Here is a 72,089-nt window from a genome sequence, read left to right as displayed (position 1 = left end):
GGAAATAAGTCACTACAGGCCTGTCTACAGGCCCCCTAACAGTAACCACAATGTAGGATAAAGTATATAAGAAGAAATATTAGGTGCTTGTGATAAAAGCACAGCAATAATCATGGGTGATTTTAATCCACATGTAAACTGGAAAAATCAGATTGGCAGTAGTAGCCTGGATGAAGAGTTCATAGAATGCTTTCCAGATAGTTTTTTTAGAGCAGCACATTCTGGAACCCACCAAGCAGCAGGTTATATTAGACTTGGTATTGTGTAATGTGACAGGATTAATTAATGACCTCAGAGTGAAGGCACCCCGAGGTAGCAGCGACCACAATATGATTGACTTTAACATTCAGTTTGAAAGAGAGAAGAGTGGGCTGAAGATTAGTATTTTAAACTTAAATAAGGGCAACTATGTGGGCATGAAGGCTGAGCTAGCTGAAGTGAACTGGGACACTAGGCTAGGGGATAGATCAATGGAGAAGCAGTGGCAGACATTTAAGGAGATATTTCAGAATACTCAGAATAAGTATTTTCCCAGTATAAAGAAAAAAACTCTAAGGGGAGGACCCACCATCCACGGTTAACTAAAGCATCAAACTTATGGAAAAAGCATATAATTGTGCTCAGATGAGTGGCAGGTCAGATGATTGATCAGAATATAAAGAATGGCAGAGCATGGTTGAAAGGTTAATCAGGAGAAAGAAATTAGAGTATGAGAGTAAGCTAGCTAGAAATGTAAAAACAGATAGCAAGAATTTCTACAGGTATTTAAAAAGGAAAAGAACAAGTAAAGTGAGTGTTGGTCCTCCAGAGATTGAGAATGGGGAGTTAATAGTGGATGATAAGGAAATGGCAGGTAAAATGAACATATATTTTGCTTCTGTCTTCACTGTAGAGAATACAAAAACATTCAGTTTAAGTAATACTCTGCTTTTTTATTCTTCCTGCCAAAGTGAACAACTTCACATTTACCTACATTATACTCCATCTGCCAGATTTCTGCCCACTCACTCAACCTATCAATATCCATTTGCAACTTCCTTATGTCCTCTTCACAACATACTTTCCTCCATATCTTTGTGTCATCTGCAAATTTAGCTATTATACCTTCACTCCCCCGCCTAAGTCATTGATATAAATTGTAAAAGTTGAGGCCCCAACACAGACCCCTGTGGGACTCCACTCAACACATCCTGCCAATCAGAAAAAGACCCATTCCAATAATAGCTGTAAATCAGGATGTGGAAGGGAGAGGGGAACTTGATGCAATTACAATCACGAGGGAAATGATACTGAGCAAACTGATGGGGCTGCGAGCTAACAAGTCTTTGGCTGCTGACGGACTTCATCCTGGGGTCTTAAAAGAGGTAGCTAATGAGGTAGCAAATGTGTTGGTGTTATTTTTCTAAAATTCGCTGAATTATGGAAAGATTCCATCAGACTGGAAAGTAGCAAACATAACTGCTCTAGTCAAGAAGGGAGGGAAGCAGAAAACTGGAAACTACAAGCCACTTAGCTTGATGTCAGTTGTGGGGAAGGTGTTAGAATTGATCATTAAGGAGTTTATAGCTGGGCACTTAGAGAAACTCAAGGTAATTGGGAAGAGCCAGCATGGTTTTGTGAAAGGGAGATGTTTAACTAATTTATTGGAGTTCTTTGAAGGAGTAACCTGCGCTGTGGATAAAGGGGATAAGTAGACGTGCTGTTTTTGGATTTCCAGAAATCATTTGATAAGGTGCCACATCAAAAGTTATAGTGGAAGATAAAAGCTCATGGTGTAGAGGGTAATATATTAGCATGGATAGAAGATTGGCATAAAACAGAGAGTATGGTGAGAGAACCCTCCTGGGCTCGAACAATCACAACCCCTTGAAAAATAAGACAAAGAATTAAAATTCTCCCTCTTAACTTCCTCTGCCTTGCACACTGGGGAAAGGTGAAAGCACTGGCCTGAGAAAATGAAGCACTTTCAACTCCTATGAAGAACTTTGCAGCTGTAACATTCACTGCTGCTGTGATGACAAGAGAAGTATTCAATACCTGAGGCATGAATGAACCTGGCAGACGAATAGAAGAACATCCTGAAGACACTGCTGGATATCTCCTTACTACTCTTAGGGTGGGGATTTCACTTTCTGTAGGTAGCGGCACCATGTCCACACTTCAGCATGAGGCTGCTCTGCTACAGACAATGGAATCTCAGGGTCAGCAGAAGAAAATAGGATTCTATTACCATCAATAACGGAATAAGCTCCAGGACCAGGATCTATAGGAAGTTCCTGCATAGTACTCTGGTCTACAAACTTGCTTGAAAGTTCAACATCAACATCGGGAGTTGTAACTACAAGAGTCTCCGTAGTAATAGGAAAGACAGCCATTGTCATACTTCTTCAGATTGTTGCTCTGTAGCCAACGGTTCCGTCTGATGCTGTGGCAATTTTCTTAGGAGCATTTATACACTCCTGTACTGTAATATGTCCACTTACTTTTGTTGCGCCATTTCTAATTTGTGAATCCTTCTCTGCGGCCTGGTAGAGCTGTGCGACTGCCAATGGCTGGGTTTTCAGTTCAGCATTCCCTTTTAGGTAGTTAGTCTTTTCCAACTCTTGCTTAATTTCAATGTGTTCAAGCTCTATTTGATGTTTGATGTTTGACTTCAGGTTTTTCTGAGGTACTTTTCAGATGTAGAAGCTCTGTATTTGGGCCTCTGCTGAAAGAAAGCTTGAGCTTGCTGATGAGATCCAAATGCAAGCTCCAGCTTACATTTGTACAAATTAATAAGCTTTGAACTTTCACTATTGATTTGATGCAACTTTTGCTGGCTACTTGCAATTGTTGAAGACCGGCTCACTGCGTAATGTGTCAACTTCAATTTCTGCTGCAGCTTTGAGCTTTCCTAGTCCTCAGAACATCTTTGCAAATTCATTCCTGAATATTGCCCTGCTTTCATCGAGCGTTACCTCATCGATCATTTGTAGAAGATGAAGTCCGGCACATTGCCCTGCTGAGCAGAGAAGTTAGTTGGTTCTGTAAGATATAAAGAATTTTATTAATTTCTTTATCTTTATGCCTAAGGGTTGTAGTAATCTGACACTTCACTTTGAGGTCTGTGCCTCCTGACCCCTGTAGCTTTATTTTTGATGGCTGAATCTCAACATCATTAAGCCAGTCCAATTTGTCTGATAAGACTGTGACACCAGCCCCAGTGTCCAGTTTAAATTCTGTTCTGTATCCTTTGACATCCAGCTCTCCAGACCAGGTCTGCTTATTGAGATCTTTCATTTTTCCCAGGGGGAGAATTTTCCCCATGTTGGGCAGGCCAAGTGGGACTGGGCATGGGAAGGCACGGACCCAATCGCCACTGGCGATCGGGTCCACGCCGCCATTTCATGCGGGCTGGCCAATTAAGGTCCGCCCGAAGTAATGCGCGACTCTCGAGGACAGCGGGAGTGGGCGGGCGGGCGGCGGGAGTGCAATGACCGCCGGGTCCAATGGCGAGTCGGTGGCCTGTTTTAAATGAAGCCCTGGCAGCCGTGGAAAGGCAGCTCACAATGGCAAGTAGAAGGGCTCACCAGAGAGCTTCTGGTGAGCAGGCCAGTCCGGAGGGTAGGGCAGCGGGGCAGTGTGCCCCTTGGTTTTCGGATAAGTGTCTGGCTGCCCTCCTGGAGGAAGTGGCAGCACGGCACGAGGCCCTGCTTCTGAGGGACGGGAGGAGGAGGCCCCCCCCCCCCCCCCTACCTGACCAAACGTGCCTGGGAGGAGGTGGCTGAGACAGTCAGCTCCCATGATGTGGTGCGACGCATGTGGGTGCAGTGCCGCAAGAGATTCAACGACCTCCAGCGCTTGGGAAGGGTGAGTACCATGTTGGCTGAGGCCGCTTAATGCAGCCAGCAGCCTTTCCCCCCAAGGCGCCTGCCCCCACCCCCGCACCCCTCACCTCCGCCACCCACTAACAGCTCTGAGTGCAGTTACAGCATTGAATCCTTCATGGATGTATCCCTCGCTAGGCGGGCCAGCAGATATTACCCATGCCTAGTTCACCTTGACAGGGTAGTGCTGAGATCAGTTCTGCACCCGCAGCATGTGTGACACTGACACCAAGAGTATAGATTCAGGGGCATACTCAAGGTCCGCACCTAGGCATAGTGCTGGAACTGGGAAGCATGTCAAAGTCAGGGTGCTGGGAGGGGAGCTTCCAGGTGGTGGGGCGCCAATCCATCTGCTAGTATTTGCGCTCTGTGTGCTTGTGCCTCCTTGCTTAGCAAGGTTACACCTTGTGGTGCCACATGTGAAGGAGGCAGCATTTGGGCAAGGGGGAGTCAGCCCTGGCTTCTTCCTGTCATTGTGCGGCAGCTGCAGGGTGACGGAGCTCTGGAGCCCTGCAATGTCCCACTCTGGTTGGGGTGGCAGGGATGCAATGGGAATCCAGGTACAGGGTGGACTAATCAATGCTCTTCTCTCCTTTTCAGGAGAAGACTGCACACAATTCCGCCAAGCGGATGCAGACTTGCGGAGGCCAGGCCCAGTTGGCCATTATGACTCAGTTCGAGCAGCAGGCCATGGATCTGGAGAAGCGCCATGCGCCCGGGTCCACCGGTGGCGGTGAGGCTGTGGTGCCATGGGGAGGTATGTTTGCTGAGCACTGAGGTCACCATGTGTGTTCCAGCAGCCATGGCACTGCTGAATGCTCAGTGAATGAAGTTTACAACATGGGTTGACCATTGATTATGGAAGGATAAACGCATAATGATCTGGGAGACAGGCATGCACATTGACATTGTCTCCACTTTAGCTAATCAAATGTCCTTTTTCTTCCTTTCAGCATCACTGGAGCAGGGCAGGGAGGGGGAGGCAGAGGGGCCACCTGAGGGCCCTGAACATTTTGACTCACCAGCATCACACCATCTCTGCCAGGAAGGCACCAGTGCAGATATTAGCACCTCGGTGGGAATTTGATCATTGCAAGTATTCCTGCTCACACAGGCAAGTATCTTTAACTTTCACAATTAAATACCTGACCCACTCACCCCTCTTATCCCACCCGTGGATGAGGTTTATACAAATATCTCCTGCCCGCTTGCCTGTTGAGCCCATGCGACGTCCTGAAGATCGCAAGGGCCCCGTAAAATAGCAGAAAATTGCTGCCTCAAGGGCCTTAACTGGGCAATTAATTAATGGCGGGCGCGCATCGGAGAACATCGCGTGCCCGCCCACCTAAATATCACAATGGCGCGCAGTGACATCGAGACGCTCGCCCGACATCACTGCGCATCATTTTATGCGATGGCACGCAGGGCCCGCTCCCACAAGCCAACGAGAAAATTCTGGCCCAGGTAATCTTGAGCTTCAATGTCTTTCTTTCTAATTTCCTGTGTCATGAAACTATCATATTTTTCATAATATTATTATGGTTTATTGTAAAATAGATTTAAAAGTGTGAGTATGTAAGGTTCTCTGTGTGATTTAATTGAATTGGAGTCACATAGACTGTAAGGTTGAAATTATCAAAAGGAAGTTAGATGTAAAAGGCATTTGCAATGCTAATAAGTAAACATGGATGAGGGCAGCATGTAGGGTATGAAGGAAATTTGCATTTTTTAATAAGTGAAGGTGTTGTTTAGGTTTCAAAGGGGTGATAGGATGTTTACAACTAACAAGATAAGCAAGACCAAACAGTATGTTTATTTTTCCCAAAGGTACTGACAACATTGGCAAAGTGAAAGATTTTTATATTATGAGAGAAGTAAATTTCCAAAGACATGCAGAACAATGGAATTTACAGATTAAAGAGAGAGAAACATATATAAAGAAGGAATGAAGGCTATGTTGGGGGTTCATGTAAGATCTAAAAGGACCGTGTAAAACAGTCTTGGGGTAAAAAAGCCTCCAGCCACTTTTGCAGAAGCCTGCTGTGTTCAGTAACCAAAGTTGGAGAAAAGCCTTTAGAATTCCACTGACGTGTGGGTGTTTTGGTAAACTTGCTAGAATGCCTATCTAAATTTAAAAGCTATTTTGGACTGTTGCCTTAAAAAGGGTATGTAGTTGTGAGTCAGGTTAATTGGGAATTTTGGGATTTGTTATAGTATTACGTAACTGTAATCTTATGTATGTGCTTGAAATATTTTCTTACACTAATAAATGTTTTAATTTAATTTTTAAAACCTCTAAAGGTGTTGGTGGGCTCATTACTTCTGAAATCAGTGCACAACTCTTCTCGTAATGAATGCAAATTGCAAAAATTTTGTGAAAGCATGGCCACGTTTCCCTTCTGGATTTGGTCTGCCTGGCACACATCACCTGCCATGTCATAACAAAATTGGGGGCTCTTTGTGAGATTTTTGAAATTCCTTGGTTGGCTTGGAGTTGATGAATCTTAAGGCTACGGGTACGAGAAAGACATTGAACTCAATAGTTCGTGTTGAAGGATTTTAAGGTGGTGAGACTGCAAAAATGGCTTTATCCATAGCTAAGACATTTCTGGGGATGGATGATATAACTGTGCTTGGTTTACAAAAAGTATCTAAAGGTAAGTTAACAGAATTGGTGAATAAATTGCAGTTGAGGTTAACCATAGGGGCAAAGAAAACGGACATAACTGAAATGATAGCACATCATTTGAAATTGGAAGGGATACCTGAAACTAGTGAGTCACAGCTGGAGGTAGTGAGACTTCAGTCACAAATGAAGAAGCTTGAACATGAACAAGCAATGGAAATGAAAAAAAAACCTGAAATTAGAGCTAGAGGAAAAGGAAAGTGAAAGGGCATTTCAAAGGAAGGAAGCAGAAAGGCAGGAGAGAGAAAGAAAGCAGGAAATGAAATTTACACTGGAGAAATTGGCAATGCAAGAAAGGGAGAAGAAGAGGGAGAATGAATATCAGCTTAAAAAGCTGGAAGTTAAAAAAGAGATCTCAGAGGCTGAGGGATGTTCTGAGGATGAAATGATAACTTTCAATCTATAGTCCAGTGGGGAGATGTTTAAATTTATGCAGGCTCTTCCAAAGTTTGAAGAAAGGGAGGTAGAGGTGTCCTTTATTTAATTTGAGAAGATAGCTAAGCAGTTGAAATGGCCACAAGGAATCTGGACATTGCTTTTAGAGTCTAGGTTGGTAGGTAGAGCTCATTTGGTTTATATATCATTTTCACAAGAAGTATCTATGGATTATCATGCAGTAAAAAAAAGTTATTTTGAGTGCATATGAGTTGTTTCCTGAGGCATACAGGCAGAAATTTAGGAATATAAGGAAACAGCCTGGTCAGACTTATGTTGAGTTTGAGAGAGTAAAACAATATAATTTTGATCGGTGGATACAGGCATTAAAGGTAGAGACAACATATGCAGCTCTTAGAGAAGTAATTCTTTTAGAACAATTTAAAGATTCAATTCCTTCGGTAGTGAGAACTCATGTGGAAGAACAGGGGGTTAAAAAAGTAAGGCAAGCAGCAGAGATAGCTGATGATTATGAATTAGTCCATAGATTTAAACCTTTCTTCATCACCCTTTTAAATCAGAGAAGGATAGAAAGTGGGAAGGAAGGAAGGTAGGTAGTCAGGGAAGAGAAGGAGCAGTTAGAAATTTTCAGGAAGTTTTTCTTCTGACCAGAAAGGGAGGTGTTGAGGGTGACACTCAAAAACTGGTGTTTTAATTGTAATCAGGTTGAACACACAAGTCAGTGGACGAGATTTTCCACACCCACACACCGCCGGTATCGTCCAGTCCCACCGCAAGTCAATGGACTTCTGACTGGGGTGCCGCCTCACCTGCAGCAGGTCCCGCCCATGAGGGGGCTGGAAAATCCTGGTCAATATACTGGAGGTTACAGGGAAAATCTGTTGCAGTAGTTGGAACATAGAAAATTTCTGGAATTAAGAATAATGTTGGTTCTGAGATCCAGGCACAGGAAAAACCAATGCTTTGTGTACAAGTGAAGCAGAAAGAATCAGTGATAAGTAAAGTAGTGGGAATATGTTCACAAATTACCCAAGGGAGTGCTGAAGGACAGGTTACAGAAATGTTTAAAGATTCTGTACAAAGGGAAATTCTTTCCATGTGTACAGGGTGGGGCAGGCAAAATATTGAAATTTTAAGAGACATAGGGGCTAGTCCATCCTTAATATTATTGGATAGTGATATTTGTTGCCCAGAGGGAATATTGCAGGAAAAAGTAATAATAAGTGGAATTCATGGCGGTGCTAAACCTATTCCATTGTAGAAGGTATATTTAAAGAGTAAGTGGAAAACAGGTGAGGTTATTGTTGGAGTAGTAATTGGAAAATTGCCCATTGCAGGAGTTCAATATATTTTCGGTAATGATATAGCTGGTTCACAGATGTTGGTGATGCTTACTGTAGTTGAGCAGCCTGTGGCAGTGCATTCAACAGAGGTGTTTCAGAAAGAACATCCTGGATTGTTTCTAGATTGTGTAATAATGAGATCACAAACCCACGGGTTAAAACAGAACGAGGAGGAATTTAAAAGGCAGGGAAAAGATGCTTATATTCAATTAGATAGTATTATCTTTGATAAGATTCTTCAGGGAGAGAGAATGGAAGAGAATTAAGCTGAAGTATTTAGCTTAAAAAAATTGGTAGAGTTACAGCAGAAGGATCCACGAATAAAGCAGTCACATCAGGCAGCTTATTCGGAAGCAGAAGCAGAATGCATTCTGGGATATTATTACCTTAAAGGTAATGTGTTAATGAGGAAGTGGAGACTGTCTCATGTTTCAGCAGGTGAGAAATGGATGGTAGTGCATCAGATAGTTATACCATCTGGATACAGAAATAAGCTGTTGAGAGTAACTCATGAAATTCCAATAGTGGGACATTTAGAAATTAGGAAGACTCAGGCAAAAATACAAAATAATTTCTATTGGCCTGGATTTCATAAAGATGTAGTCAAATACTGTAGGACATGTCACACATGTCAGATGACTGGAAAACATCAAGCAGTGATTAAACTGGCACCTTTAATTCCAATTCAAGCATTTGAGGAACCTTTCACCAGGGCTCTGACTGATTGTGTAGGGCCCCTTCCTAAGACTAAAAATGGAAATCAGTACTTGGTGACAATACTGGATGTGTCTACAAGGTTCCAGGAAGTGATACCTTTGAGAAATATTACAGCAAAGAGAATTGTGGAAGAGTTGACTACATTTTTTACAAGGTATGGATTACCAAAAGAAATATAATTGGATCATGGTTCAAATGTCATGTCATTGCTGTTTAAGGAAGTAATGAACAGCTTGTGGATAAAACAAACAGCTTGTGGATAAAACAATTAAAGTCATCAGCTTATCATTCTGAATCCTGAAAAGATGGCATCAAACTTTAAAAACTACAATGAGGGCTTATAGTCAAGACTAACCACAGGATTGGAATCTGGGAATTCCATTCTTGTTTTTTTCTCTTCAGGATGCTCCCAATGAATCAACAGGAGTTAGTCCTTTTGAATTAGTCTATGGTCATGAGGTAAGGCGACACCTGAAGTTGATTCAGAAAAAATTAGTGGATCAGAATTCGGAAACCACTCTCCTAGATTATGTGACAAACTTCAGAGAAACATTGAACAGAGCATGTGAGTTAGATAAGGAACATTTAAAGATATCACAGCAGGTGATGAAAGTGAAAGCAGATAAGAGAGCCACAGCTCATAGTTCTGTTAGTTTTGTTACCAGTATTGAGCAAACCATTAAAGGCATGGTTTAGTGGACCTTACAGAATTGGGGAAAAAAACTGAGTGAAGTAAATTATTTAGTAAATTCTCCAGATAGAAGAAAGAAGCAGAGGGTGTGTCATGTAAATATATTCAAAAAGCACTTTGACAAGGAAGATGACCAAAATGAGGTATTAGTGGTGGTGGTAGATAAAGGGAAAGACGTAGAAGTGAGGGATTCTGAAATTGACTTTCTTCTAATCAAATTGGATAATGAGTGTATACTTGAAAATTTAAATATAATCTTGAATTACCTACCAGATAAGTGTCAAAGTGATTTGGAGAAGCTGTTGCAGTCACACAAAGCTATCTGTGGGAATAAGCTGGGGAGGACAAATTTAGCTACACATGATGTAAATTTGGATGATTCAGTTTCGATAAGGCAACATCTTTATAGATTAAATCCAGCAAATTGTTACAAGTACAGAAAAAAATTGAATTCATGCTTCAAAGTGACATCATTGAGTCTAGCTGCAGTAACTGACGTTTGCCTATTGTGATGGCACTGAAACTGAATGGAACACAAATGCTGTGTGTGGATTATCGAAAAGCGAATGCAGTGACAAAAAGCAGATTCATATCCTATTCCATGGTTGGAAGATTGTATTGAGAAAGTGGGACAATCAAAGTTTATCACAAAGATTGACTTGCTGACAGGATATTGGCAAGTACCATTATCAGATAGAGCAACGGAGATATTGGCTTTTGTGATGCCAGATGGACTATATCAGTTCAAAATTATGCCATTTGGTATGAAAAATGCACCAGCAACATTTCAAAGACTGACAAAGTAATTGCAAGGCTGAGTGATTGTGCTGTTTATATTGATGTCTTGATAGTTTTTGTTCAAACGTGGGAGGAGCATTTACAACATCAGAAAGAACTGCTTGACCAAGTGCAAGAAGCTAATTTGGTGGTGAACTTGGCTAAGAGTGAGTTGGCAAAAATGCAAGTTACATATCTAGGTCATACCATTGGACATCGTTTGGTGGCTCCAAGAGATGTGAAAGTAAAAGCCATCTTGAATTTCCCCGTGCCTTTAACAAAACGAGAAGTCTTGAGATTTCTGCGCATGAGTGGATTTTACCGGAAGTTTGTACCAAATTTTAGCTGTGTGGTTGCTCAGTTGAAAGAACTATTAAAAAAGAACAAAAAGTTTAAATGGACACAGGAATGTCAGAATGCACTTGACAGTTTAAAAACTGTATTGACTATGACATCAGTTTTTGCAGTACCTAATTATGCCAAGCAATTTAAGTTGGCAGTTGATGCAAGTAATGTAGGTATTGGTGCTGTATTGTTACAAGAAGATGGAACTGGAATTGAGAGACAGATAGGATATTTTTCGCAAACGCTGAATGTACATCAGAGAAGATATTCAACCATTAAAAAGGAGACTCTGGATTTCGTGTTAGTGTTACAGCATTTTGAGGTTCATGTTGCAAGCAATTGGTCAGAAACAGTTGATTACACTGACCACAATCCTTTATAAGTCTGGACAAATTTCGAGACCAAAGTGCAAGGCCGCCCAGATGGAGTTTATTACTGCAACTGTTTAATTTACAGTTCATACATGTGGCTGGGTGAGAAAATCTAACTGCAGGTGCATTGTCGAGAATTTAAAGCTCAATGGAAATTTGACATCTAAAACCTGGACACTGGAATGAAATGACCTCTGTTGGTACAAAGGATTTGTATATATTGTTATGTTAATGCATGCACCTGGTAATGTAATAGTTTGGGTATATAGATATGTATAGTAAGTGATGTAAGATGGGTTGAGAAAATGAAGCTGACTTTTAAAATTATGACGGTTCACTTTCTGATAAGGATGGAGGTGTCATTAAACTATCATATTTTTCATACTATAATTGTGGTTTATTGTAAAATAGGTTTAAAAGTGTGAGTATGTATGGTTCTCTCTGTGTGATTTAATTGAATTGGAGTCAGATAGACTGTGAGGTTGAAATTATCAAAAGAAGTTAGATGTAAAAGGTATTTGGAATTGTAATAAGTAAACATGGGTATGGGCAGAATGGAAGGTGTAAAGGAAATTTGCGTTTTTTGATAAGTGAATGGGTTGTTAGGTTTCAAAGGGATGATGGGATGTTTACAACTAACAAGATAAGCAAGGTCAAGCAGTATGTTCATTTTTCCCATATTGGCAGGATGAAAGATTTTTATATTATGGGAAAAGTAAATTTTCAAAGACATATAGAACAATTAAATTTACAGATTAAAGAGAGAGAAACATATATAAAGGATGGAAGGCTATGCTAAACAGCCTTGGGAAAAAAAGCCTCCAGTCATTTTTTGTAGCAGTCTGCTGTGTTCAGTAATCAAAGTTGGAGAAAAGCCTTTGGAGCTCCACTATCATGTGGGCACTGTGATAAACTGGTTGGATTGCCTATCTAACTTTAAAATCTATTTTGGACTGTTGCCTTAAAGAGGGTGTGTAGTTGTGAGTCAGGTTAATTTTGAGATTTGTTATAGTATTAAGTAACTGTAACTTTATGTATGTGCTTAAAATAATTTATTTCATTAATAAATGTTTTAATTTAATTTTTACAATCCCTAAAGATGTTAGTGGGCTCATTACTTCTGAATTAAGTGCACAAATCCTCTCAAAACAAATACAAATTGCAAAACCATTGTGATAGCGTGCCCAGGTTTCCTTGTGGATTTGGTCCACCTGGCACACATCACCTGCCATGTCATAATGCCTGTACTTTAGAATAGTTGGACACTTGTTTCAGTTTTCTTTCTTTAAATTGTGCTATAGATTTGCAGAATTTTTTAATGTGTTCAGCCTCACCAAGAGAAAGCATTTTGGCTCCCCCTGCTGGGCATTCTTCACAGCGATGCTGCTTTTAGGCTGCATCTGGAGTATTTTTAAATAGTTGGAAGTGTTCTTCCCGCCCCCTTGGTGGCTTTGGCAGGCTTTTTCGTGGATGTTTTTGTGGGCGAGTCTCCAAACATTGGGCCTACATATTGGACCAGCCCCTCCCAAGCCTAAACATCTCCCTGAAGTACATACCAATTCTGATTTTGCAGCTCCACCTGTCTTGCAAACTGTTCAGCCTTCTCTGCCAATAATTCCTCCTTGGTTTGCAAGGATTCTGATAGCACCTTGTTGAGCATGCTGACTATGATGCAGTCACGGATTAACTCACATTTTAAAGCTCCATATCCAGTCCATACAAGTTTCTAATAAATGAATAGATGGATTCATCAGGTCTCTGCTTCTTTTGGTTGATTCTCACCTGTTTGATTACCACTTTCTTATTAGGCCTGAACTAATTATGGATGGTCCTCAAAACCTCCTCGTAGACATCATTCTCATAAGATGCAGAGGCCTCCTCAGCCTCTTGTCTTACCAGAATAGCATCAGTTATGGTCCCAATCACATATAAAAGGGCAATGACCCTTTTATTAGGCTTCTCTTATAAGCCTGATGCTGTTTGGTACCTTTCAAGTTGTGGCCTCTAGAGCTCCCATCACTGTCCTTGCTATTGACCCTCGATGTTTTGGATGGAATAGTGGCTGTTCAATGGCTACACATATCATGAGTGGCCCGCTCACTGTCCCCTACCAAGGTATGTTATATTTTTGTTCTTTTTCTTTGCGAAGTTGAGCTGTGCCTAGGTCTTCACCTGTGGGTTTCCAACCTCTTGCCTCAGATTTCTTAAACTGCTGCCTCCAGCACTGCCAACTCTGGTTTGGCCTGTTGCCCTTTACTTGTGTTACCTTCTAGTTGAAAGAGGTTTCTCTTACCTTTTGAGTGACTTGGACATAGTCTGTATTAAGTTTTTCTTAAAACTATTTATTTACAACTATTTACATTCAAGACCTCATGGTAAGTATATTATTCTCTGGACACAGAACATTCTGCGCCTTGCTCCTTTGGAATCTCTTGATCATCTAGCCCTGATGTAACACTTATGTCACCATTATCATCATTGTCTAATTAACATAACCATTAGCTCTTTACTCTACAAGAGGGACTGCCCCTAACATCAGGGCAGTATTTTGCCAAGTTACCAAGGAACATTTGATAAACTGAAGTCAATGAGAAGCAGGAGGCTAACTCTCTGTGGTCTAAAGTCAAACCTGACACGAACGTTGGTCATTGGTGGCCAAACATAGCAGCCCTAGGATATCACTCCACAAGTTCTTCAGGGAAGCATCCTTTGCAGAACTATCTTCTACTGCTTCATCTGTGACCCTCCTTCCTTCATAAGGTTGGAAGTGGGGTCCTGCTCCAATGGCAATTGCATAGACAATAAAGTAATTCATATCTACCTACATTGTTTCAAGGCCTGAACAATGTCCAGGCATGAGTTTGTAAGGGGCAAGTAACATCATCCTTTTGGGTTACCATTGGCCATAATCTGAACTAGACCGGCTACTTTAGTGCTGAGGATTTTGGAACATGACAGAGGCTGGCTACACTGCAGTAGGTGACTCAGTTCTTTGTCTCCCCAAATTTACTCTACCACCTACAATGCATAGAATAATTTTCACTTGCCTGAATGGATGATCAGCACCCCATCCATCCCCTCTCCCATCACCATTCAATGGCTGTGGTATGTACAATTGAGAGATTACACTTCAGTAACTCATTACTGTTACTTTGGAGAAGCTTCAAAATGTCAGGTAGTGAGTCACTCATCACAAAATACCCAGTTTCTGCTGTGCTCTTGTCACCATGTTTTTGATACAACTGGTCCAATTAAGCATCTGGTCACTGCTGACCGTGCATGGCCATGCAGTTGAAAGTCAGGGGGCATGGTTCGAATTTGGGTTGGAGGAGCTCATTGCTAGGTATTTATGTAGTTGGACTGTTACCTATCACTTGTCAAGTATCTATCAGTCCCTACTTGGCACCTGTCGCTACACACTTGACAAGAGAAATATGCCAAAGCATGCAGGCTCTCAAACTCAGAATAGGACAAGTTAGTCCAGGCTAACGATTTATCACATTAGGCCTTTGTTGCAGACAGGTTGTATTACAGGCCACTGATCTGCTACCACGAGTATTCAGTCCCTATCGGAGCTGAAGATTAGTCCCCAGTGGAAGGCAAATCAGGCAGGATGTATAATAATCGGACAATCTGCAAGCACTAGTTTGCTGCCTGTCCCAAAATCAAAATTACCCCAAGAAATTTTCGACGTTGTTTGGCAAGAAGGCTGGTTAGTTCAATGAAGTTTACTGATCCAAGCTCTAAGATAATAGTTGATGGCTATCCATGAAACAGCCTTATATAAATCTGGGCTGGATAAGTAATGATTCAAGTGTTATTTCCCTCTCTGACAGACTTGAGTTGTCAAATTACAAAACAAAAAGAAACTTATTGTACAAAATTAGTTAATGTAAATATAGGGCCCGCGGATAAGACTGCTAAAGGGTTCTAGCACTGTATGAGGTCAATGGTTGTGTTATGGAAAAGGCAACAGATGAAGATTATGCAATCTGTAATGTGAGACCTACTGCTCATAATGCTGTTTTATAGTGTGATGAAGCGAACTGCTCAATTCCTCAATTGCAAATCACACTATAAAGCATCTTCAAAGCACTTGGATCCAGCACAACGATCATGTGCTCGTCTATTAATCTCATTCAAATTAGATGTCCTTCCATACTCCAACTGGATCATTCCGAGTATGTTCCAAATTTTGAGCACCAATGTAAAAAGAATTACTTGTTGCTCCCGGTTGTAGGACTACCCATCCTCACTGCCCCTACTTTTAATTGGTCCTTAATGGCCAATTACATAAAGGGTTTCAGCACCAACCCCACCTCCTACCACCCTCAATCACTACTCCACCCTCTCCACTCCACCCACCACCCCACCAACCACCACCGCCAATCCCACACCCCAGAAATGAACTAAGTACTGGCAGGGCTACTGGTGACCAGCTTTTCGATGAAACTCTCACCTACTTCTCACTCCACCCTTCTCAAGGGCATACCCAGCACAACATGTTCTATTTGCTGGGGATGCCACAACAATGCATAATTTAAATCTTGTATTATTAGGAGTTGTGCTCTTAGTGACCCGGGACTGAATTATTCACCCCTATATGCTAGAGGCATTTCCCTGCTGAATTGAGAATACCAAAAAGAAATGTAAACAATCATCTGCAGCCTGTAAACATTGATGACATTTTTGTATTTGCTATTACTTTCCAGTAATTTCCATTTTCTCTTTTAATCATCATGTAGGCTAGTTAGAGATTATAAAGCTTCAGCACAATTAATGGCTGCAGGTGTCACAGACTTCGAAGCCAGTCCTAATTGTAATAAATAACAACACGATAGCTCAACATCAAAGTGAAAGATCATGGATTGGTCTTCGAGCATGAAGTCTAGTGTAGGTTATTAGAAAAAAAAGTTAAAGCTTTAATATAATACAAAAAATATGAAACAACTTCTTCACTATTCTTCTTTGGTTCAAATCTCTTGTGCACTGAATTAAATTATTTTGAGGTTGTGTATGTGTCCTACTTAGGCTGGATAAACAATGTACCTCAATTTGTATTCACAAACAGTAATTCCATGCTTAGCATCAAAGCTTCCACTGTATTTTATGCTCATAATTGCCTTTCTGCACAAGTGCCCAGGGGAAGGGGAATGTATGGTGCCTATGAAGATGGTGGCAGTCAATAAAAAAGTAATTAAAAGCTGAGGTTTGTAAATGTTCACCGCTGGGAAGACTTTTTACAACATTAGGAATGATTTTACATTTCTTTTTGTCTTTGACAGGACATGTGAGTTATGCAGTATGTGGGGAATTCCATGAATATAGCGATGTAAATGACCTCTCTAACTGTAACTCTGTTATCCTGCAAAGTGGTGTAAATCAACAGACATATAATCAATAACAATTTTTTGGTCCGGTTAAGAAGATTATGCAGTGTGAGCGAGGCATTCTCCATTTTCAAAAGAAAATGCAGCTGCATGTCAGAATAATAGCTCACAATTGCACAAAAAACTATTACAATCTGAAGTTTCTCTTGCATTCAACTCTATGCATTATTTAAGGTGACATTATGTAAATACAGTAGCTGCACAGGAAAACTTAAGTAGTGCAAATTTGTTAGACATAGTTCAGGTGGTCCATATAGCACAGTGCATCAGAACACTGTTTTGTAGCATTATTTTTTCACCTCTGGGACCCAAGCAGGATTAAATTCAGAGTTGTAATCTTACATGCTGCTGAGGGGGAAAAAAAAGTAGATATGTTTCCAAATGAATCAACACTTAGCAGTGGTTACTGTCAGATTTTTCCATGCATATTAGAAATTAAAATCACTAAAGAATTAGCACATAATGAAATGATTGACATTCATGTCAATATGGTTTGGTAAAACTTTTAAGTTTACAGAACATAAGACCAAATTTAACACTTAGGTAAAAATATATATTTTTACATTAGTTTTTGTGCACATACTGCATGATAGCATCTGCCAGAAGTGAGATTTAATTGATACTGTATCATTATAGCCTCAATTAAAGCAGCAGCATTTGGTTGCTTGCTTCATGAAAGGGTTTTCACCTCTTCTTGGCTAGTTAACTTTGATATATTATTAACTAATCAAACACATAGACATACATTTTACTTCATTCACTGATACTATCAAATTGTTAGCGCTGGTCCAAGTAGTGGAACCTGTTCTTGACTCAAGCCAACATGTTTGCTAGGAGTGAGCATAGGGAAATAGGCCCATGATACTTACTCAAGCCACAACAATAGTTTCTGCATACCTGGCCATGCAGTTATGTAATTGAATATTTGCATTTAGATTATATAACTTAAACTATTGGGAAAACTTAAAGATTATAGCACAACATGTTCACAACTTTGTACTACTTTTTCATTATAATGATTACTGCATACAGCCAGCACTAACCACCCTGTTCATTGGATGCACACATCAGCAGCAGGCCCAAAATCAATGCTTGCTTGGACTATGTAAAGCCAAACTACATTGCTTAAATCTAGCCTACACCTCTTATAGGCCATTGGAGGCGAAAAGATCCTTTGGAATAGTACTGTGCAACAAACAACAACGACTGACCGTGGGAGAGAGGATTTGGTTGAGGAGGTGGAAAGATGGAGAGATATGCTATATCCACAGAGGGCAGGAGGCCCTACAGGCATGATGAGAAGGCAGAGGGTACAGACAACCACAGAGATGAATGTCAGGAGTTTAGCCCTGAAGACCTGGATACATACTGAAAGAAGATTAATTGCCTCACACAAGTGGCCAAGATCAGTAAATGCATCTTCAAGTGCTACAGCATACCAAGTTAGGAACATAGGAACAGAAGCAGGCCATTTAGCTCTATGAGCCTGTTCCGTGATTCAGTGAGATTATGGCTGATGTGTGACCTAACTCCATATACTCATCTCTGCCCCATATTCTTTAATATATTTCGTAACAATAAATGATCAATCTCAGATTTAAGATAAACAATTGCCAAGCATCAAAACTCCACCATCAGATGTGTACAAATGTGTTTTCTAATTTCCTGTCTGAAAGATGTGGTTCTAACGTTAGATTATGTGCCCTAGTCCCAGACTCCCCAGCCAGTTGTTACAGTTATGAGGTATATAAGATTGTTATGTTTTGGGACGGTGTCTTTAAATTAAAGGTAAAATGAAGGGGGTCACATAACTGGTTGTGAAGTCTGCCTAACAAAAAGCCTGGGTGGGTATATTGTTAGCGATCAAAGGAAGGATTAGATTGTTTTACTGGGAAGCTGGTGCAAGGTATTTATGCTTGAAGACAATGGTAGCAGCATGTGTGTTAACAACGGAGACTGAGCCTCGATAGTCCCAGAGAAGTGTTGAGAATGTAAACAACTGTGCTTTAAACTGCCCATTTGGCTCCAAGATGAAAGAGGGTTGGGATCTCAAGGATAACTAGCTAGCATTTCTACCTAAATACAAGGCCTGTGCGATTCATATTGTCATAGGGAAGCATGCAGAAAAAGCTACTGCAAAGATCAGGCTATAGGTTTTCCTAGAAGATCACTGGATATTACAGTGTTTGAGTTTGCCTGAATCCGGGAGCGAGGGAGGGACTAGAGGCTGAAATACTCTATGGTTCACCATGCAGGAAGGCAGGTGAAAGCTCGTGCTCAGATTGAAAAGACCAGATTTGTTGGGAGTTAAAACAAGCCTGGAAGAGTTGCCTAGCTTGGGCTTGAGGAACAGTCTCTGGGAAAATAAAGAACACATTTTAAAAGTAGTGCTAGGATTGCAAGTTACCAGGTTGAGAAAAGAAAGGGGCAGGAATAAATGTTCAGGAGCTAGGTCTGGGAGAAGGAATAGTGTAAAATATACCTGTGAAGTGGGGTTTTTGGTTGTGTTCAAAGTACCAAGGGGACAATTTGTTTTGTAGTTACAGAATAAGTTGTTTATAAAAATATTGTTAAATCATTAGTGCTTTTGGTCTTTTTTTTATTCATTCATGGGATGTGGCCTTTGCTGGCTAGGCCAGTATTTATTGCCCATCTCTAATTGCCCTTGAGAAGGTGGTGGTGAGCTGCAGTCCATGTGGTGTAGGTACACCCAGAGTGCTGTTAGGAAGGGAGTTCCAGGATTTTGACCCAGCAACAGTGAAGGAACGACAATATATTTCCAAGTCAAGATGGTGAGTGGCTTGGAGGGGAACTTCCAGGTGGTGGTGTTCTCATCTACCTGTTGCCCTTGTCCTTCTAGATGGTACTGGTGGTGGGTTTTGAAGGTGCTGTCTAAGGAGCCTTGGTGAGTTTCTGCAGTGCATCTTGTAGATGGGATACACTGCTGTCACTGTGTGTCAGTGGTGGAGGGAGTGAATGTTTGTGGATGTGGTGCCAATCAAATGGGTTGCTTTTTCCTGGATGGTGTCAAGTTTCTTGAGTGTTGTGGGAGTTGCACTCATCAAGGTAGTGGGGAATATTCCATCACACTCTTGACTTGTGCCCTGTAGATGGTGGACAGCTTTGGGGAGTCAGGAGGCGAGTTACTTGCCACAGGATTCCTAGCCTCGGACCTGCTCTTGTAGCCACAGTATTTATATGACTAGTCCAGTTCAGTTTCTGGTCAATGGCAACCCCCAGGATGTTGATAGTGAGGATTCAGTGATGGTAATGCCTTTGAATGTCAACGGGCAATGCTTAGATTCCCTCTTGTTGGAGATGGTCATTGCCTGGAACTTGTGTGGCGCGACTGTTACTTGTCACTTGTCAGCCCAAGCCTAAATATTGGCCAGGCCTTGCTGCATTTGGACATGTACTGCTTAAGTATCTGAGGAGCCACCAATGGTGCTGAACATTGTGCAATCATCAGCACTTCTGACCTTATGATGGAAGGAAAGTCATTGATGAAGCAGCTGAAGATGGTTGGACCAAGGACATTACCCTGAGGAACTCCTACAGTAATGTCCTGTAACTGAGATGATTGACATCCAACAACTACACTTATCTTCCTTTGTGCTTGGTAAGACTCCAGCAACGAAGAGTTTTCTCCCTGATTCCCATTGACTCCCGTATTGCTAGGGCTCCTTGATGCCACATTCGATCAAATGCTGCCTTGATGTCAAGGGTGGTCACTCTCACCTCACCTCTGGAGGTCAGCTCTTTTGTCCAGGTTTGAACCAAGGCTGTAATGAGGTCAGAAGCTGAGTGGCCCAGGGGGAAGTGAAATTGAGCATCAGTGAGCAGGTTGTTGCTAAACAAGTGCTGCCTGATAGCACCATTGATGACTCCTTCCATCACTTTACTGATTATTGAGAATAGACTAATGGGGTGGTAATTGGCTGGCTTGAATTTGTTCTGTTTTTTTGTGTAGCTGGACAATTTCCTACATTGCCAAGTAGATGCCAGTGTTGAATCTGTACTGGAACAGCTTGGCTAGGGGTACTGCAAGTTCTGGAGCACAAGTTATCAGCACTATTGCCGGAATATTGTCAGATCCCATAGCCTTTGCAGTGTCCAGTGCCTACAACCGTTTCTTGATATCATGTGGAGTGAATCAAATTGGCTGAAGACTGGCATCTGTGATGTTAGGGACCTCAGGAGGAGGCCGAGATAGATCATCCACTGGACACTTCTGGCTGAAGATCCTTGCAAATGTTTCAGCCTTATCTTTTGCACTGATGTGCTAGGTTCCTCCATCATTGAAGATGGGGATATTTGTTGAGCCTCTTCCTCCAGTGAGTTATTTAATTGTCCACCAACATTCACGACTGGATGGGGCAGGACTGCAGAACTTAGATCTGATCTATTAGTTGTGGCATCACTTAGCTCTGTCTATCACTTGCTGCTTATGCTGTTTGCTATGCAAGTAGTCCTGTGTTGTAGCTTCACCAGATTGACGCCTCTTTTTTAGGTGTGCCTGGTGCTGCTCCTGGCATGCCCTCCTGCACTTTTCATTGAACCAGGGCTGATCCCCTGGCTTGTCGGGAATGGTAGAGTGGGGGATAAGCCAGGCCATGAGGTTACAGAATGTGGTTGAGTACAATTCTGCTGCTGTTGATGGCCCGCAGTGCCTCATGTTTGCCCAGCTTTGAGTTGCTAGAGATCTATAATCTATCCCACTTAGCACGGCGGTAGTGCACACAACATAATGGAGGGTATTCTCAATGTGGAGACGGGACTTTGCCTCCTCAAGGATTGTGCGGTGGTCACTCCTACCGATACTGTCATGGACAGATGCATCTGCGGCAGGCAGGTTGGTGGGGATGAGGCCAAATATGTTTTTTCCTCTTGTTAGTTCCCTCACTACCTATCACAGACCCAGTCTAGCAGCTTTTCCCTTTAGGATTTACCAGCTCAGTCTGTAGTGGTGTTATTGTGCCACTCTTGGTGATGGACAGTGAAGCTCCTAATCCAGAGTGCATTCTGCACCCTTGCCACACTTAGTGCTTCCTCTATGTGCTGTTCAACATGGAGAAGTACTGATTCATCAGCTGATGGGGCTGGTTACAGTAAAAGTCTCAAATCATGAAATCTTGTTGCGTTATTCTTTCAGCTATTAGCTGGTAGTCCAAATTTCTTTTTTTTTTAAATTACCAGCATCCACATGGATTGAAACACAGTGGAAATAGTTTCTCTCTATGCACCCTATCAGTTCTTCTTAATATCTTGAAAATATTGATCAGATCACCTCTTGACATTTTAATTTCCAGGGAATACAATATAATTTACGTAATCTCTCCTCATAATTTAATCCTTGGAGTCCAGGTATCATCCTAGTTCATCTACAGTGCACTTCCTCAAGGCCAATATATCCTTCCTAAGGTGTGGTGCCCATAAATACTCACAGTACTGCAAGTGTGGTCTAACCATAACTTTGTATTGCCATCGCAAAATTTTGACCCCCTTGCATCCTAGTCCTCTAGATATAAAGGCCAGCATTCCTTTTGCGTTTTTGGTTATGTTCTGTACAAATCTATGACATTTTAATGGCCTATGCACCTGGACTTCCAAGTCTCTTTGGATCTCCACTGTTCCTTGCTTTTCACCATTTTCACTTATACAATGGACTCTGTTCCCAAAGTGGATGAGCTCCCATTTGCCTACAGTGAAATCCATTTGCAACAGTTTTTTCCCATTCATTTAATCTACTAATATCTCTGTGATTTTATGCTTCCACCTATAGTATTTGCAGTGCCTTTTGTGTCATCTGCAAACTTGGATTTGTGATTTTCTATATGACTATCTAGCTGTTGATAAATAACATTAATAGTTGGCACCCCAACACAGATCCTTGCTGAGTGCTACCAGTCATATTTTGCCAATTAGAGTACTTGACCACTTGCCCCAATACCTATCTCCTGCCACTCAGCCAATTATCAAACCAGGTCAATAATTTACCTTCAATTCCATGAGGTTCAACTTTAGCTAACAATCTCATTTGGGGGACTTTTTCAAAAGTCTGCCAGAAGTCCCATAGCCTGGCTCTAGCACCTGAATGACTTACCACACGCTGATCCCAAAAGAATATTAGTCTCCAATGTATGTGCAGTGCCTGTATCTGAGCTGCTGGTTGTGAGTGTCGAGTGATGGGGCCTCTTCATGAATTCTATGCTGTTACTCTCTTTCTTCCTCTTGGGGCTCCTGGGGCTGGGCAGGTGGCAGTTCTTGCATTTCTGAAAGCAGGAACTCAGATGGGGAAGGTCAGGGAAGTTGTGGGGTGGGAAGCAAGAGTCCACGGTCACACCATCATCAGCTTACTCATTATCCCAAATGGAAGGATAAGGGTTGCTGGCAGTTGAGAAGGTGCAAAACGAAGGAAAATGCTGTCACCTTCAATGTTCTCGGTGATGTCAGATGGCAGCTGGCCCCATGGTGCAGAAAACCTCTGTAGGGCTCAGGTATCCCTGTCCCCCACCAGCCCTGCTCTGCTCCCTTCTATTGTATGCCACCTTGTCCTGCAAGACAAAGTATTGTGTACATTTCTGGGTGGCACACTATATGAAGGATGTGAATCCATTGGAGAGAGTGCAGAAGAGATTTAGGAGAATGGTTCCAAGGATGAGACACTTCAGTTATGAGGAAAGATTGGAGAAGTTGGGACTGTTTTCCTTGGAGAGGAGAAGACTAAGAGGAGACTCGATAGAAGTTTTCAAAATCATGAGGGGTCTGGACAGAGTAGATAGGGAGAAACTATTCCCACTCGTAAATGGATCGAGAACCAGAGGGCGCAATTTTAAAGTGTTTTTCAAAAGAAGCAAATGTGTGGTGAGTAGTTAGGGTTTGGAATGCACTGCCTGGAAGTGTGGTGGAGGTAGGTTCAATTGAGGCATTCAAGAGGGCATTGGATGATTACCTAAATAGAAACAATGTGCAGAGTTAGGGGGGAAAAGGCAGAAGATTGGCACCAAGTTAAAATGCTCAGAGAGCCAGTGCAGACATGATGAGCCAAATGGCCTCCTTCTACACCGTAACAATCCTGTGATTCTGTGAAGACAGAGGGCAGAATGACAATGGTTGGCGAGCAATGTGTTTGAGTGATGTCTCTGCCATGGCTGAATTGTGAACAAGGCCCTTGCCATCGATAATAATATGGCTGATTATATCAACATTATGGCCGTAACGAAAACCTAGAAACACTTGCCCCCTAATGAAGGCTCCCGGCCAGACTACATCATCTACCAACTCCCCATCAAGACTGTCGTGGTGGCAGTGTGGCACTGATCACCAGATCACACGTTGGCCAGATTCCCAATTCCTCTGGAACATGGTCCTCTTTTCAGCATCTCACGTTGTTCCATCCATCTTCCCTCTGTTTCAAAATCATCATTTTCTACCGTTCTTCCAAGTATGATAAAATTTTTCTTGCTGAAATATCTTCACTGTTTTCCTCCCTCATTCTCTGCATGAAAGAACTTCTCAACCTTGGTGATTTCAACCTCCATCTCAACTCATCTTGTTCTCTCTCCTTTAAGTTCACTGCTCTCTTATCCTTCCTAAATCACTTCCTGATTAAACTACCTAACACATATTCACCGTGTGATGAACAATGTATAATTTTTAAGTTGAGTTTTTATATATGTGCATTTTTGTGTCAAGGTAAAGTGGTTGTGGTTTAAGTTAGGTTTCTAGAAGCCTCGGGGCTTAGAAGACTGTGTAAGCCTGTGACTGAAAGGTCAGGAAGGTCAGAAAGGGTTTGTTTATATACACACACATATATATATACACATTTTAAATGAGGTTTTAAAACCCCTGAAGTTAAAGAGATGGGTTAAAAAGGGGTTAGATGTTTAGGGATTTTGAAAAGAAAATACAAAGTAGAAAAAACTGGGCTGTTGCCTAGCGACAGTGGTCAGGTGACATGGAGACACAGAGAAAGACAGGAAACAGTCAATGTGTATCAGAGAGTAAAGACAAGGACTTTCAGATCCCCGAGATAAGAAATACTACAAGGTGACTGGGAGACTGAGTTTAGGGGACTCATGTGTTTGCCCTGCCATTGAAGCAATAGTGAATTTAAAGTGTAGTTATTTCTGGGTGTCTCAGGGAGAGATACAATTTGGGTGAGAAGCATCAAGTGAATGCTCAGGAATCCACCAGAGGAAAATCGCTTGCATATGTGCCAGTCCCAAGCAAGGAGCCTTTATGTCAAGCTAATGGTAATGCTTCACTGGTTTATGTGCCTGTAAAGATATTGCTGGGTCAAGGACTATTGGGAAATTGAATCTTCTTCTTGTGTTTCTATTGAGACCTTTCCAACCTTTTTGTTGAGTGTAATATATTTCATTTGTCTTGTTTTAATAAATACAATACTTTTTGTGTTAAATGTTCATCGGCAGACTCCTGTGAATTTGTTCAATAACTTTCTTCCACGGTTTCTAAAAAAGGGATCTATCAGGCCAGGTTTCACTCTGGGATTTGACTTGTCCAGTATTAACACTAGCAGGGATCATAACAACAGCTGTTGTATATTTTAAATCTTAGATCTATGAAGAGATAATGCTAGATTCTATGGCCGGGATTTTCCGTGCCTGCCAGCGTAGGGCGCGTTTGGTGGTGTGACTGGACAAGATGGCGAGAAGCCCAAAAATCGGTTTCATGATGTCATGAAACCAGCTTGGGATCATCTGCTCTGCCCACTGATGGTGGGCCGCGTTTCCCACCATCGGATGTCCAGACCCTCATTGTAATACAACAGCATATCATTTTAAGGCCAGCCCACCGGAATTACTCCCACCCCCCCCGCTGGATCGTCCTACCACGTCAGCGGGAAAATACGCCGACGTGTTTCACAACAGCATATATAAGGCATGCACCTGGGGGGCTGCATTTCCCTCGGTGCTTCAAGGTTTGTTTGCCTATCTTGATTCGGTCAGCACTCGCAGTCATCAGCGCCAGGCTTCACACACAGCACCACATCGCTTTTAGGGAGGGCTCATGAGTAGGTCTCTACCTACCAGATCAGCCATCTATGGATGGCTTTTCAATGGCTGCAGGGCAAGGTCTTGCTTGGGGAAGAGGGAGAAGTGGCCTCAGGCAAGGGGAGAGGCTGCAGGACGAGACCTGTACAGGGGAAGGAGGGTATCTCAGGGCTTGTATGGGGGCACATGCTGATCTGTGCAAGTGGCCTCAAGATGGTGAGGGCTGAGGAGGCAGTCTCAAGAGGAGATGAGGCCAGATGGACATGTGAGGGTGTGTGTTTGAGAATGGGTGGTGATGTCCCTTGAGCTGGCAGTGAGTGAGATGCTAGTGAATGAGTGATGGGCTTGACAATGTGAGTTTAGAGTAATGAGATGGTTGCCATACCCTGGCTACATGGATAAGATCATTCATCCTCTATCTGCATTGGATGGCCAACTTCTTCCGTGCAGCATTGGCACTGATCACCACTGCCATCGCCTACCATGCTGGATTGGTAATGCTGCTGCCTGTGCTGCAGCCAGAGCTAAGGTAGAGGACATCACGGCAGGCCCCCACTGTGTCCAAATGGCATTCCAGGGACGTGTCATTAAACCTGGAGGCTGCAATCTTTTTTGCCTCTCAGGAACATCTTCCCTGCAGTAGCCGTGAGCTAGAAGCACTGAGAGTTTTGCACACGTCTAGACTTTAAATATGGCACCTGGCGTGATGAAGCGGTGAGGTGATGGCGGACAAACGAATGAGAACCCGCCCACCATGGAAACAGCGTGTTTCCCAGAAATGCATAAATAACGTGGTGGGTTTGGGATGATATGTCGTGAAAACCCACCATCGCGGCCGACGGGTAAAATATTGTTTTACCCGCCCGCTATCACACTTAGTACAAATCTGGAATTATTCCGCCCTATATGTGTAACAGGTTTTATTAACAATGCTTTAAAATGTCCACTACATGCTTCTAGCTCTTTCTATGTTTTTGTTTACTTTCTTCTGAATCCATACCCAGGCTTCACTAATCAAGCACAGTGAGAATCAATATTAAACAGACTCATAATAAAACATTACTACATAATGGAACATGACAACAGCCAGGCCCTTGATCTTGCTGGTCTCATCATATCAATTACAGATAAGGCCATCTCTCTGATCACTTCCTTGTATCACATTCCATCCACAAACCCCTTCCTTGTCCCATCCCTACCTTTTTTTGTACATGCCCCAGGTCAAAATTAACCCTCAATTCACTTACAACTGCACTTTCAAATTCCCCACTATTTAGCCTACGGCCTTCTGTTTGCCACATTTCTGCAGCCACTGATTTGCTCAATCACACTCTCACCACCACCTTTGATGCCCTAGTCCTCAATAAACTATTACTCACGCTCACTCTGACCACTCTTCTGGTATGACCCTCAGCTCTGCTCCATTAAGTTCAAGGAACGAAGACTTGAAAGGATATGGCACACAACTGTTTTAGTCACCTACTGCTGGACCAGAGGAAACACTACTGGATCATTCTTTTCCTGCTAAAACTGCTCATTAAAGATGATCTCTGGCTTAAAAACAGAAAGTGCTGGAAAAACTCAGCAGCTCTGGCAACATCTGTGGAGACAGACAGAGTTAATGTTTCGAGTCCAACATGACTTTTCTTCAGGACTTTATTTCAGATCTCCAACATCTGAACTATTTTGCATTTATTATATAACCTCTGTTTTCTTTTCTCTACTGCAAACCACCTTCTTTAGCTCCGCTCCTCTGTCCCCTTCACTCTCAGCTCCAGCAATAAGTGCATGGAGCTCATGGACTTATTTATCATTGAGATCAAGAACATCTAGTCAGCTGCCCCTACCATTTTCCTCCATTCCAGTAGTTCAAACAGTCAAACTCCCTCTATTTAATCATACCCAGAGTATCCCTTGCAATGGCTTCTCTTTCTGCTCCTGCACTGATACCTCTGGTGGCCCACCAAGGATCGAGACCTGGCCCCCTTATTTCTCATTCACATACTGCCTTTTCACAAGACCATCCAAAAGCACAACATTCATTTTCACTGTCTAGATCTTCCAGTCAGTGGCAATGTTGGGCACATCACTGCTGCCCATGAAGATTTTCCCGACCTGATGCTACTGCCCATATCTTCCAGGATCTTTTGATCCTAGCTGCCAGAGAAATGGGTAGTGCAGCATCCCCTTTCTAACTCCAGTGAGCAGAATCTGGGAGAACGAGAGGATATGCTTTGTTTTCACAGTAATAGCTGCCATAATCAGGTAATTTTTAAAGGTCCAGTCTTTTAATGAATGACTGTGGTTTAGTGAATGGATGAGTGAATGGGTGAGTGAATGAATGAGTGACTGAGCGAGTGAGTGAATGGGTAAGTTGGCGAGGTGAGTGGGTAGGTGGGTGAGTGGACGAGTCAGTGGCTGGTTTGGGGCTAGTCAGGTTGTCAGGGTTAATAGGTTGATCAGGGGATAGTCCACATATCAGGACTGCTCCTGGGTCCTGACGCACATCTCCCGTCACATGTCCCATCTACAACGATCTGGAGTCAGGGAGATTTGGGCTCACATGTATGCTGATGACGTGCAGCTCTACCTTACAAACACTGTTCTTGACTCTTCCATTGTTGCTAAATTATCAGACTTCTTATCCAAAATCCAGTAATCGATGAACAGAAGTTTCCTCCAATTAAACATCGGGATGACTGAAGCCATTGTTTTCAACCCCTGCTTCAAACTTGTCTGTTTTACCAACTCCATCCCTCTCCCTGGCAACACTCTGATATTAAACTAGCCTGTTCGCAACCTTGCTGTCAAATTTGACCCCAAGATGAACATTTGACCACACATTTGTTTCATCATCAAGACTGCCTATGTTGACCTCCATAACATCGTGTGACTTCACCCCTGTCTCAGCCCATCTACTGCTGAAACCCTCATCCATGCCTTCATTACTTCTTGACTTGACTATTCAAACATACTCCTGACTGCTCTCCCACATTCTACCCTTCGTAAACTTGAGGTCATCCAAAACTGTGCTGCCCATGCCTTAGTTTGCATCAAGTCCCATTCACCTAGCACCCCTGCGCTTGCTGAATTACATTGGCTCACAGTCAAGCAACATCTTGATTTTTAAATTCTCATACTTGATTTCAAAACCCACGTCCCTCCCTCTTTGTAATCTTCTCCAGCCCTGTTGCACTCTATAAGATATCTGTACACTTTAAGTCTGGCCTCTTGAGCATCCTCGATTTTAATTGTTCCAACATTGGTGGCCATGCCTTCAGTTGCCTAGGGCCTAAACGCTCTAATTTTCTCTCTGCACCTTTCTGCCACTTGACTTCACTTTCCCCCTTTAAGATGCTCCTTAAAACCTCCTAACTCTTTGACCCAGCTTTTGGACATCTGACTTAATATCTCCTTATGTGGCTCAGTGCCATATTTTGTTTCATAATGCTGTCACAATGCTCCCGTGAGGTGCCTGGGGACATTTTATTGCATCAAAGGCGCTATATAAATATAAGTTATAATAAAGTAATTTATTCAAGAGACAGATTCACAGCCTGAGGGCTGAATTGCAGTCACTTACATCGAAAAATTCATACGTAGAATAAGTAATTAAGTTAAAAACGTGAAAACTTATGACAATCATGTAGTAACGAAAATAGACATATTCAGCAGATAACAGGGAAGTGGTGGACAAGAAATTAAAAAGAAGGAATATTGAATTAAAATTATATTAAAATTACAAACCAATACACCATCCCTACATTGCAGACGCTGAAGTACAAATAGATTTCACCATTTACATACTTCACCGACGCTACCACATCTGCTGAGTTTTTTCCAAAATGTTGTTTTTATTTCAACTTTCCAGCATCGACAGTATTTTGCTTTTATTATAGTGCTTTGCATTCCTTTGGACTCAACCAGAGAGAGGTAGAGAGGGGGACCCTGATGTTTGGGCAGTCCAGGGTCCCCATAAACATTGCCCAGGCTTGCACCCTGAGAGGACACCAGTTAATTAACACAACATGGAAAACAGCAACTCAAAATGATAGCTCCAACTTGATTGAGTAAAGGATGGCTGCTATGGCTGTGTCCGGCGGGAAGGGCCATTGCGTCCCATTGGTCAGCCACCACCCACCTCAAGTCAGACAGCTGCCAACTAGTAAGGTGCTGACCCACCACAGCCCATCCGCTTTATTGGCTGCTTAGAGTCTCTGCTCTACAAGTCCAAAAACAACCCATTGCACCAGGTGAACAAACAGTACAAACAAAAAGAAAGCAGATGCCAACTCTTTGATTGGCTAGCTGGAAAATCAAGATCATGTGTACGGGACTGACGGACGATTTGCAGCTGTTTGACAACCCACGCAAGACAGCTGTGATCAATATGAACTTGACTGGATGAACATTGACATAATCCCAGAATGGAAAGGTCCACCCTAAGTCCCATGGTGGGGGCAGGGACTAGAAGTGTTTCTTGCCACAGAGGCCGGTGGGAATTTGCGCTGAATCGTGCAAAGTTGGCCAAATTAATTATGCAGTCGGGGGTTTCGTATGGCAGGGTGGGCTGAAGGGCACAAGCCCTGCCGTCATTTCCAGGCTTCATATTTAGAAGGTTTCAGGACATCAGCTTCTTCCATTGAAGGAGGAGATGGCTCATTGAACACAGGTAGCTCTGGCCCCACCTCCCCCAATTCAGGGACGCTTCCCTCGATGTGCTGTTCAATGCAGTGGAGGCCGGTGGGGCCACCCTCTACCCCAAGGATGGAAGGAGGAGGCCAAGCCCTCTGACCAACCCTGCGTGGGGGGGAAGTCTCCATGGTGGTCAGTGCTCAGTGTCTCTGCCTTGCAATGCCAGAAACAGATGAATGATCTCATCTGCACCGCCAGGGTAAGTGAACCCTCAGTTTTTCACACTCACCTCACTGAGTGGTATAGGGGGCCTCTGTGGCAGGGGCACCATCCATGCAGGTCATGCATAAAATAGTTACTTAACATGATAAGGTGACGCCTCAGAGCCCCATTGTAGTTCATCTAGTCTGTAGGTGGAGAGGCCACTGTGGGTCCCTGAACCTTCTACACAGAGAGCTGTCTGCGTGGGGCAGTGGGTTGGAGGTGGTGGAGAAGGGGGTTCAGCGTTGATTGCACCAGTGGGCACTGCTAATGACATGCCTCTGTGAGCCTATCCTTCCATCTACACAGACTCACCGCTCTGGAGGGCGCTGCCCCAGAACCCTTGTGGACAACCTGCAGGGCATCAAGCACATGGCACACAATCCAGTGGGTTATTTGTAAGACTGGAAGCATGAGAAAGAAACTTGACACCTAATTGCTCTCAACCCCATCTTCTCACTTTGTACAGGAAAAGTTGAGGCACAACAGGAGAGGGAGAGAGAAGACAGGAGGGAACCTGCCTGGCCTCAAGAACTTCACTGAGTTCAAGGACTGGGCAGCCCAGCTGGCAGGGGAGGAACCAAACTGAGTCCATTGCGGATGGAGAGGTCATTGGGCGACTTCCATCCGGTCAGGATCCATGCATAATATAGTCACATAGAAACCTAAGGGTCACTTGTTCCTCCATGTTGGAGGCAGCTCATGCAGTTACTCGCTCTCTTCCCTCTCACTTACAGGGGCCAGCTGGAAGAGGGAAAGGGAACAAGAGCAGACCCTGTCCAGCAGTTCCTCCAGCTCTCAGAGACACCAAGGACATAGGGGAGGAGGAAGAAAGTGCACCTGTAGAGGCGTCACAGCAGTCACCTGCACCCTCCACCAGCACAGACACACACACCTTGGTGGGTACTAGATGTAGTTCAGGCAGGGTCTCACATGCTGGTGGTTACTGCACAGACATGTGTCTGCAGCAAGAGGAGGCAGGGTCAGCTAAACTCACCGACACTCGGAGGACTACTGGGGAAGCGGTATCTGCGATGTCCATGTTGGATGATGAGCCTCTGGAATGGGCCCTGCACAAGAAGTTGGAGAGGCAGCGAGAGGTCGGTGAACATCAGGCAGAGGTGGTAGAGGCCCTTGACAGATTGGCATGTGAGGTGGAGGTGTCCATCTGCCTGCTCTCTGATGAAGTGGTGCCGACATGTACATACCTTTAAGTCTCCACGGAGGGTGGGGGGTTGGCAGATGCCATGGAGAATCTGGTCCAGCAGAACACCTATTTCTACTGGAGATGCATGCAGACCTGCACGCTGTAGCCCTGGGTAAGCTTTCTGCAGTGGCTACGTGAGAGGGGGACGCGCCACCTTGACCTCCCTACAGGTGCTCCTTCTCCTCAAGGATTCAGGCAAGGACCATAGGACACCCAAAGGGAGGGGGAGCAACTGTTGGACACCCCAGCGACTCCCACTCAGGACTCTCTGAGGGTGTCCGACCCAGGAATCCCTCTTGCCTGTACCTTTCAGCTTCGTGATCACAGAGGGAGCAGCTGCCCCACAGCTCCACAGCTAAAGCAAGCTGGGATCTACAAGGCCTCGAGTTTTCAGAGAACGGCCACAGGGCAAATTAGTCAGCAGGCTGCCTCCACCCCTGCTGCGCATGTTGGGGGAGCACTTAGAAGAAGTAGCAGGGAACACGAGATTAAGAAGTTTTGATTTCACATGTGGTTGCATGGCTGCACTATGATTGTTAATGTTTTAACACTTTGTAAGTAAAGCACACTTGCACATTAATGAGGTATGATATGGTTTATTTGCAATTTGTAGCCCTTAAGACTGTGCACCGCCCCCCCACCTCCCCCACCAGCTTCCGAGGGACACCCCAGGCTGGGTCTATGTGCCCCAGGATCATGCATGTACAGTGAGGCAAAGGTCTTTGCCAGGGCCCTTGTGAGCCATGTGCAAGAAGTTTCCCACTCACACTGAGCCTTTGCCCTTCACACTGTCATCTGTCCCAATGCTCTAGCATTTTAAGTACTACAAGCTGAGTGTCCCTTTCAGTTGTCCAGTTGAGCTGACCAGCCGCTCCGCCCTTCCTCACTGACCCAACTCCCATGCAGCAGCTTGAGATCTCCATCACAAGGCTCTTCATAGTTGTGAGCAGTCATGGTTCGTGTAACGCTCGATCTGCAATCCCATATCTTTACCCCTCGCCCCTTGACAAACAACCTCCCCCCATAACCTTTGAACCCCCACCAGGTGCAACATTTGTCCTTCCCACCATTACCCTTCTACCTGCCCCCATCACCCTGCATCCCAAACAGGTTGTTGTCCATGTTCCCTGCGTTCCTGAGAAGTCCACTCCTGTGATAGTAGATCAGCGCTGCCCCCCCACCATTTTACCAATCCCCAGAATCTGCTTCTCCATCCGTATCTGCTCCACCAACCCTCAATGTCTCTTCACCCATCATCACCGAACCCTCACCCGCCCACCTTACCGACTCCTACTGCTGGATCCACCTCCCGGAAGCTCCAGCAGCAGGAAAATCCACATGGTAGATGCTCCACCCACCCACTGCTACACGTGATGATCCAGGGTCCACAGTCGCTGGAGTCCTCCATCTGATTTCCACAAGCTGCCTCAGGCCTCCTTCCAAGTGAGCACTGACATGTGCACACAACACTGGTCTGGACGAATTCCGGACCAGCATGATATCCTGCTGGCAGGTGGATAATTGCACATGGCTGGACAATTCCAGTTAGGCCTTCATCTGCATCTCATTAACGGGATGCAAAACAGCTTCACGCCGGTCTCTGGCAGGAATGGTGACCTGCCATGATAGGTGGGAGCACACATTCTGCCGTCATTTCACACCACTGGAAAACCAAGTTTTCAGCTCCCGCCACATTATTTCCCCCTGCCCCCATCCCACTCCCCATTAAACCCGCCATTCTTGGGAGTGGAAAACTCCAGCTATAGATTCCCTACAAGAGGCCAGGTTTTTCTAGAGCGGATGACTGAAAGAAAAACTTTACACATTCATCAGGCAAGTTCAGAGCAAGGCGGAAGCTTCACTGTAAGGAACTCACTACTTTCGATGATAGAACCCTCCACAAACAGCTCAGAATGTGTTCTCTCTTTCTGCCTGTCAACTCAAAATCTGCCAGTTAACCTCATGAGTATCTATGCTCCAACACTGTGCTCCACTACAGAGGCAAAAGGCCAGTTCTATGAGGAGCTTGCCACTGCTACTTAAAGTTTTCTGATCCCCAGCAGCCCATTCATCCTATAGATACTCCAATGGGTATTCAAATGAACTGACCCAAGAAACGCTTGTGAAAATAACTCCTGATCATCGGTGCACACAAAACATTTTTTAAAAATAGTCAATCAGTGACACAATTCAGCATGGGGAAAATCACCCTGTACATCCAGGCATACTGTCTGTTAGGGCATTTTTTAAATCCAATTTCTTATTCTCCTCTGCATTGGGGACTTTACTGTAACTAATAGCCCTTGGCCAATGATGCCTCATTAGCATTTCAAGTTGAGGAATATCTTCAGCTGCAAATGGACAGCTTCTCTTACATCTGTAAAGAGTTTGGTTTAACCATCAGCATCAGGAAGACAAATGTCATGGCCCAGGATGTTGCCATATCACCATCTATCTGTATTGGCAATGTGACGCTGAAGGTTATTGATAGCTCCACATATCTAGGTTCCACAATGACCTGCAATTTGTCACTTGATACTGAAATCAACATCACAAAAGCTGCAGCTTTTCTGTCCAAGCTGAGTAAGAGGGTATGGAACATCAGCAAGCTGACTGAGAACACCAAACTTTGAGTCTACCAACCTGTGTCCTCAGCGAACCCCTCTACAGTGGTTAGACCTGGACAACACATGCTAGGCAGGATAAAAGACTGAACAGTCGCCACCTTCGCTCGCTCAGACAAATCCTTGTCATCTCTTCACAGGCCAAGGTCAATAACTCAGAGATCCTGGAAGGTGCTAATTCCATAACCATACACTCGTTATTAAGACATCGAGGCCCACTTTGGCCCAGCTACATTCATCAGATGGATGAGGGTCATATACCCAAAGAAGTTCTGTATGGTGAACTGGGTCATGACATGCTGGGCATCCATAACTGTTATGAAAACCACTGAAAGTGAGAGATGATGATAGATGACATTGACGCTAACAATTTGGAGACAGTCACCAATGGCCATGGCCTCTGGAGGCTGAATGCCTGGAAGGGTATTGGAGGAAGTGATGAGAAATGGAAAGCTCGGCTGGCCAAGAAGAGAGCCTAGAGAAAATGGAGGCCAGCAAATCCTGGACCTTCTCAGCCCTTCAACTGCAGCAAGTGCAGCAGAGACTGCTATGCCAGATTGGGGCTCCTGATGATTAACAGAGTTGAACACCAAGGCACAAACCATCATCTCATGAGGTTAAAGGCTGCCAAGAAAATAATAAGGAACATCCATCCTTGACCTAGGAGGTAAATAAAATGGAAAGCTATTAATTGCAGTAAAGTCCCCAATGCAGAGGAGAATAAGAAATTGGATTTAAAAAATGCCTTAACAGACAGTATGCCTGGATGTACAGGATGATTTTTCCAATGCTGAATTGTGTCACTGATAGACTATTTTAAAAAAATGTTTTGTGTGCACCGATGATCAGGAGTTATTTTCACAAGCGTTTCTTGGGTCAGTTCATTTGAATACCCATTGGAGTATCTATAGGATGAATGGGCTGCTGGGGATCAGAAAGCCAGCCAAAAGCATCACTTGTGCCTCTTGGACAGAGCTGGCACTGGAACCGGCACCGAGTGCACTGCAGACCAGTTAAAAGACCTCACCAGGGCAAGCAAGGTAGCGTTTTGTTCACTCATCCATTTCTTTTCACCTACCCTGCTCTGCAGTACACTCTTCACCCTGCTAGAAACAACACTTTAACACTAAGGCCGGAATGTTTAGCTCATTGGGTGGGCACGCGGCCACCCCGACTGAGCGTAAAATGATGTGTGATGACATCGGGTGAGCGCCCCGACGTCATTGCGCACTCGCGCGATGTTTCGGTTGGTGTGCGCACGCCAGAGTCGGCAGTATGCCCACCGACAACTAAAAGGCCCATTAAGAGCATTAAAAAGGTAATTGAAATAAATTTTCCGCTGCCCATCCAACTTTACGGTTGGCAGGCAGGCGAAAAGGCCAAGCGGCCTTTGCATTTTTAAGGAAACCTTATCCACGGGCAGGATGAGGTTTCCAACAGCAATTAAAAATTAAATCAAAATTAAAACATTCCATTAATAACACGTCCCTGCTCATGTGGCAGAGTCACATGAGGAGGTGTGTTTTATAACACTTTTAAAATCTTTATTTTTAATGTTTTAAAGTCTTCAGCTCCCTGAGGCAACTCTGTGCCTCGGGGAGCTTTTCTTGTGTGCACCCACACGCATGCGCAAACCTGTGTCTCACCCTCCTCCCCCCTTACAGGCAGCGCTGAGCGCTACCGCGCACGACACACACTGGGTGGGCCTTAATTGGCCCACCGCTGTGAAATCATGGTCCAGCCCCGATCATGGGTGGCGGTCGGCTTCCCAACCACCTCCGCCCACCCTCGCCGAGCCCACCCAAAGAGGGAAAAATCTTCCCCTAAATATTCACAATGCACCCTGGTTAACGGAAAGCTCAAATTTTGGAACTTACACTGTGCCTACCCAGCTCCCCTAACACCAATTACTTACATCCTTAAAATCAATTGTTCCATTTTAATCAACTGAAACTCTCACATTCCTTAATTCAGCTCTCTCATGCCACTTGTCATGTTTTAGTATATTATGAACTTTCAGTCAAGACTTTAAAATTTTGAACACAAGCAACTATTAAAATGGCCAGTGCAAATCATGTGCCTGTTGGCATTTTAAGCTCCAGACAGTCCTGAGTCTCAAGCAAATATCAAATTAAATATGGACAATCACAGTCATCCAGGGAATTTACACAACCCTTTGTTTAAGGATGGACCATCAACAAAAGAACTGTAGCATTCTAGCCAGCTCATTGTTCTGTTTCACCATGGACAAAATAAATAAAACTCAATGTATGTAAGATGAATGTGAATTTTAAGGTGTCAAATGACAAAGCACGATGTGTAATCAACCCACCACCCCTTTTTGGAAAAAGGACTCTGAATGTGTACAAGTCACATGTTGAGGAAGTCTAACTTGGAATTCACCTGAAAAGTTCTAACTTGGAATTCAGCTGAGAACCAATATTCTGGACATTCAGCTAACAGAAACTTCACAGCTTACTGAATGTCCTCTGCTTTACAAGACATTCAATTCAACTAAAGCATCAACTCATCTAAGAAACTACAGGTCTGCCACAAAAGAGAGATGGAGACAATCATGAATCGTAATTGTATTGTTCAGTCTTCATCTATATCTAATCTTTATGTGTATGATAGTGTGTGCGAGGTGAGTGAGTGAGACATTGTTTTAAACCTCTGGGGCAAGAATGCAATAATAAATTACCCTGTTTATTTAAAAACTCACATAAAACTTGCTGTTGGGACATTTAAATTGAGACAATCACTCTGAGCGTAAGAGAACACACATTTTTTACACACAAACATATTGACCATGGGCAATAAAAAGGAATTCTGTTTGTGGTGCACTTGTCAAACAGTTTTTAACTGCTACTCTTAATCTCATTTATTATGTCCTTGCCAGGTGAAATAGTGCACTATGCCCGAAAGAGAAAGGTCACTGAATGGGTAAGCCTACTGTTAAACCCTCATGCTTTCCAAAGAGAAAACCATGGAGACAGTGGGGAATCACTTTGCTCTTGGTATGGGAGAAGTACAATTTGAAATTTAAAATGGTCAATTCTCTTGCTCTGGGGAACTGAGGGGTAAGTTTTCCGTTGACCTCCTTCTTAGAGTCCTTCAGGTCTGCCTCATGCACTCTCTCTAGTCTGCCTCACAGATTTGTTTCTGGTCTGTCTCACAGACTGTCCCCAGCCTGTCTCATAGACTGTTTCTGGTCTGTCTCACAGACTTTTTCTGGTCTGTCCCATGGACTGTTTCTAGTCTGTCTCACTGACTGTCTCCAGCCTGTCTCAAAGACTGTTTCTGGTCTGTCTCACAGACGTTCTCTGGCCTGTCCCGTGGACTGTTTTTGGCCTGTCTCACTGACTGTCTACAGCCTGATTTACAGATTGTCTCTGGTCTGGCTCACAGACTGTCTCCAGCCTGTCTCACAGATTGTCTCTGGTCTGTCTCACTGACTGACTCCAGCCTGATTTACAGATTGTCTCTGGTCTGCCTCACAGACTGTCTCACGGACTGTCTCACAGACTGTCTCTGGTCTGTCTCACTGACTGACTCCAGCCTGTCTTACAGACTGTCTCTGGTCTGCCCATGAACTGTCTCTGGTCTGTCTCACAGACTGTTCCTGGTCTGTCTTACTTACTGTCTCTGGTCAGTCTCACATACTGTCTTGGTCTGTCTCACAGATTGTCTCTGGTCTGCCTCACAGGCTGTCTCTGGTCTGTCCCATGGACCGTTTCTGGTCTGTCTCACGGATCATTTCTGGTCTGCCTCACAGACTGTCTCCAGCCTGTCTCACAGACTGTCTCTGGTCTGTCTCACTGACTGTCTCTGGTCTGCCTCACAGACTGTCTCTGGACTGTCTCACTGACTGTCTCCAGCCTGTCTTACAGACTGTCTCTGGTCTGTCTCACAGACAGTCTCTGGTCTCTCTAACAGACTGTTTCTGGACTGTCTCATGGACTGTTTCTCGTCTATCTCACGGACTGTCTCTGGTCTGTCTCACAGACTATCTCTGGTCTGTCTCACTGACTGTCTCTGGTCTGCCTCACAGACTGTCTCTGGTCTGTCTCATAGACTGTTTCTTTTCTGTCTCAAGGACTGTCTCTGGTCTGTCTCACATACTGTCTCTGGTCTGTCTCACAGAATGTCTTTGGTCTGTCTCACTGACTGTTTCTTGTGTGTCTCACGGACTGTCTCTGGTCTGTCTCACATACTGTGTCTGGCTTGTCTCACAGACTGTTCCTGGTCTGTCTCACAGGCTATTCCTGGTCTGTCTCACAGACTATCTCTGGCCTGTCTCACAGACTGTTTCTGGTCTGTCTCACAGATTGCCTCTGGTCTGTCTCACAGACTGTTCCTGGTCTGTCTCACAGACTGTCTTTGGTACCTCTCACTGACTGTCTCCAGCCTGTCTTACAGACTCTCTCTGGTCTGTCTCACAGGCTGTCTCTGATCTTTCTCACAGACTGTCCCTGGTCTGTCTCACAGACTGTTCCTGGTCTGTCTCACACACTATTCCTGGTCTGTCTCACAGACTGTTCCTGGTCTGACTCACAGACTGTCTCTGGTGTGTCTCACAGGCTGTTCCTGGTCTGTCTCACAGACTATCTCTGGCCTGTCTCATAAACTGTCTCCAGCCTGTCTCACAGACTGTTTCTTGTCTTCTCACGGATTGTCTCTGGTCTGTCTCACAGACTGTCCCTGGTCTGTCTCACAGACTGTTCCTGGTCTGTCTCACAGACTATTCCTGGTCTGTCTCACAGACTGTTCCTGGTCTGACTCACAGACTGTCTCTGGTCTGTCTCACAGGCTGTTCCTGGTCTGTCTCACAGACTATCTCTGGCCTGTCTCACAGACTGTTTCTGGTCAGTCTCACAGACTGTCTCTGGTCTGTCTCATAAACTGTCTCCAGCCTGTCTCACAGACTGTTTCTTGTCTTCTCACGGACTGTCTCTGGTCTGTCTCACAGACTGTTTCTTGTCTGCCTCACGGACTGTCTCTGGTCTGTCTCACATACTGTCTCTGGCCTGTCTCACAGACTGTTCCTGGTCTGTCTCACAGACTATTCCTGGTCTGTCTCACAGACTGTCTCTGGTCTGACTCACAGACTATCTCTGGCCTGTCTCACAGACTGTTTCTGGTCTGTCTGACAGGCGGTCTCTGGTCTGTTTCACAGCCTGTTCCTGGTCTGTCTCACAGACTGTTTCTGATCTGTCCCACAGACTATCATTGGTCTGTCTCATAGATTGTCTCTGGTCTGTCCAACAGACTGTCTCTGGTCTGTCTCAAAGAATGTCTCTGGTCTGTCTCACAGACTCTTTCTGGACTGTCTCACGGACTGTTTCTCGTCTATCTCACAGACTGTCTCTGGTCTGTCTCACAGACTATCTCTGGTCTGTCTCACTGACTGTCTCCAGCCTGTCTTACAGACTGTCTCTGGCCTGTCTTACAGACTGTCTCTGGGCTGTCTCACAGGCTGTCTCTGATCTTTCTCATAGACTGTCCCTGGTCTGTCTCACAGACTGTTCCTGGTCTGTCTTACTTATTGTCTCTGGTCAGTCTCACATACTGTCTTGGTCTGTCTCACTGACTGTCTCCAGCCTGTCTTACAGACTGTCTCTGGTCTGTCTCACTGACTGTCTCTGGTCTGCATCACAGACTGTCTCTGGTCTGTCTCACTGACTGTCTCCAGCCTGTCTTACAGACTGTCTCTGGTCTGTCTCACAGACTGTCTCTGGTCTGTCTCAAAGAATGTCTCTGGTCTGTCTAACAGACTGTCTCTGGTCTGTCTAACAGACTGTCTCTGGTCTGTCTCACAGACTGTTTCTGGACTGTCTCACTGACTGTTTCTCGTCTATCTCACGGACTATTTCTGGTCTGTCTCACAGACTGTCTCTGGTCTGTCTCACTGACTGTCTCCAGCCTGTCTTACAGACTGTCTCTGGTCTGTCTCATAGACTGTTTCTTGTCTGTCTCAAGGACTGTCTCTGGTCTGTCTCACATACTGTCTCTGGTCTGTCTCACAGACTATCTCTGGGCTGTCTCACAGGCTGTCTCTGATCTTTCTCACAGACTGTCCCTGGTCTGTCTCACAGACTGTTCCTGGTCTGTCTTACTTACTGTCTCTGGTCAGTCTCACATACTGTCTTGGTCTGTCTCACAGATTGTCTCTGGTCTGCCTCACAGGCTGTCTCTGGTCTGTCCCATGGACCATTTCTGGTCTGCTCACGGACTATTTCTGGTCTGCCTCACAGACTGTCTCTGGTCTGTCTCACTGACTGTCTCCAGCCTGTCTTACAGACTGTCTCTGGTCTGTCTCACAGACTGTTTCTGGACTGTCTCACGGACTGTTTCTCGTCTATCTCACGGACTGTCTCTGGTCTGTCTCACAGACTGTCTTTGGTCTGTCTCACTGACTGTCTCCAGCCTGTCTTACAGACTGTCTCTGGTCTGTCTCGTAGACTGTTTCTTTTCTGTCTCAAGGACTGTCTCTGGTCTGTCTCACAGATTGTCTCTGTCTGTCTCACTGACTGTTCCTGGTCTGTCTCACAGACTGTCTTTGGTACCTCTCACTGACTGTCTCCAGCCTGTCTTACAGACTGTCTCTGGTCTTTCTCACAGGCCATCTCTGATCTTTCTCACAGACTGTCCCTGGTCTGTCTCACAGACTATTCCTGGTCTGTCTCACAGACTATTCCTGGTCTGTCTCATAGACTGTTCCTGGTCTGACTCACAGACTGTCTCTGGCCTGTCTCACAGACTGTTTCTGGTCAGTCTCACAGACTGTCTCTGGTCTGTCTCATAAACTGTCTCCAGCCTGTCTCACAGACTGTTTCTTGTCTTCTCACGGACTGTCTCTGGTCTGTCTCACAGACTGTTTCTTGTCTGCCTCACGGACTGTCTCTGGTCTGTCTCACATACTGTCTCTGGCCTGTCTCACAGACTGTTCCTGGTCTGTCTCACAGACTATTCCTGGTCTGTCTCACAGACTGTCTCTGGTCTGACTCACAGACTGTCTCTGGTCTGTCTCACAGACTATCTCTGGCCTGTCTCACAGACTGTTTCTGGTCTGTCTGACAGACTGTCTCTGGTCCGTTTCACAGACTGTTCCTGATCTGTCTCACAGACTGTCTCTGGTCTGACTCACAGACTGTCTCTGGTCTGTCTCACAGACTATCTCTGGCCTGTCTCACAGACTGTTTCTGGTCTGTCTGACAGACTGTCTCTGGTCCGTTTCACAGACTGTTCCTGGTCTGTCTCACAGACTGTTTCTGATCTGTCCCACAGACTATCTCTGGTCTGTCTCATAGATTGTCTCTGGTCTGTCCCATGGACCGTTTCTGGTCTGTCTCACGGACCATTTCTGGTCTGCCTCACAGACTGTCTCCAGCCTGTCTCACAGACTGTCTCTGGTCTGTCTCACTGACTGTCTCTGGTCTGCCTCACAGACTGTCTCTGGTCTGTCTCACTGACTGTCTCCAGCCTGTCTTACAGACTGTCTCTGGTCTGTCTCACAGACAGTCTCTGGTTTGTCTAACAGACTGTCTCTGGTCTGTCTCAAAGATTGTATCTGGTCTGTCTAACAGACTGTCTCTGGTCTGTCTCACAGACTGTTTCTGGCCTGTCTCACAGCTGTTTCTGGTCTGTCTGACAGACTGTCTCTGGTCCGTTTCACAGACTGTTCCTGGTCTGTCTCACAGACTGTCTCTGGTCTGACTCACAGACTGTCTCTGGTCTGTCTCACAGACTATCTCTGGTCTGTCTCACAGACTGTTTCTGGTCTGTCTGACAGACTGTCTCTGGTCCGTTTCACAGACTGTTCCTGGTCTGTCTCACAGACTGTTTCTGATCTGTCCCACAGACTATCTCTGGTCTGTCTCATAGATTGTCTCTGGTCTGTCCCATGGACCGTTTCTGGTCTGTCTCACGGACCATTTCTGGTCTGCCTCACAGACTGTCTCCAGCCTGTCTCACAGACTGTCTCTGGTCTGTCTCACTGACTGTCTCTGGTCTGCCTCACAGACTGTCTCTGGTCTGTCTCACTGACTGTCTCCAGCCTGTCTTACAGACTGTCTCTGGTCTGTCTCACAGACAATCTCTGGTTTGTCTAACAGACTGTCTCTGGTCTGTCTCAAAGATTGTATCTGGTCTGTCTAACAGACTGTCTCTGGTCTGTCTCACAGACTGTTTCTGGGCTGTCTCATGGACTGTTTCTCGTCTATCTCACGGACTGTCTCTGGTCTGTCTCACAGACTATCTCTGGTCTGTCTCACTGACTGTCTCTGGTCTGCCTCACAGACTGTCTCTGGTCTGTCTCATAGACTGTTTCTTTTCTGTCTCAAGGACTGTCTCTGGTCTGTCTCACATACTGTCTCTGGTCTGTCTCACAGACTGCCTTTGGTCTGTCTCACTGACTGTTTCTTGTGTGTCTCACGGACTGTCTCTGGTCTGTCTCACATACTGTGTCTGGCTTGTCTCACAGACTGTTCCTGGTCTGTCTCACAGGCTATTCCTGGTCTGTCTCACAGACTATCTCTGACCTGTCTCACAGACTGTTTCTGGTCTGTCTCACAGATTGCCTCTGGTCTGTCTCACAGACTGTTTCTTGTCTGCCTCACGGACTGTTCTGGTCTGTCTCATAAACTGTCTCCAGCCTGTCTCACAGACTGTTTCTTGTCTTCTCACGGACTGTCTCTGGTCTGTCTCACAGACTGTTTCTTGTCTGCCTCACAGACTGTCTCTGGTCTGTCTCACATACTGTCTCTGGCCTGTCTCACAGACTGTTCCTGGTCTGTCTCACAGACTATTCCTGGTCTGTCTCACAGACTGTCTCTGGTCTGACTCACAGACTGTCTCTGGTCTGTCTCACAGACTATCTCTGGCCTGTCTCACAGACTGTTCCTGGTCTGTCTCACAGACTGTTTCTGATCTGTCCCACAGACTGTCTTTGGTCTGTCTCACAGACTGTCCCTGGTCTGTTTCACAGACTGTCTCTGGTCTGTCTCGCAGACTCTCACCCTATATGTACTAAAAATGGCTGTTGCAAAAACAAACCGTTCAGCAATTGTAAAAGCATCAGGTGGCAGTGCTGAGGAGTGAGACTACCTAAATCTCTCCTGCAGAGAGCTGGAACAGACTTGATTGTCTGAATGGCCACCTTCTGTACTGTAACCATGATTCTATGATTCCATGAAAAGCATTTTGATAACAGTTTTCCATTGTCTGTGAAGGCCTAGCTAGGCAACTGTCTTATTTTTTAACCTTGTCCCTTATCCACAAGAGTGTATCATCTTCCAAAGGGTCCTAATAATACCTTTTGAACTGGATCAAGATTTATCTTAAATGGTCAGTATAACAGTTCTACCCTTTGTTGAATAAATACTTTTAGCAAAATTATGTTATTTTATTAAGTAATCCAGGATTTCAGATCCATCCTTTAAGTTTACCTTAAAACTGGAATTCCCAATCTATATTGAGAAGTTTAAAATCCTTTAGTCATCCCTCAAGGGAGTTGGAGAGATCAAGCAACTCACGTTAAATTATTCTTTGATTCTGTGTTGCGTGCACCACAGGTAAGGTTAAGCATTGTTGTCACAAGAAGCTTAACCACTGCAATAATTGGTAAAAGCTCTTTTGAATATTGCAAGTGAGTATTTTCAAAAGTATTAAAATCATAACCAGCTGGTAAGATAATGGTAAACATGAACATGATTCTTATCGAAGGATGCTGTCCCAAATTAAAGGCTACCTTTCACCATGATTCACAAGGGTAGTTATCCCCTTTGCACTGTCAGCATTACAGGGCTTCATATGACCTGTCAACATTTCAATATTAGGATTTTTAAACTATAGAAGTAATCCAAGAAAATGGTGTCCTTTATTACTTCTCAGTCTTACTCTCAACAATTCCAGCTAATGCGATGTGGGCCCCCTTTCTTTGTTGGAACCACGGCGTCTTCTCTGAAGTCCACACCTAATCGTGTTACAATCACAAACCTATCATGAGCCAATTGCTTTTCTAGTCTCGTCCCCATTGGCCAGGCAACCAAATGCATTCTTCTTATGAAAAGTTTTCGACCTGAAACATTACCTCTGTTTCTCTCTCCACAGACACTGCCAGCTGCTGAGTATTTCCAGTATTTTCTGTTTTTATTTCAAATTTCTAGCATCTGCAGTTTTGCATTTGTTCAGTGTAGGCAAGAGCACCACCACCTTCAAGAGAAAGCAATCAATTAACTGTTGTTAACAACATTTTTCTGACCTTGGTTAGATTTGGCTATCTTTTGAAGAATTGTTCCCAGGCAATTTATTGGCAGCATTTGACAGGCCCCCGCTGGCGGGTTTGCAGGCAGCGGGGGCCTGTCAAATTCACTAGGTAGCCTTCCCACCACCTACCCACCTGCACTGACCTGTTTGCAATTTTACAGGGGCCGAGCAAGGCCTGGGGCCCGCCCTCGCTCCAGTTGAAGTCCTTAAGTGGCCAATTATTGGCCCGCTAAATCCTTCAGGTAACTTTCTTTTGTGCCACTGAAATGCTTGAACAATATCTCATATTGACACATCTTATTAATTTCAATTTCAGAAATAAATGATGCTCACACTTGTTGCTTTTATTGCAGAGACAGGAACGCTTGCAATTACTTCTTGAGGTAACTCCCATGATTCCACAATTCACCAGCCTGTAGATTGATAAAGGCCACTGAGTGAGCTAAAAACCATACATCAGCTAGAAAGTAAAATTACATCAGAAATGTTTTCATGTAATAGGATACAGCTGTATTCAGTTAACTTGATGATTCGATTGCTAACTATTACACTTTTTAAGGCAAGGCAGTGCCTCAGACATTCTTCTTAAGATTATATTTGTGATTTCATTGTCAGACTGGAACTTAGGGCTGGATTTTACCATCGGCGAGCGGGGGCGGGGCCAGTTCGCCGACACGTAAAGGGACACGCAGTGACATTAGGCAGAACTCCTGACGTCACCCCGCCCCATTTAAATTTTCAGGAAGGCGGGAGTGCAGCAAAATCAGCTGCGCACCTGCTGACCTGTCAACGGTCAATTGGGGCCATTGACAGAGCAATTAAAGTAATTAGTGGCCACTTTCAAAAACAGTTCCTCTGACATGTCTTCCTTCTTTCTTGAGGTGTCAGCTGTGGCTCAGTTCATAGCACCCTCACCTTTGAATCAGAGGGTTGTGGGTTCATGTCCCACTCCCAGAAACCAAGAACTGTGATTGTACTCGAAAGAGTTGCAATCTGTGACTGTTGATAACTCGAAAGAGTTTCCTTCTTTCTTAACCGAGGTTTTCCACCCATGGTGGTTGACAGGGCCCTCAACCGTTTCCGGCATCTCTCGTGCATCCGCCCTCACACCTTCCTCTCCATCCCAGAACCATGATAGGGTCCCCCTTGTCCTCACTTATCACCCCACCAGCCTCCACATTCAAAGGATCATCCTCCGCCATTTCCGCCTACTCCAGCATGATCCCACCACCAAACGCATCTTCCCTTCACCCCCCCGGCGGCATTCGGCAGGGATCGTTCCCTCGGGTACACCCTGGTCCACTCCTCCATCACCCCCTACACCTCAACCCCCTCCCACGGCACCTTCCCATGCAACCGCAGAAGGTGCAACACCTGCCCCTTTACTTCCCCTCTCCTCACCGTCCAAGGGCCCAAACACTCCTTTCAAGTGAAGCAGCATTTCACTTGCACGTCCCTCAATTTAGTCTACTGCATTCATTGCTCCCAATGCGGTTTCCTCTACATTGGAGAGACCAAACGCAGACTAGGTGATCGCTTTGCAGAACACCTTCGGTCTGTCCGCTAGCATGACCCAGACCTCCCTGTCGCTTGCCATTTCAACACTCCACTCTGCCCCCATGCCCACATGTCCGTCCTTGGCCTGCTACATTGTTCCAGTGAAGCTCAATGCAAACTGGAGGAACAGCACCTCATCTTCCGATTAGGTACTTTACAGCCTTCCGGACTGAATATTGAGTTCAACAATTTTAGATCATGAACTCTCTCCTCCATCCCCACCCACTTTCCGATCCCCCTTTTCTCCCCAATAATTTATTTAGATTTTTCTTTTCCCACCTATTTCCATTATTTTTAAATGTATTTCCATCCATTGTTTTATCTCTACCTTTTAGCCTATTTCGATCCCTTCCCTTCACTCCACCCCATCCCCACTAGGGCTATCTGTACCTTGCTTGTCCTGCTTTCTACCCTTAATTAGCACATTCCTTAGATAATATCACCACCTTCAACACTTCAATGTCCTTTTGTCTATGACATCTTTTGGCTATCTCCACCTATCACTGGCCCTCTATCCAGCTCTACCTGTCCCACCCACACCCTCACCCCCTTAAACCAGCTTATATTTCACCTCTTTTCTATTTTTGCTTAGTTCTGTTGAAGATTCACATGGACTTGAAACGTTAACTGTGTTCCTCTCCGCAGATGCCGCCAGACCTGCTGAGATTTTCCCAGGTATTTTTATTTTTGTTTTGGATTTCCAGCATCCACAGTTTTTTGCTTTTATATTAAAGTAATTAGTGGACCTGCCCGTCCAACCTTAAGATTGGCGGGCAGGCCAGGAGCCCCGGTGGGAAGTAGAAAAAACATGAAACCTCATCCACAGGCGGGATGAGGTTTCATGTAGGGTTTTAAAAAATTTAATAAAGTTTTTGGGAAAATTATGAACATGTCCCAACTCATGTGACATTTTCTTTTTCTATTTTTAATATTTTTGAAAGTAGAGGCGATCTCCCTGAAGCAGCACTTAGCCTCAGGGAGATGAGTGCACTCTTTCGTGTACATGTGTGAAAGAGCGCAATTTCGATTTTGGGACCCCCCCCCACCCCGCCCGCACAGGGAGCGCATAGCGCTTCCCTGCTGCCGTCACGCTGGGCGGGCCTTAATTGGCCCACCCACGTAAAATGGCGTCGCGCCACCGATCGGAAGCGCGCCTGCACGCGCCCGCCCATCAACTTCCCCCCCAACGGGGGGTAAAATTCAGCCCTTAGTTACCAATGCACAGAGTGTGTGCTTACCTTCTCCATTTGTGCTGCCTTCGTGCGGATTGCAATTTTAACCCGATTTTATATACAGATTGGGTTCCAATTATGTTATTGAGCCCAACTGTGACTTTAACTCATCACCCGTGCAGGGAGGTCCATGTAACTTCCAGACTAGGATAACCTTCTATCATTAGATTTGGACCCAGAAAGATAAATTAATTTTAATTTCTTTATTTCCAGCTAGGCTCCATAAGAAAATGGTGGGCCTCCCCTGCCCTGACCATGATGCCCTTTGAACATCTCCCCTGAGCACTAACTGCTCCTTTGGATCCTCTTCAGCAGCTTTCTGCCATTTGAAGTCCCACGCCTGGTAGTCAACCAGCTAGCAATTTTTATTGGGTTTGGGTGGGAAATTCATGGTGGGCATGCAGATAGGGCTTCGGACTGAAAGCCTCCCAGGCCTCCTGCTTCAGATTACCAGGCAGTTTCGCTTCCACCTTGATCCATGCCCACTCTACACTCACCAGGAATTAAAATTAGAGCTTACATTTTAATGGAGTTGTTCTATTTCTTTTAAAAGGTTACTGGTAGGTGTTTCAGTTACAATAGATGCGATGACTCTTGCTATATATTTGGTCCTTAGCTAAGACTTACAATCCAATTAGATCACTGCTGGGGAAATCTTGACCCTATGGCAGATGGTCTGCTTTGGGGCATCGTGCTCAAATATAGCTGCCTCGTCGCCTAGTGAGAATTGTCTCCCACTGACTGATTAGAAGCAGTATTGTTTTCAGAGCTGTGGAATAGTTCACACTTGACAGTTAGCACCTGTCACACTTTCCTTTATTAAGGTTGCACAGATCAAAGGATCCCAGGTTGAAATCAGCAGAAATGAGACAGGAAGATAAACATTCAGAAGTTAACTGCATCATTAAGTGCACAGAGAGTTAAATTTGTAAAACTCCTGACAACAAAAAAAGAGACAATCTAATTCAGAGTATAAGACAATTCAATAGAAAATTCAATTTGGTTTTCTTCTAGCAGTCAGTGAAGGTCTAAGGTCACATGGGACTTTGTTAAAAAGAACTATACACCGCTTCTTCCAGATTGCATTCTGTGTTTTTTCTGTTAACATTATTACATTATGTCAGCTTTGCATTACACACAAAATGAGTTGGTTTACTGCTACTGCTACTTATGCTCTTATGTTTTTACACATGCCCTTGAATTGAAGATGTATCCAGGCTATAAAGCTGCATCAGTTCAAGCATGCAATACTGTAGTCCTAAATCATGTTTATAATTTCCAACATGCCGTCATTGATTTTTGGGGTCAAAATCATCTTCGCAATCACAGTCTTTAGTAGCCTATAAGAGTTGGCTCGGAGCCTAAAAGGTCATTTTAAACAAATGGGAGCACTGCAGAGGATGACTCATGCTGATAAGATCATTTTCTTTGGAGTCCAGGGTTGTGTAGTCAGAGGAGAAAATGGAGCCTGCCATCGCACTCATTTTAGAGACAATTTAAGACAATTGCCTCAGAGATAAAACACAACTCTCCTACATACCTTCATTCCCAGTGTTTTCTACAAGCTTTGTTTTAAAAGACAATTTTCTGACATTCATGGATTATGGAACATCACATTTTCTGTCTGACCTTTTGAGAGTTACAGTTAGGTAACATTGTAATGAAACCATCACATGTTGAAACATTAATCCTTTTATCCTTTTGTCACCTTCAGCATTTTCCTAATTGTCTAAATTTCTAAATTGTCATTATTAACAAATAATAAAGAAAGCTGGACAATTGTTGAGGCTTTTAAAAAAATTCTTTCACAGGACCTGAGTTTCACTGGCTGGGCCAGCATTTGTTGCCCTTCCCTAAATGTCCTTCAGGAGTTGTTGGGAGCCGCCTTCTTGAACCGCTGCAGTCCATGTGGTGTAAGTACACCCACAGTGCTGTTAGAAAGGGAGTTCCAGGATTTTGACCCAGTGACAATGAAGGAACGGCAATATATTTCCAAATCAGGATGGTAAGTGGCTTGGAGGGGAACTTACAGATGGTGATGCTCCCATGTATCTGCTGCCCTTGTCCTTCTACGCGGTAGACGTCACAGGTTTAGAAGATGCTGTCAAAGGTGCCTTGGTAAGTTGCTGTAGTGCATCTTGTATATGGTATACACTGCTGTCACTGTGCATCGGTGGTAGAAAGAGTGAATTTTTAAGTGTTTAATGTTTAACATTGAGTGGTGAATGTGGTATGGAATGAGTGGGCTGCATCATCCTGGATGGTGTTAAGCTTCTTGAGTGTTGCTGGAGCTGCACTTATCCAGGCTAGTGGAGAGAATCCCACAACACTCTTGTCTTGTGCCTTGTAGATGGTGGACAGCTTGAGGAGTCAGGAAGTGAGTTACTCTCCACAGAATTCCCAGCTTCTGATCTGCTCTTGCAGCCACAGTATTGATGTGGCTGGTCCAGTTCAGTTTCTGGTCAATGGATGTTGGTAGTGGGAGATTCAGCGATGGTGATACCATTGAATGTCAAGAGAAAATGGTTAGACTGTCTGTTATTGGAGATGGTCATTGCCTGGCATTTATATGGTGTTATTGTTATTTGCCACTTATATGTTCAAGCCTGAATGTTGTCCAGGCCTTGTTGCATTTAAAAATACACTGCTTTGGTATCTGAGGAGTTGCAAATTGTAATCATCATTGAACATCCCCACTTCTGACCTTATGATAAAGGGAAGGTCATTAATGAAGCGGCTAAAGATGGTTGGGCCTAGATATTACCCTGAGGAATTCCTGCAGTGATGTCCTAGGATTGAGATGATGGACCTCCAAAAAACACAGCCATCTTCCTTTGTACTAGGTATGACTCCACCGAGTGGAACTTTCTTTTAACCATTGATTTAGTTTGTGTATAGATTTTAAATATATATAGACCAGGCTAAAGATCACCATTTTCAGACATGAAAAATGCCTGGTCTACCTCAAATTACCCTCGAAATGCAAAGTACCTCAAAAATCCAAATAACGGTTTAAGCAAACAATTTCACACTGTTACTATGCAGTGGCTACACAAGTGATATTTTCTACTAACAGGATGCTGCCAGCAGTCCAGAAAGACATTCTGCCTACCATCCAATTGAGCAACTTAGTGTATGTATTTCAGTGCCAGTGCAATATGAGGTAGGTAGGCCATTCGTCCCAATGATTGTCTATTAGAATCAAAGAGCATGTTCCTTTGGTTGTTCCTAATAGGCAGAGTGCAGACAGTACTCAACTAGGCTGCACTTGCAAAACCCACAACAAAATGCCTTCAATTAGATGCGATTACACATTCAGCAGCACTTGCTGAACAATCCTGAGTGTGCCAATAGCTACACTAACAAAAATTTAAGATAATCAGTCAAGCTTGTAGCATGGCTCACTTAAGCATGATAGAAGTGGCATACATTCATACACTGGCATCCTTTCTCTGTAAACAAAAGGAATTTGTTTAAGCCTTGTGCCTTTTTTGAATTATCCAGGAGCTTGGGGAGCCTATAGTTCCTCAAGGCTTCCTCCATGGCAATGCCTCATCCATTCAGAGTTGACTTCCCAACTAATAAGCACCGCTTTCTCTTGTGATATATATTGTAGTGATTGTTTGAAATTTGACATTCTTGCATTTGTCCTGGTGATGAAAAGCTTTGGCAAAATGTCTCTCTTTTCAGCAGTATTCAAGTTCTGTAATACCAAATGACTGCTTATATATTCAACCATCTTCAGCTGCTTCATCAATGACCTTCCTTCCATCATAAGGCCAGAAGTAGGGGTATTCGCTGATGATTGCACAATGTTCCACACCATTCATGACTCCTCAGATACTGAAGCAGTCTATGTCCAAATGCAGCAAGACCTGGACAATATCCAGACTTGGGCTTACAAGTGGCAAGTAACATTCATGCTACACAAGTGCCAAGCAATAACCATCTCCACCAAGAGAGAATCTAATTATCACACCTTGATGTTCAATGGCATTACCACCACTGAATCCCCTATTATCAAAATCCTGGAGGTTACCATCAGCCAGAATCTGAACTGGACTAGCCATATAAATACTGTGGCTACAAGAGCAGGTCAGAGGCGAGGAAACCTACAGTAAACTGCTCACCTCCTGACTCCCCAAAGCCTGTCCACCATTTACAAAGCACAAGTCAGGAGTGTGATGGAATACTTTGCACTTGCCTGGATGAGTGCAGCTCCAACAACACTCAAGAAGCTCGACACCATCCAGGGCAAAGCAGCTCACTTGACTCCCCCCACCATTGATGCACAGTGGCACCAATTTCTACCATCTACAAGATGCACTGCAGGAACTCACCAAGGCTCCTTATACAGCACCTTCTAAACCCATGACCACTACCATCTAGAAGGGCAGTGGCAGCCGGTGCATAGGAACACCACCACTTAGAGACATTGGAACTTTAAATAAGCTATTCCCTTGCTGCCTGGGACACTCTGAAAGTCTCCAAATCTGGGGGCAGAAGTTTTTGCTGAGCAGGCGGGCGCGTGCCCAACTCTCTCGAGCATAAAATAATGCGTGATGATGTCGGGCAAACGTCCCGACTTCATCGTGCACTCACGCGATATTTCGGTCAGCAGGCGCACACGAGAGTTGGAGAGGCGTCATAAGCCACCTTTTCAAAGGATAGCCCTTATCACCCAGCAGCCACCCATCCAGTCAGGCTGGGGCACTGAAGAGCCGTTGAAAAGGTGGCTTATGATGCCTCTCCGCCACCCGCGCCCGCCATCAATCAGGAGGCCAAGTAAGGCTATTAAAAAGGCAATTAAGGTAGATTTTACATTGCCTTTGCGATTTCGCACTCATCGCACTGGCGAAGCGGGCAGGCAAGCAGCTGTCATTTTGCGAAACTTCATCCAAGGGTGGGATACAAAGGGTCAGCGGCATTGCCAGTGTGAGTAGGGAGGCGTTTTGGTGATAGTTTGCTGCTGGTTGCTTATTGGTACTTGGCAGCTTCATCTCTGTTCAGGGCTTCATTCTTAGCATTTCGAGGCTTCATTTCAAGACTCATCGTTGTCTTCAAGGCCCGTGGATGATTGAGACCCCGTGGACCCTTCCAGATATCAGGCAACCTTCCGTTAACCTTGTAATGGGGTTTGTGGTCTCCGCTGGTGGAACCTCCTCTGAGGAGGAAGAGAGGGGCAGAAGGGAGAGGAGGCCAGGTGTCCCAATGCAGCTTCCAGGGGAGCGACCTGTGGGAGGAGGGGCGCAGGCACAAGGGGCGCAGGGCCAGCAGGTAGTCGAAGGCGGAAGGGGCTGCAGAAGACGCCTCTAAACTGCTGCCAGGGTTTACAGGCGGCGATGCAACTACCTCAATATGTCTGAAGTGCAATGCTGAAGGAGGCTCCAACTCCCCAGGGAGACAGTGACCTTCATTTGTCAGATGATTGGGCCTGAAATCAACTCCGACTGTGCAGGTGGACGCCCCATGCCAGTGGCTCTGAAGGTCACAGTGGCCCTCAGCTTCTATGCCTCTGGCTCTTCCAGGGGTCGGTGGGAAATCTGTGTGGAGTCTTCCAATCAGCTGTCCACAGCTGCGTCAAGCTGGTGACAGAAGCTCTGTTCAGGCGAGTACTGACATTATACTTCGTCATATGGATGACGCCAGTCAGGCTGAGCGAGACAGAGGCTTTGCAGCAATTGTTGGGTTCCCCCGTGTCTGGGGTGCCATCGACTGTACACATGTGGCCATCAAGGTGCCAGCCGGTAAGCCGGGTGCCTTCATCAACAAAAAGGGATTCCACTCCATGAACATGCAGCTAGTGTGTGACCACAGGATGCAGATTCTGCAAGTCTGTGCAAGATACTCTGGCAGCTCCCATGACGCTTACGTTCTGACACAATCCCAGGTGCCGAGGCTCTTCAATGCTCCAGCCTGACTGGATGGATGGCTACTGGGTGACAAGGGCTATCCGTTGAAAAGGTGGCTTATGATACTTCTCCACCACCCAAGAGCAGAGGCAGAGCAGCGTTATAATAGGAGTCATGACTCCACAAGGGCAGTGGCACAAGATGCGTTTCTGATGCATGGACCGTTCAGCGGATGCACTCCAATACCCCCAGAGCAGGTGTCACTGATAGCGGTTGTATGCTGCGCTCTCCACAATCTGGCTCTGGCAAGGGGAGGACCCACTGGAAGAAGAGGATCTTGACGCAGCTTCACAGGCCACAGAGGATGAATCCAATAGTGAGTCAGAAGATAAGCATGGTGAGGTGAATGCTGAGGGCATGAAGCCAGGCTTCAGTAACCTCCAGGGAGGCAGGGACACCAGGGTCACATTTATCCAACTCCCCTTCAGTTAGGCTGCCAAAGACCTGCTTCGACCTCATGCCAGGGCTGCCAACTCCACCCCGGATATCGAAATGACCCTTTCATTTGCACCCAAATTCCGGCCAATGCCTGTGCAATAAAGTATCCAGCCACTCACATCCAGCATTACATACTGGCATACCCTGCACCAGAAAGAAAAAAGGTGAAGCATACTCAGGCCATCAGAACCAAAGCAAATTTAATGTTGCTGTCACATTGAATGCATAATAACATTATCATTACTGGTGTTGTTGTCCACACCAGCAGACAGATTAACCAAACATAAATGAACAGAAAATCACCCGTGAACTGTGCCTCTTGTGCTGATGGTGCCCTTAACTGAACGCTTCCAAGTGCTACATCTTGGTGCCCCCCACCCCTCTCTGGCAGCGACATTGGAGACAGCCTGCTAACCCTGATGTCTTGCTGGCTTTGATGACATTGGTGGTAGTCCTCGGGCCAATGGAGCCTGTGTTGGCTCCCATGACTGGCATCTGCCCAATATTTGCAGCCTCATCAGATGCCACAGTCACTGATAGAGGGGCAGGGGAGCTGCTGCCGCCATCCAGATCACCCTGAGGGGAGCCCACAGAGATGACAAGCAGCTCGTGCGTCAGCGTGAAGTCGCTCTGGACTTCCATGCTCACCATTGATGGACGGGCACCTAGCTGGGATACTGGGTGCCTCATCCATCTCCCACACTGGCTCTGACCACCTGAGGTCAGTACCTGTATGAGGGCTTGCAGGTCCGAGTGCAACCCCAGGAACCCCTGATTCTATCCCTGAAGCTGCACCTCTATGAGAGTTGCCACTCTCTCATTGGAGGAGGCAGTGCGCTTGGCCATGAGGGTCAACGCTGTGCTCATACTCCGCATGGACTCCTCCACAATGAAGACCATTGTACGTAGGCCATCATGGAACTCCACCAAATTCTCCCGCACATCCTGCAGAACATCCAGCATCTGCCACCTAATGGGCATCTCCAGAGGCTCATCATTTGCCTTTAGCTGAGCATTGTCTTGCTCTCCAGCAGTCCTCCAATTGCCGGCACCATGGGCACTCTCTGCCTCCAACTGTACGGCAAGCGAGTGTGAAGTTCTCTCATCAATGTGCACTGACATTCTTCCCGCCGATCTAATGCTCACCGAGGTGCTGGTGCCTGGTTCAGAGAGTGGGTGTGGCACAGGTACAAATCAAGCCCGGCGGTCCTCCAGCATCAGGGGTGGCCTTTCGGGGTCCAGAGACCGAGTGGGTGTTGGTGAATCTAAGGGAGAGCAAGGACATGTCATTAGTTAATGTCATCACTCTGTCATTGTGCATGCCAGGCACCCTGGTGAGACAATGGAGATCTGCATCATGCTGCCATCGTCTTTCAATGAGCAGTGGGGGCTCCAGGTTTGAGGCTCCCATCAATGAAGAGATAGTTGCCCAATCCGAAACTCTCACCTCTGTCCACAGCACTGTTTTCGTTTGGCAACCCAGCCGCTCCACACCCGGTTGCACGTAGAGCGTGCCGGCTCTCCAGCCTCAAGGGCGTCCTGCTTGAATGTGGTGAGCAGCAGCAGGTTTTGGGTGCCTCCGCCTGTATGCGACCTCTCTCATTGGCTGTGGCTTGTCTTCTTCTGAAAGGACAGAGGAGCATTGATTAGTCCACTCTCTACCTGCAGCGCCATTGCAGCCTGGCCAACCCTAACTGAGCAACACTTCTCAGGGTCAATCCGAATCATGGCCCTCGAGCCGCAAGACACTCAGTGTAAGCAGCCAAGGCTCACTCCCTTGGCCAGCTCCAGCGTCATTGAGAGTTGGTGCTCAGACTCTAGCACCCCTGAGGTCCACAGGGGGGCGTGGGGGCAGTGCGGTCACACCTTAACACTTCTGCACACTGACCCATGCCAACATGGCACTCACCCTTCCTGAGTGCAGCAGGTCATTGAACATCTCCCTGCACTGCACCCATGTGCACCACGTCATGGCTGCTGACCTGCGCTGCCACCTCCTCCTAAGCTCTTTTTGTGAGATGTGGTGGCCTCCTCCTCCCATCTCTGGGGACAAAGGTGCCTGTCCTGGCAGCCACCTCCTCTAGGGGGATCGTGTGGCACTGATCCAAAAAGCGGGGGGCCAAGTGCCCATCTGACCTGCCCTCCCGCTTGGTGTCTCCAGCAGCATTCAACTCCATCACGAGTTTGCTCATGCAGAACAGATGTTCTTCTGGCAGCCATCCAGGGTCTGCCTGTGCCATTTTTAAACTGGCTGCTGGGTCGCCATTGGACCCGACGGCCAACAGGCCCCCACCCCCACTCGACCCTTCCTGACCAGTGGGGATGTGCTTTTCATGCTGGGCCGGCCTTAATTGGCCCGCCAGTGTGAAATCATGATCGGGGGGCTGATCGCAGGTGGCAGCCCATTTCCCCGCCGATCCTGGGCCTACTGGCCGCACCTGCCTGCCGAACAAGTTAGAGTCAGAGACATCAGTGGTTCGAAGTTTGTTATCTGAATAGTTACCCAGGGAATGTCAGATATGAAAAATCCTAGTCTAGCTCCTGGGTAACAATACAACTGATCCCCCAATCACTCACGCTGACTCCCCAACTTTGACTGTCCGGCTATTCCCAACTCCCCCACTCCCCAACCCAACCTGAGTAGCCCCCGACCTGACTTCCCCACATAACCGACCTGACTATCCCCCATCCCCTGACTCCTCACTGACTAGCCCCACCTGACCCAACTCCCCCTGACCCAACCCAACTAGCCCCCGGCCCGACATGACTGGCCTCTGACCTGACAACCCCTCCCGACCCAACCTGACTTCCCTCCAAGCCTCACCCTCACCTCACCAACTGCCACGTTACCCATCTCACCCACCTGCCACCCTACCACCCCACCGACCTGTCATCTGCCACTCTACACAGATACCAACCTATCCACCTGCCACCCTGCTCCCTTACCCATTTACCTTACGCACTTACCTTCTCTCCATAGCTGTTTTCAAAGAAGCTTTGGGACAGTTAAACTCTTTACTTACCGGAATATGGCAGCTAGTGCTGTAAAAAGTGGGTGTGGTTTCTGCATGGATTCTGCACTGCACCCTGTGAGGTTTGATACACTGAGTTGGATGTGAAGGGTCACCCAACGGAAGATCGCTCAGAAAAATCAGGAGAAGGCAAGTGAGCATTTTTTTTGTCTGATCAGGGTCAGGGTTAGGGTTGGAAATAGGGGGCGGTATCTTTCAGTCCTGCCAGCAGCAGAAGCTTGGCAGGCAAGAATCTTAATATGGTGGGAGACCAAAAATCAGTTTCCCAATGGCAGGATAAATTTTTGGAATTATGTTCTCGGGACTTTAAAGGCGGATCGAACTTCCCGAAGAACGATGTCGCAAAGCCGTTTTGCATGCATTAGCATGTCATGCATGCTCATTAAAAGGCTACCTCGCCGGAGTTAAGTTCCCCCTCCAAATTAAGTTACCCGCCAGCGAGAAATTAGAACGTCCACTTTTATGACTGCACATGAGCGGCGTGCATCAGGCAATGTTGACTTTAACCGTGAGTTGCCGCTGCATTGGCCTCTTTGGAAAGCATCTGTAAATGCCAGCTTATACTTGAGACCAGGTGGTAGGAGAGCAAGTTGCATGGAGGATGACCAAGGAAGGGTTAGCGGGGAAGGGTGGAGCACTGGCTGGACAAAGGTGGAATGGATAATGCAATTTGCCCAGGTGCCCTTTAAAAATGGCATCTGAACCTTCGATGCCATGTAGTAATGGCAGATATTGCGACTTTCAGCTTGCCCGCCTCACAAGAATTGGCGAGCACCTCATTGATGCATATGTAATGAGCTGAATAGTAAAAGATTTAGCATCATCAGCCACCTCACCCGCCCAGTAGCAATCGCTCCCACTTCCCCACCTGCCACTGAAATTAAATTCAAAAATGGCACATTTCATCCAGGATTTCTGACCCTGATCAGAAGATCTGGGCCAATATTTCCCTCTTACATGGTAGTTGCACTGGAGATCCTCCAGCGGACATGCAAATATATCTGGTGGATTTAGCTCTGCAGACCCACGATTGGGGCAACTCCAGACACATTGATGAAAATGCAGTACAGTTCACCGCGTGGTACTTTTGGAGAGAATCAGTAAACGTGGAAGCCTTTGGTAGGTTGGTAGATTTGTGGACTGTTTAATTGAGGCCTTCTAATCTCTTTTCATATTCCCTCACATATGTAAAAAGCAAGAGGGTAGCCAGGGAAAGGGTAGGCCCACTCAGGGACAGAGGTGGAAATCTGTGTGTGGAGCCAGAAGAAATTGGAGAGATACTAAATGAATACTTCTCATCAGTATTCATCAAAGAGAAGGACTTAGCGGTCGATTTGTCTAGGGAAGAGTGTGCAGATAGCCTAGATCATGTTGAGATCAAAAAAGAGGTGTTAGGCATCTTGAAGAATATTAAGGTGGATAAGTCCCCAGGGCCAGATGGGATCTACCCCAGAGTACTGAGGGAGGCAAGGGAGGAGATTGCTGGGCCTTGACAGAAATCTTTGTATCCTCACTGGCTACGGGTGAGGTCCCAGAGGACTGGAGAATGGCCAATGTTGTTCCATTGTTTAAGAAGGGTAGCAGGGATAATCCAGGAAATTACAGGCCGATGAGCCTTATGTCAGTGGTAGGGAAATTATTGGAGAAGATTCTTCGTGACAGGATTTACTACCATTTGGAAGCAAATGGGCGTATTAGTGAGAGGCAGCATGGTTTTGTGAAAGGGATGTCGTGTCTCACTAACTTGATCGAGTTTTTCAAGAAAGTGACAAAGATGATCGACGATGGAAGGGCAGTGGATGTTATATACATGGATTTCAGTAAGGCCTTTGACAAGGTCCCTCATGGCAGACTGGTACGGAAGGTAAAGTCGCAAGGAATCAGAGGTGAGCTGGCAAGATGGATACAGAATTGGCTTGGTCATAGAAGACAGAGGTTAGCAGTAGAAGGGTGCTTTTCTGAATGGAGAGCTGTGACTAGTGGTGTTCCGCAGGAATCAGTGCTGGGACCTTTGCTGTTTGTAATATACATAAATGATTTGGAGGAAAATGTAACTGGGCTAATTAGTAAGTTTGCAGAAGACACTAAGGTTGAAGGAGTTGCAGATAGTGAAGAGGATTGTCAAAGGATACAACAGGATATAGATCAGTTGGAGACTTGGGCGGAGAAATGGCTGATGGTATTTAATCCGGACAAATGCGAGGTAATGCATTTTGGAAGGTCTAATACAGGCAGGAATTATACAGTAAATGGCAGAACCCTTAAGAGCATTGGCGGGCAGAGGGATCTGGGTGTATAGGTCCACAGGTCACTGAAAGTGGCAACGCAGGTGGATAAGGAGGTCAGGAAGGCATATGGCATGCTTGCCTTCATTGGCAGGGGTATTGATTATAAAAGCTGGGAAGTCATGCTGCAGCTGTATAGAACCTTGGTTAGGCCACACTTGGAATATTGTGTGCAATTCTGGTCGCCACATTACCCGAAGGACATGGAGGCATTGGAGAGGGTGCAGAGGAGGTTTACCAGGATGCTGCCTGGTCTGGAGGTTATTAGCTATGAGGAGAGGTTGGAGAAACTCGGATTGTTCTCACTAGAGCGACGGAGATTGAGGGGCGACTTGATAGAAGTTTACAAAATTATGAGTGGCATGGACAGAGTAGATAGTCAGAAGGTTTTTCCCAGGGTGGAAGAGTCAATTACTAGGGGACATAGATTTAAGGTGAGAGGAGAAAACTATAGAGGAGATGTGCGGGGCAAGTTTTTTACGCAGAGGGTAGTGGGTGTCTGGAATTCGCTGCCAGAGGAGGTGGTAGAAGTGGTGTTTAAGAGGCAGCTTGACAAATACATGAATAGGATGGGAATAGAGGGATACGGACACCGGAAGAGCAAAATGTTTTAGTTGACGGGCAATATGATCGGCGCAGGCTTGGAGGGCCGAAGGGCCTGTTCCTGTGCTGTACTTTTCTTTGTTCTTTGTTCTTTCTTATTTGTTGATGTAGGTTTATAAGTGTTTATTTCCTGAGAGGATGTTAAATGTTTTGCTGAGTTCAATAATGGTTATCTGAGAATGAAGTGAAGGATCATAAACAGTAGCTTATTTCCTGCGAATGGAGTATAAACCTTTCTACTAGAAGCAGCTGGCAATGGTTTCCTGCCTGACTTGCTGCTCGCAGTGAGGTGTTCTGAGCCACCTCGTCTCTGAGCTGGCCATCTTTGTCCTTATCGGAAGATTGGTTGCCTTCAGCTTAGTCCTCCTCTGTGACTGAAAAGTGCAATCTCTTTTCTCCTGACAATTATGAAACACAAGGAAAATCACTAATTCTTGACGCCCTTGCCCTGCTGCATCCACCCTATCCAGGCAGCAGAAACAGGATTTCAAAGCCTGATGGCCCGCTCACCATTTATTTGGGTAGCACTGAATCCTGACTGAATCTGTTTTTCGCTCCTTGTACTCGGCTGACATAGAAAGGTCATCAAAATGGCTAAAACTGACATCCTTGGTCACCTAAGTGAACAACATGAGAAGGGAAATAGAAAGCAATAAAGGTGAACAAGTCTGCTTGAGCATGCTTAAAACCTATTACATTTCCAACTTTTGCCAGTTCTGATGAAAGGTCATTGACCTGAAATAGTTACTGTTTCTTTCTCCACAGATGCTGACCAACCGGCTAAGTGTTTCCAGCATTTACCGTTTTCACCCCTGATCTCCTATCCTGATAGATTGTTCAAGTATCTTGGATTACCCAAGAATAAATGAATCATGGTTGCTTCCTTGGTGGCACACAGTAACAACAACATAAATAAGAACTTGTATTTATATAGCTCTGGTAAAACACCCTAAGGCTCACAGGAGTGATATCAAACAAAATGTGACACTGAGCCACATAAGGAGACAATAGGATAGATAACCAAAAGCTTTGCCAAAGAAGTAGCTTTAATGAAGTATCTTAAAGAAGGAAATAGGCTTAGAGAGATGGAAAAGTTTTCAGAAATAATTCCAGAGTTTAGGACTTTGGTGGCTGAAGACATAGCTGTCAACGGCAGAACGATTAAAATCGGAGATGCACAAGAGGCCAGAATTGGAGCAGTGCAGATTTTTTGGCTCACCTTAAGGGTGAAAAATGAGAGGTCAGCCAGTGCATTGGAATAGTCAAATCTAGAGGTAGCAAAAGCACAGATGGAGGTTCCAGCAACTGATGAGCTGAGGCAGTTGGCATTCAGAACAAAGTTGCATCACTCACTATCTGCACAATCAGATTCCCTGACATTCCCTCCAGTTGATGAAATAAAAGCACTTTCAGACTGGAGCCTTAGTGCCACAAGGGTGACGTCAAAGGCACCTTGCACTTTGGAGAATCCCAACACTCAAAAGATTTGATGGCTCTCTCCCATCTCTCTTGTTTCAGTAGGTTCACCGGGCAGGTAATGAAATCTGAGGGCTATCCATCACCAGTCTTATGGTCTCAATTATACTTATCCATTTCTACCTCCAGCACCTTCATAGTTTAATGGGGGCAGGAACTGGGCGGAAACTACAGGAAATTATGGGGAAAAAAGCCACACTCCCTGCCTTCATCGACATGCAGTGGGGTGGGTCAAGAATGGATGCATTCAGTCAACACCTCATTACAGACTTGGTTCAAACGTGGACAAAAGAGCTGAATTACAGAGCTGAGGTGAGAGTGACTGCCCTTGACATCAAGGCAGCATTTGACCGAGTGTGGCATCAAGGAACCCTAACAAAACTGGAGTTAATGGGAATCAGGGGAAAAACTCTCCACAGGTTGGAGTCATACCTAGCATAAAGGAAGATGGGTGTGGTAGTTGGAGGTCAATCATCTCAGTTCCAAGACATCACTGCAGGAGTTCCTCGGGGTAGAGTCCGAGACCCAACCATCTTTGGTTGCTTCATCAATTACCTTCCTTCCATCATAAGGTCAGAAGTGAGGATATTCACTGATGGTTGCACAATGTTCAACACCATTCATGACTCCCCAGATACTGAAGCAGCCCATGTCCAAATGCATCAAGACCTGGACAATATCCAGGCTTGGGCTGATAAGTGGCAAATAACATTCACGCCACACAAATGCCAAGTGACGACCACTTCCAACAAGAGAGAATCTAACCATCGCCCCTTGACGTTCAATGGCATTACCATCATTGAAGCCCTCACTATCAACATCCTGGAGGTTACCAATGACCATTGAACTCGTCTAGCCATTTAAATACGACAACAGCAGGTCAGAGGCTAGGAATCCTGCGGTGAGTAACTCACCTCCTGACTCCCCAAATCCTGTCCACCATCTACAAGGCACAAGTCAGGAGTGTGATGGAATACTCTCCACTTGCCTGGATGAGTGCAGCTCCCACAACACTCAAGAAGCCTGTCACCATCCAGGACAAAGCAGCCCACTTGATTGGCACCTCTTTCAAAAACATTCACTTCCTCCACCACCGACGAACAATGGTAGCTGTGTTTGCCATAGGGAGGTGGTGGCATAGTGGTATTGTCACTGGACTGATATGCCAGAGACCTAGGGTAATGCTCTGGGGACTCGGCTTTGAATCCCACAATGGCAGATGGTGAAATTTGAATCCAATAATAATCTGGAATTGAAAGTCTGATGAAGACCATGAAACCATTGTCGTAAAAGCCCATCTGATTCACTAATATCATTTAGGGAAAGAAACCTACTGTCCTTACCCAGTCTGGCCTACATGTGACTCCAGACTCACCGCAAGTGGTTGACTCTTAAATGGGCAATAAATGCTGACAAGCCTGCATCCCATGAATGAATAAAAAAAAACAACCAAAATGCCAATCAAGCAGGATCCTTAGGCAGGGCCTTCCAAACCCATGACCGCTACCATCTAGAAGGACAAGGGCAACAGACACATAGGAACACCACCACCTGGAAGCTCCCCTCCAAGCCACTCAACATCCAGACTTGGAAATATATTCCTTCACTGTTGCTGTGTCAAAATTCTGGAACTCCCTCCTTAACAGCACTGTGGATGTGCCTACACAACATGGACTGCAGAGGTTCAAAAAGGCAACTTGCCACCACCTCCCAAGGGCAATTAGGGGTGGTCAATAAATGCTGACCTAGCCAGTGATGCCCACTTCCCATAAATACATTTTAAAAAAATTATGGAACAATAACGGGATCTTTCTTAGGGTAAGGTTTTTGCTGGTAAATCTCCTTGCCACATTACCCTTGCCATACCTGCCCTTGCAAACCAATACTGGAGATAGTGACAGACAACTGAGGTCTAGATGCAGATTTTTAAAATACATCATAAATTTATTGAAGTAGAGTATTGACTAGGTGAGGACAAGGGAGGAAAGTTGAGTGTAGAGGATTGTACCTCATAACAGATCCTTTTCCTTCCATTAATCCACTGCCAATACTGGTAGCACCTCTTGGTAAAAGTTAAGATTCCCACTTCTCATATATTAATGAACCTCGGATCAGACCTATGGCTGGGGTCAGTCATCTCTGGTGCTGGCAGACATCCTACCTTTCTAACGATGCACCCCAATTAAAAGGGCAATACAAAGCCTAGGCTTGCGAGTATAAAATTAGCAAGCCTCAAGCAAAACTTGCATTTACAAGAATTTTATTTCCTCTTTTTAAAGTAATGGTTTTCCTGCAATCAACTCCCACCTAAATCAGTGAATGCTGTGTTAATTAACACCTTTAAAAAAAATGACTGCTGCATGAACATCTAATTAGAAAAAAGACTGATGATTGTAAGCCCAGCTAGAGGTGATTGAAAACTATGTGCAAAATTGTGGTTCCTGAGCTGCCCAGCAGAAGATAACCAGTCAAGGATAAATAAAGTAGGATGTAAGAGCAGATAAAAATATTGATATTTTTCTTTGGCTTATCTTCTGGGTGACATGGAAAGGTTTTGTATCATTTTACAGGATATTAACCCTTAGCTTGTCACATTTAAGTGCTATTCTCCAGTGAGCTGCCAATGAGGATACTCCTCATCCATCAGCAACTCCTTCCTGTTTTGACATGAAAAATTGATCAAAGGGTCACTTGGTTGGTGCCAGACTGAGGAGCCATTGGCAGCAGTTCTCTGTCACTCGAAAACGTAGCTCATATATCATTTATCATTTGCTCGACTGCATACTTGGACTTTTGCACTGGATTTCAGCTATTCAAATGGCTCTTTTTAAAATTTGCCCACAAGTCTTACACTTAGATGGGCCTTCTTCATCTGTGGGAGTGTTGGTGATCCATTCAACTATGGAAGACTTCACAGCCTAATCCCGTACTCACCTAAAGTCCACATACATTCACTATGTAGCAAGGCAATGAAACCAGGTTGAATTTCCTCTCACTTGGCTCATGCAAATATCTATCTGAGATCTGTGCACTCAAATTTCCTGTTCTAGCCCAGATGCAATCTGCTCTTGAATAAATCATGTATCATCTAGCACACATGAATGTAATTTATTGACCTATGGATTCCAAATCTGTGAATGAGGTCTTAAAAGGTCAACAAAAGCAATGTATTCCAGATGCTGGCAATCTGATATAAAGTCCTGATGAAGGGTCACAGACTGGAAACTCTGGCCTGGTTTTTTGCTGTCGGGCCTACTTGGGAGGTATTTAAAAATGGCAGACAGGACCCGATTCCGGGATTTCATCCCCCATTCCCATTTCCAACTTCTTGCTGATGCAGGATAAGGGTGTAGGTAGCAAGCCCGCTAGCAGCACTCGCAGCCTTGCAGGCTCTATCGTGTTCAAACTACTGCCCTCCACCGCAGCACCCCCCCCACCACCCCCTCCCCCACAAACAATTCTGGTGGAGTTGGGCCCCTTCTGTAAGTAGATATGTTCATCGCCTCTCAGAGAGTCATGGGGGAACTCTAGTCCCAAGCAGGGAACCCAAACAAAAAAAATCAGCCATTCAACATTCCCATTATCTTCTGTTAAAGCTGTCAATCAATCACAGCTATTCATATTTTCAATGTCAGAAGCCTTTATCCACTTCAGACCTCATACCCTTGTGTCAATAAACATACAGGTGGTGAAAAAACTCTTCAAAGAAATATCAAATCATTAAAAGGCAATAGGGATGTCGGTCCCACAGATCTTTTACTCCCCTCAGCAGTTGTATAAATATTGCTTGATGAGATCTAAGTAGATTATCCATTCTTGGGGCTCAGTTAAACATTCATAATGAGGACAACTGTTCAGCTTGCTTTTTTGATACAATTGCCAGATGGCCTCCTCATGAATGCCTGGATGAGCTCCAAGAATGACTAATCCACATACATGTCAGCAAGGAATGTTTATACAGCTGCAGAGGGGAGTAAAAGATTTGTTTGGCTGACATCTCTATTACCTTGTACTAACCTGCGGGAGACCCCTTAACAGAGGCAGTTTTCTGGAGTCAGGAACTTTCCTGACTTCCAATACCCAACTCTTTCATAAAATTTCCGACCACTTAACTCTGTTTTTCTCTTCACAGATGCTGCCTAGCCTGATGAGTATTTCCAGAATGTTCTGTTTTTACTTCAAAGGTCAGGCTGCCCTTATCAAGAAAGGCCTCTTTTGCTTTTTTGGAATTTTGAATGAAAAAAAAAATCAGCTTCAAATAATTGTTCCTGACTCCAGAAAACTGTGTCTGTTAAGGGGTCTCCTGAAGGTTAGATTAGGTAATAGAGATGCCAGCCAAACAAATATTTCACTCCCCTCTGCAGCTGTATAAACATTTCTTGTTGACATGTAAATGGTTAGTCATTCTTGGAGCTCAGCCAGGCATTCATGAGGCACTGTAATTTTCTCATCACTGATGGATACTGTGTTTGGAGCAGTGGTTCCCCCTCCTGTTGTGTGGCATTATTTGGAAGCAGAAGGGAAGCGGTAACCATGAGCACGCTTCATAGCTCATGAAGATTGTTTGCCTGACATTCTACAGAGCTTCAATCAGCTGTTTCATTAGCAAGGGCAATAATCAAGTTTTCGATACAACTGATTTATCACGCTCAGTGCAAGTAGAATCCTTCCTGTCAAACCTACATCCTTCTCCATGTGCAAATCTACATACACATGGCCCTGTTCGTCTACAGTAATTAAAAAGTACAAAACAAATAGCGATCAATTTACAAAGGAGATTTTTTTAAAATACTCTGACAATTTGACTGTCATTCTTTAACAGTGTGGTGCTTTCCACTTACCCATATATTCAATTGTGCTGTTGTTGTTGTACAGCTACCTATCCTAGAGCTCCTTCTAGGTGAACTCAAAGAGGATAAAATCTTCTATGGAGGTCTCCCCTCTTCCCTATGCCAAACGCAGCCTTATGTTACTGCCTGCTTTATCCTATAAGGAATGCGATTATCTCAGGGTTATAACAGAGTAGGGGCATTAAAGAAGCCCATGTTAGAAGGGCAGGTTTGTAAGGAGATTACATGATTCTTGTAGGTGAGGAGGCATTGCAGCTTATGAGCTTGGAGCAGTGGGTATTTTTGTGGTATGGGAATAATTGGTGCAAAAATATCTAGAGGAGTTAAGTTGGGAGGTTTTGGGACACATATAAAAGAGGAGGAATTATGAGAGGCCAAATTTACTGAGGTGCAGGTGACAATTATCTTCTCCTTGATGGGAACCATATCCATCCATTGCTGTGCCTTGTTGCTCTGATGAAATCAGTGAACTGCATCCATATGTGTTGGGCAGTATAGCTGGTATTGTTCTGTTGCTATTTGCAGTGCATCCAACTACTTTTGAGATCCTTTTGCCTGAAAAAGAGTCCAGAATTGCCCATTGCCTTTCCAGGGCCTGCAAGCAGTGTATCCACACTCTCCCATCAAATTGTGAATCCTTTTGGCTTCTCATGGTACAGCCATCCTATCTTACCAGAAAAGCAGATAAATACTTTGAAATTATGGCATTTTAAAAGCAGCAAACAGCAGTTACATTCCAGGCAGAGTTCAATTAAGACCACTGGGGTGAAGTTTCAACTTCACACCTAGGCAGCAATATGGTGGAGCCGATTGGAACCCAGCTAATTTTCATTCCATCCAAGTGCAGAAGGTTAAAAGTTACCCAACTTTTATGTTTTGACCATAAAAAGGATTTAGAAAATGAGCTGCATTTAAATCTTGAGTTTTTAAAGCAATGGGTATTCACAAATTTAGATGGGGAGAAGGAGCCCTACTTGAATGAAAGATAGTTAATCTGTTAATAGACGTTGTAAACAACAAATGATTTGCTAGCCTCTCTTGATAATTGGTAAGCACCTCACATTCACTGGGGAAAATATTAACTTTGGAGGATAGTGTAAAACAGCTAATATATATATTAATTCATTTACAGGATGTGGGCACTGCCAGCAAAGCCAATACTTATTTCCCATCCTTAATTGTCCTTGAGAAGGTGGTGGAGGATGTTATGGGTTTGAGAGGTGCTGCTGTCGAATAAGCCTTGCCAAGCTGCTGCAGTGCATGTTGTGGATGGTACACACTGCCACCACAGTCCACTGCTGGTAGAATTATATTTTGGAAGTGCTGGACAGGATGCCAATCAGCCATCCATTATATATATCCCAACTGCTGAGATAACATAGAGTGATTTGCCATAGTTGTCAAGCAAACTGCCCTTCAGCAAATCATATTTATATCATGTTTTTAATGTACACAGTGTTCCAAGGTACTTCACAGGAAGTAGGAAGAAGAACAGACACTGAGATAACTGACAGACTTTTAAAAAAACTTGTTTTTTCAGATGCGGAGAGGGATGGTCAATACTCTCTTTCAAAGCTGCCCATATCCAGAAAATGAGTTGTCTCAGCAGTTTAACTGCTTAAATGCTGAATTTTCAATTTGCATCCAGGAATAAAGCCATTCAGGTCTTCTTAAAGCTACACTGTCAGAAAAATGTGCTGCATTTTTATAGAAACTTCATATTCTCAGGACATACAAAGTGTTCTACAGCTAATGAATAATTTTGAAAGTTGGTTCACTTTTGGTTTACAGGCACACTGAGATTGAATAAGCAGCAAAATGATGAATCAGCAGTCAACATGCTTTGGTGATTTTTGATTCAGAGATGAGTGTTGGCCGAGATATAGATGGCCTTTCACCATCAGTGCACTCTGACTGTAATATGTGCTATCTACAGGACGCAATACAGAAACTCACCAATATTATTTGCACTTTGCCCTAGCAACATCTATTAACAATAGCTTATTTTTTTCATTTTCTAAATGTGAACAACAGATAATCAAATATACACAGTATACATTTTCCACCTGCATTGCTTTATTATGTAAAATTCTCTTATTCTCTCCAAATGATTTTCCACAGAAGAGGCTGGTAAACACCTTATTGATGATAACACATACAACTGAAACGTTAAAGAAACAGCATATGCATTAAAGTAGAAGCCAAGTTAACATCTTTCAAAAAATGTGACAATGCACATATATAGTTTAATATAGGGAAAGCTTATATGAAGAGCATTTTGGCATTGACTTTTACATGCTACTTTAATTTTGCAAGGATTTCAATTCTGGAAACATTCTTAACTGTATCAGACCCTGTTAAACATGTCCTTGGATAGAATAGTATTCAATAAAATACTAAATTAAGAGGTTCACAGTTCATCATCAATTCTGTTCCTCAAACTTGTGCTTTCAGAGATTCTGTTGCAGGGTAGATTGGTCACATGCTAACATAATATATACTGTACTCTAAAACAAAAGAAATAGTGATTCTTATAAGAGTGAACTTAGTGATCTTCTCCTGCCAGCAGGGAGGTTTCACAAAAAGGGAGTGTTAATTAGATGTTGGGTAACAACACTCTAGCCGAGATTCTCTGTTTGCATTTATTTTGAATGCAGCTGACTGCTGGGAGTGCAGGATTGCTGAATTTGTTGTACATGCAGACTGAATGTAGCTTCATCTGAATTTGAAAAATCAATTTATCAACTTGCAATATGCAATTTTACTGTTGGAAACTGTCTCCCAAAATCACATTTTTTACATCAGCTCAAGGATTCCCAAATTATTGATTATTTAATAGTTTATATATGACACTTACAGTTGTAAGTTTAAAGTTATTAAACAACTATAACATTGTCATCACTTGACCCATGGAGTTTCTGTGATCGACAAATACAGTGTGCCCTGCTGCTGGAAGAATGGTGCCTCTTTAACCTAGAAGAAACAACTTGAGACCTTCTTTATCTGAACATTGAGCTTCTGGGTAAATTATCATTTTCAACTTTCATGAAACCATGATGTGGAAGATTTGTGCACGGCAGAGCTGGATGAATTCAATATTTGTCATTCCTGCCAGTTAAATGCCAATTTAGTTGCTCGAAAAGTACGATAAAAACATAATTATAGGGCTGCAATTGAAGCCATCATGGCAAAGGTTCTGATTTGGGCCAAGTGAAGCTAAAGTAAGAACGATGAATATTTTATTTCCAAAAAGAGCTTGGGTTTTGTGCCCACTGGTATATATCTGGTGCTATCTGAGTGACCTCCACACCCAGCTAGATTCTACAGGACTGGTTAGCTTAAATTATTTAAAAAAGGCCAATACTCCCTTCATAGATTTTTTAAAATTAATTCATAGGATGTGGGCTTTGCTGGCTGAGCAAGTATTTAGTGCCCATCCCTAATTGCTCTTGAGAAGGTGCTGGTGAGCTGCCTTCTTGAACCACTGCAGTCCAATAGGTGTCGGTACACCCACAGTGCTGTTAGGGAGGGAGTGCCAGGGTTTTGACCCAGCGACAGTGAAGTAACAGCAATATATTTCCATGTCAGGATGGTAAGTGTCTTGGAGGGGAGCTTCCAGATGATGGTGTTCCCATGTATCTGCTGCCCTTGCTCCTCTAGATGGTAGTGGTCGTGGATTTGGAAGGTGCTGCCTAAGCGAGTTTCTGCAGTGCATTTTGTAGATGGTACACACTGCTGCCACTGTGTGTCAGTGGTTGAGGAAGTGAATGTTTGTGGAAGGGATGCCAATCAAGTAGGCTGCTTTGGCCTGGATGGTCAAGCTTCTTGAGTGTTGCTGGAGCTGTACTCACCCAGGCAAGTGGAGAGTATTCCATCACACTCCTGACTTGTGCCTTGTAGATGGGGGGCAGGCTTTGGGGAGTCAGGAGGTGAGTTTCTCACCTCTACGATTCCTAGCCTTTGGTGCTTACAATGCAGCCTTTGTAAACATCTCCACTCAGGCCACAAAGATGACCCCGAACTTTCAGTAGCTTGTCATTTTAACCCTCCATTCCACTCTCACTCTGATCTCTCTGCCCTTGATCTCCTACACTGTTCCAAAGAAGTTCAACATAAGTTCGAGGAATAGCACTTCATCTTTTGATTAGGCATTTTGGAGCATTTGAACTCAACATTGAACTCAACAATTACAGATCATAACCAATTCCCCCATGTTTTAGGACAACAGCTATTGGTAATGATTCTACCATTGTCATTCCTCTCCTCCTCTAGACTCACCTTTTGTTACTTGCCCTATTATCTTCCCTTTTGCCTTGCACCATCACCCCTTTTGTTATTTAATCTCTCCTGCCTATCACATTCTCTCATTTTGTTCTTTCATCCCATCACCTTTCCCTGCCTCTATACTTGTTTAAAACTTGTTATATCTCTAATTTCTTACAGTTCTGAAGTGAGGCCAACAGCTTGAAACATTGAAGGGAATTGTAACCCCAAAAATGGGTGTGTTTAGGTTGGGTGGGTGATTAAAGTGCTAAAAACCCATCTACTGCGATGTAGTTGTGACAAATTCAAACTATCCCTCCTCAACCTGTCTGTAGCCTTTGACATGGTTGACCACTGCTTCCTCCTCCAACACCTCTCCACTGTTGTCCTGCTGGTTGGGACTGCTTTTACCTTGTTCCATTCTTAGCTATCTAATTGTAACCAGCTAATCACTTTCAATGGCTTCGCTTCCTGCCCCCACACCATTATCTCTGGTGCACCACACCCCCCAAACAAGGATTTATCATTAGCTCTGTCCTATTCTCATCTACAAGTTCCGCCAGGTGACATCATCCAAAGAAGAGCATTAATTTTCACATATATAAACAGAAGATGCTGGAAAAACTCAACAGATCTGGCAGCATCTGTGGAGAGAGAAACAGGGTTAACGTTTCGATTCCATATGACTCTTCTTCACACGTACATGGACCACGCCCAGCTCTAGTTCACCACCACCTGTCTCGACTCCTCCACTGTTGCTAAGTTATCAGTTATCAACCCAATGCATAAGCTTTGACGTCACATCAATGCAGCAGACACTAAGGACCTTATGGGATAGCTAGAGTAATTGGCCACCACCTGTGGGTTGATGAGATAGAATTATACAAAAATAGAATTTAAAATGTTTTAAATGATAAAGCTGGACACATAACTTTTTCAAAAGTAATCAGTGATATGTTTAAGAGGGGTCTTTTTGAAGCATTAATGATTCTTGTTGGGTTCATCAAATAAAGTGACCACAAAAATTCACCCTGAGACACATTGGGCAGAATTGGGCCCGACATCCACCACCAAAGTTGGTGACATGCCACCTATCCAATCACTTGGAGCTGAGGGAGAATTTAGTCCCTAACTGGCTGTGAGAACCCTGCAGGCGGGGCTCCTGGCTCCATGGGGGGCATTTAATTGCAGAGCCGCCCCCGGTGTGATGGAAATCCCGCCCCCAGAGCTGCTGGCCAATCACCATTTCCAGCAATGCCACCAGGAGTGGTGGCTGCTGTCAGTAATACAGTTGAGCCTTCAGCAGGGATCCCTGGAGAAAGATAAGTGAGGGCAGGATGGGGGTCATGGGGCGGGGGTCAATGGCAGGGTGGGGTGTAGGGGAGGGAAAGGGTGCCTCTCAGCAGGTCCCCATTTCCTGTTGCCATGTCCCTTGATTGGGCAGAGTGCCTCTGAACCAGGGACCCCTCCTCACTTGGTTGCAAGCAAACCCAACATGGTGCTTGTCACACGGAGAATCCCCTGCCAGCCATTTGGTGAATCCCAGAAGCAGTGGGATGGAGCCCTTAAATGGGCATTAATTGCTCACTTAAGGGCCTAAATTGATGTCGGGGAGGATACTGCCCTGGATTTAATCAGGGGAAGGTGGAAAGGTGGCAAGGTCTCCACGCTTCACCCTCCTGCCCGATCACATGCCACGCCTGGGTGTGTGTTGGGGGGGTGGGGGTGCAGTAAATTCCACCCACTAACACATGTTTACATGGAGATGATTTCTTCAATGAGGCATACAAATTCTCTCAGTATAGCATTTTATACTGTGTCAATTTTGGGATCATGAGGCGGAATTTTA

Source organism: Cetorhinus maximus, chromosome 2 (assembly GCF_964194155.1).
Source record: "Cetorhinus maximus chromosome 2, sCetMax3.hap1.1, whole genome shotgun sequence".
Classification (NCBI taxonomy): domain Eukaryota; kingdom Metazoa; phylum Chordata; class Chondrichthyes; order Lamniformes; family Cetorhinidae; genus Cetorhinus; species Cetorhinus maximus.
The sequence above is the reverse complement of the archived record's forward strand: the minus strand, read 5'-3'. Positions refer to the sequence as shown.